The sequence below is a fragment of the Malania oleifera genome, chromosome 3, assembly GCF_029873635.1.
Source record: "Malania oleifera isolate guangnan ecotype guangnan chromosome 3, ASM2987363v1, whole genome shotgun sequence".
In the NCBI taxonomy this organism is placed as follows: Eukaryota; Viridiplantae; Streptophyta; class Magnoliopsida; order Santalales; family Ximeniaceae; genus Malania; species Malania oleifera.
Genome location: NC_080419.1, coordinates 16,214,586 through 16,286,674, shown reverse-complemented (window position 1 = coordinate 16,286,674; position 72,089 = coordinate 16,214,586). Strand labels below are relative to the sequence as shown.

The window sequence follows — 72,089 nt, the reverse complement described above, 5'->3', positions numbered from 1 at the left end:
GACTTAATTGATTGATGCTAGTTTTTCTTTTTGGTAATGTGACAAGTTATGAGTTGTTTGATTTACACAATTTTTTTTTTAATTTTTAAAAAGGGAACAATTTGATAATAATATAATATTACAATAGAGCATTCTATGTTAAAAGTCATTATCTCATTAAGTGTTGGTTGCTTTTAAATTTATGGCGTTTGACACTTGTCTAAAAATTGAACAAAATAATAATTAATACGCTCAATATACTTAATAGAGTGTTCAACACGTAACACATCGAACCAATGTTTGTGTCTAATATGTATTGAATGATGCAATAAATTATTTTTTAAAGTGAGTTAAATATGAATTATAACTAGCTCAGCTAATAATTCATCTAATTTGTTACAAATTATATGATGCAATTTACTTCATTACAGATTATTTGATCTAATACATTTTAACACTTTGTATTAGTAATGCAATATAAAAATTTATTTACATTAGTTTAAATTTAATTTTTTACTTCGATCAAAAGGAAAATAAAATATTTACATTTAATTTAATTCTTAGAGAGAAGACCAATTGATAAACCCATTAAATTAGCTTATTTATTTATTTAAGGGAAAATTACATTTATACCTCCTCAATTATACCATTTACTACGAATGACCTCGTGAGCTCTAAATGTGAATGTGATAATTTTAAAGTTCCAAAAGCCGTAAAGGGATTTTTTTTTATTATGTAAATCTAGACCTTCTTTTTAGAGCAGTTAATAGGGTAAGCATTAAGTCGGTACCCTAATTCTATTAATTGATCAAATCAACAAAAAAAATTCACTAAAATTTTTTTTTAATTGAATCAAACTAAAGCTTCATATTAACCTACCTCCAAAATTGAATGAACCAATTTTGGATAAATTGGTTAACCGATTTGATATTTTAATATTTCATATAAATATAATATATAATATATAAGAAATATATAATTTTAATATATGTATAATATATATATATTTAATTATCAATTATTAATTTAGTTAACCAAACATATTAAACCCTAAAACCGAACACAAAAAATCAAAAATCAAAATTTAGTGAAAATAAAAATCTAATTGAAACGAATAATTTTTCAACCGCAAACCGATCAAAGTTTACTCAATTAATTCGGTTAATTCGATTTTTGTCGAATTAGGTGTGCAATCATGCGACATCAAAGAGTAGAAAATATTAGTAAGCATGTGGAAATAGTTGATAAATATTAATTTAGTTTATTAGGAAAGAATTAAGTGTATAATTTTAATTTGCGATTGTATGTGATAGTGTTGTTGAATTCAAATTTCAAATCAGAGAGGGAAAGAGAGTTCCACAAAGGAAGGGAATTGCGGTTAGAGTGAGAGTTTAAACCCCTAAACGGGCCGCGTTGAACACCGAACAATCCACTCTTTCCCATTACTGTTTTCTAGAAGCCCGCCCCCACGCACGTGGCTGCTCCCTATCAACGATTCGTTCAAACCCTTCATATATTTTCTCCGCCAAGTCCGATTGAGAAAAAAAATAATCATTTTCCTGGGAAAGTCCAATTCCGATTTCCCTGTGCTGGAATAGTGAATTCTTCCTCACCAAGAAATCCCATATTTTCCTTGCCCTCGCGCTCTATAAAGTTGGCTGCCTATAGCAGATCGTACCCTAGCGCGATTCACTTTCCCAAAACCCCGTTGCTTTCACATTCTCGACGGCTCTTCCGCCATGGACGACGACGAGGGTCTCCTACGCCGCAGCGTTCGAAAGCTCCATCTCTCGCAGCTGCAGGTTGTTTCCGCGCTAGGGCGGGGAGCCAAGGGCGTGGTGTTCCTGGTGCGAGACCTAGGGTTCGATGCCGCCGCAGACGAGTTCTTCGCACTCAAGGTAATCTCCAAGGCTCTGATCGCGGCCAAGGGCGACGGCGATAGTGAGGGAAGCCGGCGCAAGCGAGTCCGATTCGAGCAGCTGGCCTTGAGCCGTTTCCGGCACCCGCTTTTGCCCAGCCTTCACGGCGTTTTCGAATCTGAGAAGCTTGTTGGCTACGCCATTGGCTACTGCCCCGGGCGAGATCTCCACTCCTTAAGGAAGAGACAGACCGAGAAGATGTTCTCCGATGATATTATCAGGTTCGTTTCTCCATTTCTCTCACTAGAATCTTTCTCTCTCTCTGGAGATGTTCTCTCTAACCCACTGTTTCTCTCTCTAGATTTTATGCTGCGGAATTGGTGCTAGCGCTGGAGTATTTGCACGGATTGGGGATAGTATACAGAGATTTGAAACCAGAAAACATCATGATTCAAGAAAATGGCCACCTAATGCTCGTTGATTTCGATCTCTCGACGGAGCTCCCCGTGAAAACTCCTCAGGTCGTGAACTCGGCGGCGAGCTCTAACTCGCCAAAGAGAAAGAGGCGGTTCTCAGCGTTCTACAAGTTCCGCCGCAACTCGGGCATATCGCCGGATGACTCGGCGGGGAAGTCGAACTCGAACGATGCGGACAGGGCGGGGAAATCGAACTCGTTCGTCGGGACGGAGGAGTACGTGGCGCCGGAGATAATTTTAGGGAACGGCCACGATTTCGCCGTAGACTGGTGGTCGTTGGGGGTGGTTTTGTACGAGATGCTGTACGGGGCGACGCCGTTTAGAGGCTCCAGTAGGAAGGATACTTTTTATCGGATTTTAGCGAAGGAGCCGGAGCTTGTCGGCGAAGCGACGTCGTTGCGGGACTTGATCCGAAAACTACTTGAAAAGGACCCAAAGCAGAGGATCGGAGTGGAGGGAATCAAGGGCCACGATTTCTTCAAAGCCGTTGACTGGGATACGATTCTGCAAATCCAACGGCCACCCTTCATTCCTTTGGGGCCCGATATCGAGGACGTGGACGGAAATAAAGGAATTGATTTGGAGTCGTTTGTCGAAGATGCACATAAAAAACATAATGACGAAAAAACCAATACGCCTGAGCAAAATAAAAGTGAGAATACGAACGAGGGGGTGTGGATAAATCAGAATAACAATTCTGAATATAACAAATTCTCTATTTTTTGATTATTTTATTTTTTGATTTTAAATAGTTGATGTTCATTATTCTAAATCACAGAGTCTAAAAATGACGGAGATGAGGTTGGCAGCTGCTACAAGTCAAATTGACTGATGAAAGTCATACTAATCTTTGTAAACATAGCTTAACTCTTTTTTTTCTTCCTCGTGTTTTGATAATGGGGTAACTCAAAGAATTTAAATTAGAATGTTTGATTTTGATTTCACACGTCTGGTTTGCATAAATATCATTACGATTGTAGATACCCCAACTTGTCCGACGATCTTATATTACAAAAAAAAAAACTAAAAAAAAATTGCATTATTTCTTAATACAACAAGAAAAGACATACAATAAAAATACAATTAAAGTTCTTCATGTTAGCACTTGCACATACACACAATTCAAATTCAAATTCAAAAAAAAAATCAGAATTTAAACTAATTTAGCTACTTAATTTTGATTGAATAAATTTAAATTTGGTTAATCAAATTTAAGTTAACAAATTTGACTTAGTTTTGATTTGTTGATTTGAATTAGGTTACTCCTTAAGTCCCTATAGAAAGGAGCCTAAGACAAGCAACAAGGACATGGGGAGAGGGAAAAGAACACAGAAGAGTGAAAAAAAAAAAAAAAAGAATTTCGTGTTAAGAAAGAGAGAAAAAAGTGTGTTTTTCCTGAAAATTTTGGATTGGGGTTGCTTGTGCAGTCAGTTTTCCTTAAAACATCATAGAGTGATTTCTTATCTGATTAAGTTGATATTTTAACAGGTGGTGCCTAACTCATCCTTCTTCACTCTGGATGGCCCGATTGTCTTTTAAAATTTGAAAAACTTCGGTTTTTCAACTCGAATAACAGCCTCATTGCTGCAGCAGGGGTGCTTGCGCAGCCTATTTGATCCATAAGATTGGATGGTGATTTCTAATTCGATTGAATTAAATTATTTACAAGTTGTATATGACTTACCTTTTTAAATTTTGATTGGTTAGATTGTTATTTAGAACTTTTAAATTGTGATTTTGTGACTTGGTTATCAGCCTCATAGCAGCAGCAGTTTTAGGATTAGAGGTGTATGCGCAATCAGCTTGATCGAAACAATCGGAGGGTGATTTTTCCTTCGATTAAGCTGCAATTTTTACAAATTGTGCATGACTAATTCCTCTTGATTTTGACTGGTTAGATTATTATTTAGAGTTTTGAAACTTTTATTTTGTGGCTCGGACAACAGTCCCATTGCAGTGGTAGCTTGAGGATTTGAGGCTTACGCAGTCAGTTTGATTTAGACGATCGGATAACGATTCCTTGTCTGATTGAGCTGAAGTTTTTATAAGTCATTCATGATTTATCCTTTTTAATTCTGATCGATCAGCTTGTTATTTGAAGTTTAAAACTTTGGTTTTCTGGCCCGGACAACAAACCCATTGCAACAGTAGCTTCAAGTAAGAAAAATTCTTTTAAAGTCCTCTATATTTTTTAGAATAAATTTTAAAAATAAAAAGTAGATCCTGGAGAGTGACACGTGTCATAGTGACATGTATCAAGGTGACGTTGTGCTAATTTCACCTTGCTACAGTACTTCTAAAAAATTTATATATATATATATATATAAGAACAAAAAAAATGCCACATGTCACCTTTGTGAGTGGACACATGGCACTCACTGGTTTAACTCGGTTCAATTTAAATAAACTGGTCGACCCAGTTCACCATTTTATTTATTTATTTATTTATTTTATTATATATATTATTTTATTTAATATTTTTAATTAGTTTTAAATTTTAGAAATTAGAGAAAAATAGCAGAAAAGTCATAAAAATCAGGAAAATGGTGAAAGTTTTTATAAATTTTTTTTTTTGAAGTCAGGAAAAATATTTTGAGTTATTTTGACTCAGAATAAAAAAAAAATGGAAGATAAAATACCAAAAAAATAAAGAAAACTCTTTAAAAATCCCAAAGCTCACTTATATTAGCTATGAGAGGAGGTTTATCTAACAAGATCCCCTCTAAGGTCTTATTAGATATTCCTAAATTGCAGGTTGATTTTTATTTTTATTTTTAAATTTATAATATTTATTTATTTTATTTATTTGTTTATTCATTTATTTGTTTATTTTAAAAGAATTAATTAAATACCATCAAAATCAATTTAGGGATAATTTAAAAATAATTAGGCACCGTTCATACAACGGGTGTGTAGAGGGTGTTAGTACCTTCTCCTCGTATAACTGAACTCCCAATCCCGATTCTGGTAAAGCAGACTAAGATTAGGTGCTCTAACCGCACTAAGGTAAAGATTAGGTTAGTGGCGACTCCATTTCAAAATTCAATATCTATTATCCCTTGTCATTCCGAACCTCCAAGATGTTGTGACAATAATTTTTATTTTATATAAAAAATTCATTTTTTAAGTCCTTGTAAATGAAATAAAGAGAGAATTATAGAAAAATTAAAGTAAAGAAATTTGGAGCTATAAAAATTCAGCAGTCTAGTTCTTCAGGAACTAGATGTTGCTAATCATTTTTTTTTTTTTTTTTTCATTTTGGTTCTAAAACATGTCCTTATATAGGCAAAGATTATATTGGCATCCCAAAGGTCAATTCCATAATGAACCATTATGTGAGCATACTAAAAGTTGTAACCTATTCTCAAGATAGTCATCCACATGTATAATATACACGTTTTACAATATTTTCCCTTGAATGACTATACACTGAATATGCCTCGTTAAAACCTTCACTAAGGAAAATCCTGTGGGAAAAAACCTTAATGAAGGAAAAAAAGTACAGTATTGATACTTCCTCTAAAAAATACAATCAATTAATAAATGTCCTTAAGTTGTCGCATTCCAATGTTATGTACATGCTTTTTGAAAATTGAAGTTGGCAATGCTTTTCTGAATAGATCTGTTGAGTTGTCACTTGAACAAATTTTATAAATGTCAACATCTCCTTTCTTTCGAAGTTCATGAGTATAAAAGAACTTTGGTGAAATATGTTTAGTTTTATCACCTTTTATGTACCCACCTTTGATTTGTTCAATACATGTTACACTGTCCTCGTACAATAATTATTGGCTTGTCATTCTCCAGTGATAATCCACTTGTCCCTTTAATGTGTTGGATTATAATTTTTAACCATACACATTCACGACTTGTTTCGTGAACTGCCAATATTTCTGAATGGTTTGAAGAGGTAGTAGTGATCGTTTACGTTACAGATCGCCATGAGATAGTAGTATCACCACATGTAAAAATATAGCCTGTTTGTGATCTAGCTTTATGAGGATCAGAAAGATATCCAACATCAGCATATCCTTTCAACACAAACTTTACTCCCTTTGGGTAAAACAAACCCATATAAGATGTGCCGCTGAGATAACGAAGAACATGTTTTACTACATTCCAATGTCTCTGAGTTGGTGTAGAACTAAACCTTGCTAGCAAATTTACCGCAAAAGCTATATCTGGTCTAGTGCAATTCGTAAGATACAAGAGTGCTCCAATTGCACTAAGATAGGGTACTTCAAGACCAAGGATTTCTTCATCATCTTCTCAAGGACGAAAAAGATCCTTTTTCACATCAAGTGAACGAACAACCATCAGGGAGCTTAATGGATAAGATTTATCCATATAAAATTGTTTCAAGATGATTACTACGTCTATAAGGTGAATGTCAAGTCCTTTAGAAACCGTTAAACTAATAAAAAATCTAAAAGTAACTGTATCCATAATAGGGGAATAGGTCTCATTATAATCTATACTCGACCTTTGTGAGAAACCTTGTGCTACTAGACGCGCCTTGTATCTCACAATTTCATTCATTTCATTTTTTTTTACATACAAAAATCCATTTATACCCAACAAGTTTGACATTCTCAGGTGTTTGGACTACTGGTCCAAATACCTTATGTTTGGCTAATGAGTCTAGCTCAACCTGTATTGCTTCTTTCTATTTTGGCCAATCATTTCAATATCGACATTCTTCTACAGTTTGAGGTTTAAGCTCATTATCATTAATAATTTTTGAAGCAATCGCATATGCAAACACATTGTAACAACAACTTCATTTCTTCTCCGTATATTTTCAAATTTTAATGAGATCTCATAATTTTTCGATACCAGAAAAACTTCCGGTGTTGCTTCTGTGGAAATATGGGAATGCTGTTGACTTTGGTGCAATCCTAAGAAGGGGGGGGTGAATTGGGTATGTAAAACTTCCTAGGTTGATTTCAATTTCACAAGCAATAATACTCAAACCTAGGGTCTTTCTATATAATCATAAATTCAATCAACACATGTACAACATATAATGAATTAAACGTAAAACATACATGTGCTGAAAATGAAAGTGCGGACAATAAATTGCGAAAATATAAGGTACACGCACGATATGTTATCAGGGTTCGACATATACTACCTACGTCCCTACCTCTAGCTCGCAAGCCCAAGAATTCCATTAATGCTCACTTAACAGATGGAGCAGCATCATTTGCAACCAGGTCAATTAACGGGGCTGACCTCAACCTATAACCACACCTTACCAGGATGGTGCACCTAACTTTCCTAACCGGGTCTAAGCCAATTCGGGACTATTCAATAGGGCTAGTCTTCCTTTTCAGACCCACACCTGGAATACAAAGGATATAAAAATTTGCGTACAAACAAATGCTTCTTACATAAGCAAATATGTACCACTATGCACAAACACTAATCAATGCACCTCAAATGGATAGGAACTATAAGTTCTGTGCAATAAGTGTCCAACTACACTCTTACAACCGTCAATATGCAATAACCACAAAAGAGTGTACAATTATTCTATCTTTAAAACCAAGTATCAATATTGATCAATCATAGCAAGGGTTTCAAAGATTTGCAACAAGAGTGTTCAAAATATCTCACAAATGATTTTATAAAAAATATAGCTCAAGAGATATTTGAAAAGTATGCTTGTAAAAATGTATTTGCACAATCAAAATACAAGTTTAGTGAGTCTTGCAATGGTGATGCAAAGACCCACTAGTTACAAGGTTTTCCCACACAAAGAGTATAGATTATACTAGGGAAAAACCTTAGCTAAAATTCTCCAACAAAATCAAACAATCAATCTCAAGTAAGTAGAGTTTTGAGCAAATGTAGCTACTCAAGATCACTTAATAACACTCTCAATAAACTTGGTTTATCAAAGGAATCACAATAGGAAAGTGTATTGGGTTTGTATGTGAAAAATAGACAAATGAAATTTCAGAGGATTCTCAAGATAATCTAAGTGCTAATCCTATCTTAATTTTGCAAATGAGCTTATATATATAGGCATAGGCAAAATTATAACCGTTGGAAACTCAATGGGTATTATTAAAAATGTTTAAAAAAAGTTTAAGAATTTAACCCTGTTTAACCTCAAATTACCGAAGTAAAAATAAAAACAACCCAAGAGTTTCGAGTGCCCGAGCTAAAATTTAGCCGCCCGAATAGACACAGCACGAAAAGGTATTTTCGAGGTTCGGTTGCCTGAATTATAGCCGCCCGCGATTCGGTCGCATGGTCCTAAGTTCGATAGCCGGACGCAAATTTGAACGTGGGAGTTCGGGCTGCCAAGTTGTTGGGAAAAGTTAGAATTGTGGTTTGGTCACTTGAGGATGCTGCAGTCATTTTTGGTTCAATCGTCCGAAACCAAGTTAACTTTCTAACTGATCAAAGGTTCAGTCGCCCGAGGTGTTTTGAACACTAGGGGTTCGGTTGCCCAAAGCCTCATTAATTTTGCCCTATAAGTCCATTTTTACTTCAATTAATTTCCCTAATATTATAAGTGATTTTGGGGACATCTTATGTGTATGTGCAAGGACCTAAGGTCATTCTAAGGTCTTTGAGAGTACACCCAAAAACCTGGCGTCGATCGACCAAATCTAAGGTCTCTCGATTTCCAAGTGATGTGTAGAGACCTAGGGTCATTTTAAGGCTTTTGAGCTTGTAGTTCTTTCATGCATGATATGCAGATTATTACAGACCTTTAGAATTATAATTACAAACCCGAATAAATCATAATATAAATTACAATACAAGTAAACATTTAGGGTTTTTAGTATTCAAGTCTTCACATGCCACTATGCGATTTCATCAATATGAACCTGCACACAAACTTGACAAACATTAAATACCAGAGTATTTGTCATGATCAAAACGGGATATGACCTATAACGTCAACAATTGTTGATTTATATTTCTTTTAACCTTTTCTTGAGTGTTAATGACCTCTTTTGGAGTGTCACTTTTATTCATTTCTTTTTTCTTTCGAGGAACAGTATCCTTTGCACCAATTGGTCTACCACGCTTCTAGCGCATTTTAGATTCATTAGATGTTATTCCCATTAGGTGTTCTTTAGGAACAATCAATCTACTAGGAATATTTGTGGCCGGAACATGTGATTGAGTGACCCTTTTGGTGTCTATAAAAACATCTAGCAATTGATTTGCATCATTCTACAAATGAATTATTCTTCGAACTTCAAGTTCACATTGATTTGTGCATGTATCAAGATTAGACAAAGTTGGTGTGTTCCAACAAATTTCTTGTTTTTTTAATCCTTTTCCTTCTCTTAATGACGGGAAACTGGTTCATCAAATTGACAATCTAGAAATTATACTCTAAAAAGATCACCTATTAGTGGTTCAAGATATCTAATGATAGAAGGAGAATCAAAGCTAACATAAATACCAAGCCGATAATGTTGTGGTCCCATCTTACTTCGTTGCATAGGTGCAATAGGAACAACATATACTGTGCAACCAAAAATTCTAAGATGAGATTTATTAGGTTGGTGGTTAAACACAAGTTGTGAAGGTGAAAACTTGTGATATGCAGTTGGTCTAATTCTAATCAAAGACGAAGCATGCACTATAACATGACCCCAAGTAAATGCAGGAAGCTTTGATCGCATAAGCATAGGTCTAACAATAAATTGTAAACGCTTAATGAAGGATTGCGCTAAACCATTTTATGTATGAACATGTTCAATAGAAGTTCAACACTTATTCCAATTGACATGCAATAGTTGTAAAGACTCGGAAAATTAAAAAATGATTAAAATAATTAGAAAAAAATAATAAATAAACAAATAAAAGTAATAGTATGAAAAAAAATAAAAAAAATAAAAAAATAAAAAAAATAAGATTATTAATTAATTAATTAATTATTATTTAATTGAATTAATAAATTAATTAAACGTTATTTAATTGAATTAATTAAGTAAATTATATGATGGGTATATATATATATAAGGATAAGGTATATATATATGATTAAAGGAATATATATATATATATATGTAAAATATAAAATAATGTAATGATAGAATTAAATGAATTGGATTTCAATTTGAAATCCAATTCAGTTGGAAACCCTTATCTCTCCGGCACCTCCTCTCTGTTCACGCCTCTCAAATCTCTATGTCTCTCTCACTTCCCTGCATTTCCGTCTGTCTCCGTCTCTCACTTCCCTCATTTCTCAATGGATATTTGGCCGATCGGGAAACAGAAGGTATCGTTGGATTCCTAACTCCACCACCGACATTTCTATTGAGCGAATTTGTCGTGGGAGCAGCGTAAGTACCATTTGTTGACTCTACGAGTCCAATCCTGTTTTGATAATGACAAATCACTTGGTATTTGATTTGTGCATCGAGTTTGTGAATAGGAACTATATTAAGCATGCACGGAAAGATAATGAGTCATGGAATCCTTCAAGTAAAGCTTACACATCTTGGCAAGTACCATGGAACTCAAAGAGTACAAGAATCAAGATACAAGCAGCAAAGTTCAAGAATCTCTTCGGAATGGGTATTTAGAGCTTATGTATTTACATTATCATATGATTTATTTTGAAGCTCAAATATAACTTAGAGTGGTTTTAGGTTTCATGCATTTCATGTATATCATTGGCGAACCTGTATGAACTTAGAAATGTTTTTAAATCATTGAAAAATATGTTTTACAAAAGACCCAAGAAGAGAATCAAAGCAGATTTTTAACTTAGAAAAGAAAATTTGAGAAAAAAGGGGAGTTCGGTCGCCTGAACTTTACTTCAGTAGCCTGAAGAATAAGTTCAGTAGCTTGAAGATTAAGTGCAGTCACCTGAAGAATTAAATGGGAAAGACAGAACCTGGCAGAGGTACTTCGGTCGCCTAACCCTAGAACCTCAGGCGCCTGAAGTTGTCACTTCAGAAGCCTGAACCCTAGCTCGATTGCCTGAACTTGCGGGAAAGCCTAAAAAATCAGATTTTTATTAAAAACACGCAAGCTATCTGATTGATCCAACGTCTGAGATCAATCCTAAGGGTCATACACTATATATATTAAATGTCTAAACCCTAGAACGCAGGGAGAAACACAAGAAAGAAAAGAACACACCTTGTTGAGAAAACGTTGTAAATCTACTCTTAGTGCTATACTATTGCTTACTTCTCAATTTCTAATCTTCAAGCTTGAGCAAATCAACTCAAAGTCACAAAGGGAACTTGCTTACTCTAGTGAACTTCAATCTAGTATTGAGGTTTATATTCTTAAGAAATTCTATCTCATTGCTTGTTCTTGACTAAGTATTGAAAAGTTTTGATCTTGAGTGTATCAATTCATATAAAATATATTTTTGAGAAGATCATTACTTGAGAAAACTTATTTAACTTGGTTGATTGATTTTTGATTCAAGTGGGTGTTCTTCAAATGATTTATATTTTGATATATTAAAGCTTGATTAAATATCCTTAATACTTATAACTATATTTCTAAATTGAGGGATATTTTCTGAAAATTAATATTCTCAGTTTGTGATAGAATACATGGAATAAAGATTTGTGATTTTGATTAAGCTTGTATTCAAGACAAAGATTTTGTTAACGAGTTCACTTCAAATATACTTCTGCATCTTTACAAAAGCGAACCAAGAACCCTAGTTAACTCCGAGGCATTTCAAATATATTTTAACTTGGGAGTTTTGAATAAATCAAGATTTGTGTGTTGATGCATAATCATTCATAAAACGATTGTATCATTTTCATACATTCACGAGCTTCAAGTTATATCATATGTTAATGTGTTAGGAGTTTGAATTGTACTCACAAGCTTTTGTTAGAAGCATCATTTTGAGTGTTATTTTACAGATTCTATTGTATACACGGTTCGGTGTGTGAACGGGTGTGTGAGGAGAGAGCTGTATCTCTTGTAAGCAGTAGAGTAGAAGGAAGCTGTACCTCTTGTAAGCAGCAGATTGTACGGGAAGCTCCATCCCACTTTAAGGAGCAGGGTTTTTAGTGAATCCTTGAGTGGTTGCTCAAGGCGAGGACGTAGGCCGGGTTGGCTGAACCTCGTAAAATCACGTTTGTCTTCTCTCTTCCTTTTACTCTTTATTTTTCGCATTATATTTAAAATCAATTATATTGCATATATAGATAGGATTGTCACACTCACACGTAATTGAGCAACTAGAAGTAGTTGGTAAACTTATAAGAAGTGTGTGAAAGAAAATTAAGTGGCTTAAATTTTTTATATCCAATTCACCCCCCTCCCTTTTGGGATTACACCTTAATCAACACCATTCCTAGGGTAAGGTAAATTTTTCCTATTTTTTTAATTTCTCCTTAAATTTACCATTCAATCGACGATCGGGCACCACCACGGGGTCCTAGTCGTGATCGTTGTCATTTTGGCTGGAGTAAATTTCCAATTTGGGTTTCTTAGGTTCCACTTCAAAGCGAGAGTGAGATTTGGGGAATTAAGTAAATTGGTTATATTTGAGGGTATAATTATTTATTTGGAATTTATGAGCCTAGGAAATATTAAAATAGTATTTTATTTAGGGTTGATTTAATGGAACTAGGAATTTTATTTTAGGGCTCGGGTGAGCACTGTAGGTATCTTTTCGGGGTCCCTATTGACGTAGTTCAAGAAACTAGGTAAAGGGGAAATATATATTAAACCATAATTTTATGAATTAAACTGATAAAAAATGGATAATTTATGTATATGTATACGTTATGGGCATGAGTAGATGGTAATGCGGTGTAAACGTATGTTATATGTATGAGATGCAGGTTATGTAAGAAATGCACTGTTAATGAAATGTTATAAGAACCATGTTACTTGTGTTTGATAATGCAATCATGTATTCAATGACAGCTAAAAGGAGCTGTAGACTAATTGATGACAGTTAAAAGGAGTTGTGTTAGCATATTCTAGTGCATATGTATGTAGACTAACTGATGTACAGCTAAAAGGAGCTATAGTACGAATAAATGAAATAAAAAAGAATGAAATGGAAATGTGAATGAAATGGATATGAAATATGAAATGTGAACGATGTAAAATGTTAAAGTTTACGTAAAGTGAAATGCCAAGAAATGCAAAAGTTATGAACATGAACAGTTATAGATGGTTGAATAACGACAGACAGAATAATGTATTATGGTATTATCAGTATTTATTCTAGTAGAACATGAGAAAGGTGAGTGCACTAGTAGTATCAGATGTAGTAGTAGGTTGCATAACGCATTAGGGTAGAGGGAAACTACTTGTATGTGTGGGTATATTTCTTTATTCTTGGGGGCCTTCGCTGGTGTGAGTACAAGATTAATTTATCACTTGAGGGCTTACTAAGTAAAGTAAGTGCCCTGGTATGCTTCAGTTGTGACCTTTGGGTTGCCTAATGTAACAGGACAGAGGGGTGCTACTTGTATGGGTAGGTAATGACCCCTATCCTTAGGTAGTCTCGTGGGTGAATACTTTGCATGTGTTTGAATAGAATCAAAAAATGGTTTTAAGAATTTATGTTAATGGTTTGTAAATGATATTAAAATGTTGATTATATTCTCATGTTGACCACACGTTGTTTTAATATATATTGTTTCTTCCCTTACTAAGATGTGTCTCACCTGATTACAAATTTATCTTTTTAGGACCACCACGTAAACGAACTTAGAGAAGCTCAAGGTTGATAGCATTTTTGGGGTTCTAGATAGAAAGAAAGGGTATATACTTAGCTAATATTTTGGGTTGTATGTAAGTTATGTTTTATGTTTTAAGTCTTCTGAGATATGGATGGATGTGAAATATACTGGTGTTTGTGAATACTGAATATTTTTGGAGATATGGGTATATATGAGAATACAAGTGATGAATAGTTATTTTGGATTATAGATAGAAATAGTAAACTCTGGTATTATATTTATGGAAATTATATTTATATTTTCCACTGCGTACATGATATAAGAATGTGAATTATCAAATAAATGAATGGATTAGTAGCACTCCGAACCCATGTAGAGGGTTGGGGCATTACAATAGTCATAAAATACTTTTGAAGAAAATTCACCTGCATTATCTAAACGAACAATCTGAATGGGATGATCAGGAAAACTTAATCTTAACTTTATTATTTGAGCAAAAAATTTAGTAAAAGCAACATTTCGAGTTAAAAGTAGACAGACATGTGACTATTGAGTGGAAGCATAAATTAAAATCATGAAATATCAAAATGGTCCACAAGATGGATGGATTGGGCCACAAATATCTCCTTGTATTCTTTGCAGAAAAGATGGAGACTCTAAAGGTAATTTATATGGAAAAGGTCTAACAAGTAGTTTTCCTTGAGCACAAGAAATACAAAAATAATCACCAAGTAAAAAAACTTTCTGATCCTTTTATGTATGTCCATGTTTATTTTCAATGATTTGTCGCATCATAATTGAACCAGGATGGCCAAGATGATCATGCCAAAATATAAAACTTCTAGGCTCAAAGCACTTCAGGTGCATAAAATTTGATTCAACCATCCTTTTTTGTGAAATATGGGTCAAATGAAAAACTTGAAAATTTTTCCAATATATCTTCTGGTTTGAAACTTGAAATGTAATTAAAAGATATTCCATATCTCCTTCATTTTTGGTTTCAACATGATATCCTTTTCGACGTATATCTTTAAAACTTAGTAGATTTCTTCAGGATCTACTAGAATACAACGCATCATCAATATATAATTTTGTCCCATTTAGAAACATAATATGAACTCTTCTAGAGCCCTCTATTACATTTGTAGAGCTAGATATTGTATTAACATTAATTTCAGTTAATGTTAATTGTAAGAAATATTTTTTAACACGAGGAATTGTGTGAGTCATGTCACTGTCCACCAAACACATGTCGTCTTCCATTTTATCAAGTTTATTTTGTATGATCTAGTAAATGAAAAATAAAATTTAAGAATTAAGAAAGATAACAAAATATTACCAAGCATATTATATGTGAAACATTTTTAAAAATTACATAAATTAATTTTTTCAAAATAACATAAACATGAAGATAATTTAATAGTAGACATTTCCATCTCCAATCAAATGATCAATTTTGCCGTTAGTGTAACGACCCCAACCCTCCACATGGGCTCGGAGTGCTACTTTAGTGACGTTTGTATACCTAATACCTTGTTTATCATATATAAAACACATATATGCAGTGGAAATAAAATACAAAAACCTCTAATTACATTACCAGAGTTCTAACTATTTTTATACACAAATATATACATTTTCACATAATTACATCCCATAAAACTAAACAAAAATAAAATCTCTATCTACACACTACCTACATAAATTTACACCTCCAGCCCGACTCGTCTAACCCGCTAGACCCAATCTCTAGGATTTCCTAAAAAGATAATTTGTAAAGTAGGGGTGAGGCATAGCTCAGTAAGGGAAAGACTAAGTTAATGTCAGCGTGTAGCCAACATGCATTTAGTGTAACTAGTTCACTAAGTAGATAAACACATTTATGAAAACATTCTTGTTTTACACTAACACACACAATTAGCCGAGGATAGAGAAGATTACCCGCCAATACAAGTAGCTTCCCTCTGCTCTAATACCATTACTGCCACTAGGGCACTCGCCTTTCTCACCAAGCCCTCGAAATTATCTTATTAATTATTTTTATTCACATAAATTAACAGATATGCATATAAGACACTCCCTATGACAAACACATCATTTACTTCCCTTATGGCATGGGTTGTGCAGCCCGAAGGTTAGACTAATGTCTTAGGGGATCCACCCAGATAGTAGTCATCTATGCTCTCCGCTAACATACTCTGCGGGTATACGTAGCTCCAACTGCTGGTCCGATTGCCCTCACCCAGGAGGGTGCATTCACCTCATGTAGGCAAGTCGGATAAAGCCACCCTACACCTCTCAGCACAGGTGTGGGCGCACACGGCCATATAAAAAATCCCTAGCAACAGTACCGTGCTCACAATACACTAGTCCCCAGGGTTCTTAAAGCATATCATGTAATTTAGATAATAGAAAATACCATTTAAAACATCATTTTACATATTTTTTCTTGTTATTCCAAAAACTTGACCCTCGGGCACAAAATACAATTCGGCGTATACAATTCGGTCGTTATACCAAATTCCTGCATTATTCACAAGTAATCCCAATATTTTCGCAACAATGCCAGTATTTCACAAACAGTTCCAGTATTTCGCAAACATTCTCAAATCCATTTAGACAATAAATCCTACCAAATAATCATCGGCCACACAATTTTAACATTTAAACATAACCATACAAACAATCAAACTTTCCACCGTTTATTTTTATTCAAAATACCATACCATTTATCCTAGGTTTGTAAAATCCATTTCAAACGGTTGGTTTTCGAAATAACCTTCAAATTCTTAAATAAATAAATAAATAAGTATATATATTAATTTAATCGGTTCAAATTAAATAAAATTCCCGACATAACTTAATCCCCTTACCTGATTCTTGAAAAGCCCGCTAACACCTCGACCTATGCCCCATGACATTCAAAATCCCTCGAACCCTGAAATCTAAAATTCACTACATTACTCATCACAATTCCTAGAGTAACTTTCCCTAAAATTTCCCTAGGCCCTGAATACCCTAAATAGCCTAATAAAGCCTAAATTATTAAACTTACCCCCTAATTTAGGATTGGTACCCCGGAGCTCAAATTCAAAAATCCGCTTCAGTTAGATTGTAGAGAATCTCCCCACGAATCTCCTGGCAATTTCCGTTCGTTAATTGGGCTTATAGTTTAAGAGAAATTGAGGTAAGTTTGAAAATTGACCTTACCCGAGGAGATATTCCTACGCCGCTCCCACGACAGATCCGCTTCAGTGGAAGTGTCAGTGGTAGCAAACAAAGTCCAACGGTATTTTTGGATTTTTGATCAATCGAATATCAGAGACAAGATTGAGGAGAGTGGGAGAGAGGGGGTGGAGGAGACACGCTGCTCCTCTGTGTTTTCTTGAGATCCTTCAGGATATAATATATATATATATATATATATATATATTTATATCATTATAATATTATATTATTATATTATATTATATTAATTAATAATAATAATTTAATTAATTAATTTTTAATTTTAATTTTTTTTCTTTTTTTTTTAGGATCACTACAACTAGGATCCTAAAAAAAATCAGAAACATCAAAATCAACATCCAAAGGAGACTCATGCTTAGTATCAATGGGTTCAAAAAAATTCACTTCAGCATTTTTCCCTTTTCCTTTTAACGATGCCTTGTAAAGATCAACTAGGTGTTTAGGAGTGCAACATATTCGAGACCAATAACCTTATGTTCCACACCTATAGAAAATATTGTCATTATTTTGCACTTTGTTATTTTGTTCAGAACTTTATTTATTCTTTACCCATTTCCTTTGAGTCTTTCCAACACCTTTACTTTCAAATTTTGAAGGATGATCATCATGGGTCCAACAATTTTTCCTACCACGACCCCTTTTACCACCATATCCTCATCCATGACCTTGAGAAAAAGTCACATTCACTTCAAGGAATGGTGTTGAGTCAATTGGACGAGATTGATGATTTTTTAACAAAAGCTCATTATTTTGTTAAGCCACTAGTAAACAAGAAATTAGTTCAAAATATTTTGTAAATCTACGCTCTTGATATTGCTGCTGCAGAAGCACATTCGAGACATGAAAAGTTGAATATGTTTTTTCTAGCATATCATCATCAGTAATTTTTTCTCCACATAACTTCAATTGAGAGTTAATTTTAAACAAGGTTGAATTATATTCACTTATAGTTTTAAAATCTTGCAGTTCCAAGTGTATCCAATCATATCGACCTTTTAGAAGAATTACCATTTTTTGGTTTTCATATCTGTCCTTCAAGTTATTCCAAAGGACTAATGGGTCCTTAATAGTATGGTACTCAATTTTCAATTCTTCGTGTAAATGGTGTCAAAGGAAAATCATTGCCTTTGCGCGATCCTGCAGGGATGCTTAATTTCCTTCTTCAATTGTACTACCAAGATTCATAGCATTAAGGTGAATCTCAGCATCAAGTACCCATGGTAGATAATTTTTTCCATAAATATCAAGGGCAACGAATTCAAGTTTTATGAGGTTTGACATCATAAAGTCACTATGAAAAGCAAATGAAAATTCAAAGTTAGGTAAATATTAAAATGAAAATGTTATTCTCACATATATTTCAACATAAAAACATTTAAGGACACGTATTCAAGATAAGAGATATCGTTAACACATAAATATAGTTTGATAAAAAAAAACTAAAGTTATATAGATAACAAGTGTTAAAAAAATAAACAAGATTCTTACCTTAGAATAATACCAACAAAACTTAAAAGATTCTGTTATACCATTAGAGACTTGATTGTACTGATAACGTGTTGTAAATGAAATGAAGATAGAATTATAGAAAAATTAAAGTAAAGAAATATGGAACTATATAAATTCAGCAGTCTAGTTCTTCTAAAACTAGATGTTGCTAATCATCTTCTTTTTTCATTTTGGTTGTAAAACATGTCCTTATATAGGCAAAGATCATATTGGCATCCCAAAGGTCAATTCCATAATAAACCGTTATGTGGGCATACCAAAAGTTATAATGTAAGAACCCAAACCGTGATATATAGAATAAATAAATAAAAACAAAGGTAAAATAGAAATTGAGCAGGCTTCGTTGACAAAGCCAGAGTTCGTTGACAAAGGCCCTACTGTTGTTCGGCAACGAAATGCAAGGGCCCGTCGACAAGGAGAAGCCGAGAGCTTTGGGAAATCCAAAAATCTCAGGCTTGTCGACGAGGCCACCGCTTCGTCGACGAATTCCCTTCATTGACTCGTCAATGACGATGCCGCCTCGTCGACAAGTTTGGCCGAGTTAAAGGTGCTATAAATATCCATTTGGGTTGCTTTAGGGCTAAGAAATCAAAATTCTCTCTCTCTCTCTCTCTCTCTCTCTCTCTCTCCCTCTCTCTCTCTCTCTCTAGGAACTTAAACCTCATACTCTCTCTCTTTAGATTTCTTCGCCGATCGTTGCCTGAATCAACAATCCGATGTTACTACGAGAATCAGGGAAGGATTCTCTTCGAGATTTGTGGAACAGATCTTCGTTTCGAGCGTTTTCAGGTTTTGGTTCAAAATCGAGGTAAGACTCAGTTTTCGTTTCCATTTTGGTAGTTTTGTAGGGAATGGAATTGTAAGTATATTTTGTACTGTGATTTATAGGTTTGGGAACTCAGTTCACTGTTTAGGAGCCGTAGAGTTCAGGTTTGGATATTTGGGGAAAGGTAAGGGGATTCTATTTATGTCGGTTATTTTCGAAATGGGACTCGGTAGAACTGTGGTCCACGGTCCTCTGTGTGTTTTGGCTACTCATTTGGGGGGGGTCTAACGGGTAAAATTTTGGGTTTTGCATTTTGCAGTTTTGGGAAAAAGGGGGCATGGGATTGCATCTCTGGTTTTGTTGGAAAACCGTGAATATATTGTGATATATATTGTGTTATGGAGATTGTCATGCCTTGACTTGTTTTTAAACTGTATTTTGTAAATCATGATTGTTTAGATTACTAAATGAGTGTGGATTGATTTGTTATATGAACATGCATATGTTGTGATTTTCTGAAATGAGATATAGGAACTGTTCCGAATTGTTCCGGGTTGTGGAAGAGTGTCTGGCTCTATATCCGCGGGTCTAAAATTCACCTACCAATGATTGGCAAGAGTGTCCAGCTCTATATTCGAGGGCTCGCAGCCCCAAATCGAGGCAAACTCTGAATACTAGATATGACCTCAAAATAACAGGGGTCAAGGTCGGCCGGTGAGACAATGGGGGATAAGCTTCATCGTCGAGAGGGAAACAGCCCGGATCACCAACTAAGGCCCCTAAATGACCGCTTAATGATAAAGGAGGTAGGGGTGCAGAGACAGTTAGGAGGTTTTCCTAGAAGATTCTAAAATATTTTTCATACTGTGCCCAATCCTGAAGTTAGTTCTATACATATGACTAGCGACGAGAAAAATAAATGCAATAGCTAAATGGTGATGAGCGATATCAGTCAACCATAAGCTTTGCGTTTGTGGATGAAATCCCCCGAGAAGGGCTAAAATGGCAGTCCCCCCCCCCCCTTGGGGGGTACAAAATAAATGACTACTTGAATCAGGGTTTTGAGCATAAGAGCCTTACCGATTGATCACCGAAGGACGTGGATCCACCAATTGTACCGGTACGATGCCATGGGAGCCTAGGGCTATGCTATGTGCCAGGGACGCCGTGTAATGTGGGCCAGCTTCGGGCTGAAGGGTGTGATGACACCAGGTTACTTGATCATGTGTGTGTGTGTAATGTGCACTATACTGGAACTGTTTTGTGAAAATACTGGAATTGTATTGAAATGTGTATGTTTTATGTCATGATAACACTCATATGCCACACACCGATATAATGTGGATCTGCCTTACTGAGAGGTGTCTCACCCCTATCGTACGTATATGTTTTTTAGGTCCTACGAGTAACTGGAACTAGAGTCCTTGTGTTGGGAGCGTAGTGGTCAGTGTACTGCGGGCAGTATTTGTGTAAGTACTAGGATTATATCGGGTTTTCTTTTTGGGTTTTTGGTTCGCACCCGGGTATATGTTTTGTATTATGGAGCCTAGAAACTTTTTTTGTATAGACTCTGGTTAAATTATGTATAGAAAGAACACTTTCCGCTGTGTATATGTTATGTAGGTGAATGTGTATAGGGTGTACGGAAACCCCACGGGGTTGGACCCTCATTCATTGTTGTATCATTGGTATTGTTGTATGATACAGGGACATGTTAGGTTACTATATCACACCCTAGGTCCCAATACCGGGTTCAAGGCGTGACAACTTGGTATCAGAGCTAACCATGTTGTTAGGTCTTGTAGACTTGGTTAGGTGTAGCTATGTGTGCATACCAGAGTATAGGATGTGGGAAATGGGTAGAGTAGGTCAAGGGTTGTTGTGTTGCTAGAGAGGGACTCGTTGGCGGTGTCCTGTGTTTTTCCTAGAATGACGATTTCAGTAAAATCACGGCAAACCAATGATTACTTTCGTGTCGGTGTGATAGAACAAACCTGGATCTGTGAGATAGTAGTTAACATGATTAGTTGTAAATAATTGCGTTAACCGTACTTGTGTAGGAGTGCTAATAGATTTCTATTGTATTTTCAGAATGGAACCCAAGGATAATAACTTGGAAAGTGGCTCCAAGGAGACTGCGAGCAATGAGTCTCCTTCTGTGCCTCGAGGGTTGATGAGGCAAGTAATTCGGGAAATCAGGTAAAGTGTTAGGAGAAGCGAACGTTCTTCTACTGTTGCGGGTGTACCATCGAGAGGTTCACACGTGTGCACCCTCCGACATTTTTAGGAGGACCCGATCCAATGATAGCGGAGGACTGGGGTTGAGAAGACCGAGAGGATTCTGGAAGTCCTCAATTGCACAGATAAGCAGAGAGTCCTCTACGCTACCTTCCAGCTATCTGGGGAGGCGGGGCGTTGTTGGACTATAGTGAGTTTGCTAGAGAAGCAGAGAGCCGGTTCTACAGAGATGACATGGAGTTGTTTCAAGGAAGTGTTCTTTGAGAGATACTTCTCGGCCTCCACACGTGATGCTAAGGCGGACGAGTTCTCTGCTCTGTCACAGGGAAATATGACGGTGCAGGGGTATGCTGCTCGGTATATAAAGTTATCCTGTTTCACGTCATGTTTGATCTCGAGCAAATATAAGAAGACTCGGAGGTTCAAGAAGGGTTTGAGGAAGGACAACTGCAAACTAGTAGGTATGCTTCAGATCTATGAGTTCTCGATTTCAGTGGATAAAGCCATGGTGATCGAGACCGACATCCGAGAGGATGAGGTGGATCAGGAATCGAAGAAGAGGCCAATATCTTCTGGTTCTCAGTCTGGGTCTTTCCAGTAATCATGGAAGAAGAAGAAAAAGGGCTCGAGTTATCGTCAGAATACCGAGCGTTAGAGTTCTCAGGCTAGTCAGTTGGGTGATCATTGTATCTATAATGCCCCAAACCCTTAAACCCAAGTGTGATGCATTGTAACTGATAATGTCCAAATAAATCATAAATCCATCACATACGCAATGGAAAACGTAACCATAATCTCCATAAACATAGTTCTACAATACCAACATTCCATAATACCAGATTTTACTATTTTCTATCTATAATCCATAAAATTTATCCATCACCTGCATTTTCCATAGATACATACATCTCCAACACATTTTAGTATATTCACAACCATATCTCTCACAACATCCTTAAAACATAACGGCATAAAACATAAAACATAAATATTTCCATCTCCAGAATAGTATCAACATATACCCTATTTCTTTATATTCCTCAAAAAGACTAAATACCCTCGAACTCCGTAAGCCTGACCTCGAGGATGTCCTAAAAAAGAAATAATCATATTCGGGTGAGACACATCTGAGTAAGGGAAGAAAAACATATATTAAAATAGCGTGTGGCTAGCATGAGGTATATAGATATCATTTTAATACATTTGCAAATCGCTACATAACATTGAAAATGTTTTCTCAACCTAATCAAACACATACAGAGATTTAGTCCACGAGATTACTCAAGGATAGGGGTGATTACCCGCCCATACAAGTAGCACCCCTCTACTCTGATACATAAGTAACCCTAAGGTCACGACTAAAGCACACCAAGGCACTCACCTTACTCAGTAAGCCCTCAAGTGTTAACTTGATCTCGTACTCACGCATTCAACAATAGTTTACCGGCAAAGGCCCTAAGGATAGGGAATTCTACCCGCCCATACAAGTAGGTTCCCTCTGCCCTAGTACGTTATGCAGCTACTGCTACATCTGAAACTACTAGTGCACTTGTCTTTCTCAGCAAGCCCTCAGACGAAGAGTTTGCCTTGCCTAATCGTAATATGTTCTACATACATAAATACTTCTAATAGCATAATACTTTATTCCTTTCTATCATTATTTATTCAAACACATCCTTTCATGTTCATAACTTAACATTTCATTGTGTTTCACTTTAAGTGACTCTTTCCCATTTGTATCATTCACGTTTCACATTTCATTGCATTGCATTGTCATTTCATTGCATAACATTTTCATTTCATTCCTTCGTACTACAGCTGGTCTTTAGTCATCATCAGTTAGTCCACATAGAAATGCGCTAGAATCTGCTAATATGGCTGTCTTTCAGCTGTCTTACATTTACATGGTTGCATTTAACATACACAAGCAACATTGTCCATATCACATTTTATTCTCAATACTTTACTTATTTAGCCTGCATCTCATACATTTAACTTATAATTGCACAAAATCTCATGCTACACAATTTAACAATAAAATTCATATACGTCCCTTACAAAATAAGCCAACCCACAATTAACATTTATATACTGAAAATACATTTCATTTCTTACTTAATTCCTTAGAAAATTCATTTCACTGTCATTCATTTACTTTCACATATACATAGCTATATAAACAACCCTAGGCTCATAAAACATAAATTTCATGGTTGGCATTTTAAATTCACATAAAAACATATATACATAAATAACACACAATTCTTTTTAAGTCATGAAAAAACTAATTTAATACATAAATTTCCCCCTTACCTGACTTCAAACTATGTTGGCAGGATCCCCGAACCGATACCCACAACATTCACTTGGACCCTAAATCCAAAAATCCTACTTTAATTAAAATAAATTCCAATTAACTTAAATCTTAAGAAAAATACATATTTACTACTTCCTAAGTTCCAAATAACAACATTCGTTAAGGAAATCCCAAAATAACTCACTTACCCTGATTTTGGGATGTTTCCTAAGCCCATCAAACCTACGATCAACTCCTATAGCCTTGAAGAAAATGATCCTACGAACCTTGTGGTAGTTCCGAATCGTTAAACCGGGTCAAATTCGGTCCGAAATCGAAGAGACAAGGCTGGGAGACCATTTTAGAGAGAGAGAGAGAGAGAGAGAGAGAGAGAGGAGAGGGAGTTCATAAATTTCACGCTCAAAATGAAGAAAAACCCTTTTTATATGCAGGGCTTCGTCGACAAGACACGTGGGTTCGTCGACGAGGCACTGTAGAGTCTTCGTTGATGAGAAGATACCTTCGTTGACGAAATTCAGGGTTTCCAAAATTCTCTCTCGGGATTTCTTCGTCGACGAGGAGTAGACTTCGTCAACGAGCCTAGAAGGACACTCGTCGATAAGGACAGGACATTCGTCGACGAGGCCTGCTGTTCCTTCTAAAAATCCTTCATTTCCCTTATTATCCATTAATCCATTCTATTTATTATACTTTCTAATTATTTTAAATTTTCAGTTCATTACATTCTCCCCTCCTTAAGAAATTTCGTCCTCGAAATTTTACCAACTAATCATGCTTTCATATTTCTTGAATTCATTTGCTAACTACCATTATAAGAACTCTACATGCATATCATCATATAAATCATTCCATCATTTCTCATTAAATAAAATTATCATACCTGCTTCTCTAATGGCATCCTCCTCAGCTCGAAGTGTATGCAGCTGAGGCGGACCACCTCTTCCAAGTGGTATTTGCTGTTTTCCCCTGTCCTGATTCTAAATAGCTACCATAGGTAAGGATTCTCGGCAATCTTTCTTGTGGTGCCCTGGCTTACAGCACCTGTAGCAATTTGGAGTGTCATACCAGCATTCACCCCTATGCCTCTTATCACACTTCGGACATACAGAGCCCATTGCTTCCTTCCCTTTCTTCGCTGATCCCTAACTGGCCTCAAACTGATAACTAGATGGTGCAGGTCTCTTCTTCTGCTCTGAAGGCTCAGTGCTGCCATGGATACTCTTTTCCAACACTGAGGCCTTGTCTACTAATTCTGAAAAACTCTGGACTTGAAACTCGACCACCAACTTGTAGATCCTACGCCTCAGGTCTTTCTCAAATTTCCTGGCCTTCCTTACTTCATTTGGGACCAGAAATGGAACGAAACGCGACAATTCTACAAATTTAGTCACATATTCCACAACTGTCATATCCCCTTGGGTCAAATTGGTGAACTCATCAATCTTTTCCTCTCTAACAGATGAAGGAAAATACTTGTCAAAGAACATCTCCTTAAATCTCTCCCAGGTAAGATCTATCCTTACCACCCTCTGATCCTCTAGTAGCTTCGCAGAGAGCCACCAACGCTTCGCTTCGCAAGTCATCTTGAATGTGGCATAACGGACATTCTGCTCGTCCGTATAGTCGAATACAGCCATGATCTCCTCTATCCCCTGTACCCAATTCTCTGCTGCCACTAGATCAGGTCCTCCTGTAAAGGCTGGAGGGTTCATCCTCATAAACTCTTTTATGTTGTAGCCCTGTCCTACAGGTGGACAGTTCTGTTCCTTTGGATCCTTCTTCATCTCTGCTTTAACTTGATGGACGATACCTCGCAGCACCTTAGAGGTATCTATTTCTTCCTCGCTAGAGGTCATTGAATCCTCCCTTCCTTTAGCCTCTACATTCTCATCTCCAAAATCCATCCTGAAAATAGGACAGAGAAGAGATAAGATTTCCATATCAGAATTTCAAATATCATAATCATTAACTTAAATCCAATAAAAATCCAAAGTCTTCATATAAGGACCAGTCTCACAATTCAGAAACAAAAACATCTAAGGTTTACCGTGGCTTTTCGCGGGCTGTCGATTGCTTCAGAAAAGTCACAGGAAATCGTCGACGTAATTTCGCCTATAAATCACAAAAAAAAGTGCTATACTTCCCTACACCAAACCTATTTCTCAATACCTAAACTATTCATCTAGTATCTTTATCCTAACTATTTCCTATACTCTGGTATAAATCATTCCTAAATCCTCAAAATCCCCAAAATCATTGCTCTGATATCAAAATGTAACGCCCCGAAGCCTTAAACCCGGGTCCGATGCATTATACCTGATAATGTCCTAATAAATTATAAATCCATCACATACGCAGTGGAAAACATAACCATAATCTCCACAAACATAGTTCTAAAATACCAACATTCCATAATACCAGAGTTTACTATTTTCTACCTATAATCCATAAAATTTATCCATCACCTGCATTTTTCATAGATACATACATCTCCAACACATTTCAGTATATTCACAACCATATCTCTCACAACATCCTTAAAACATAACGGCATAAAACATAAAACATAAAAATTTGCATCTCCATAATAGTATCAACATATACCATGTTTCTTTATATTCCTCAAATAGACTAAATACCCTCGAGCTCCCTAAGCCTGACCTCGAGGATGTCCTAAAAAAGAAATAATCATATTCGGGTGAGACACATCTGAGTAAGGGAAGAAATACATATATTAAAATAGTGTGTGGCTAGCATGAGGTATATAGATATCATTTTAATACATTTGCAAATCGCTACATAACATTGAAAATGTTTTCTCAACCTAATCAAACACATACAGAGATTTAGTCCACGAGATTACTCAAGGATAGGGGTGATTACCCGCCCATACAAGTAGCACCCCTCTACTCTGATACATAAGTAACCCTAAGGTCACGACTAAAGCACACCAGAGCACTCACCTTACTCAGTAAGCCATCAAGTGTTAACTTGATCTCGTACTCACGCATTCAACAATAGTTTACCGGCAAAGGCCCTAAGGATAGGGAATTCTACCCGCCCATACAAGTAGGTTCCCTCTGCCCTAGTACGTTATGCAGCTACTGCTACATCTGAAGCTACTAGTGCACTTGTCTTTCTCAGCAAGCCCTCAGACGAAGAGTTTGCCTTGCCTAATCGTAATATGTTCTACATACATAAATACTTCTAATAGCATAATACTTTATTCCTTTCTATCATTATTCATTCAAACACATCCTTTCATGCTCATAACTTAACATTTCATTGTGTTTCACTTTAAGTGACTCTTTCCCATTTGTATCATTCACGTTTCACATTTCATTGCATTGCATTGTCATTTCATTGCATAACATTTTCATTTCATTCCTTCGTACTACAGCTGGTCTTTAGTCATCATCAGTTAGTCCACATAGAAATGCGCTAGAATCTGCTAATATGGCTGTCTTTCAGCTGTCTTACATTTACATGGTTGCATTTAACATACACAAACAACATTGTCCATATCACATTTTATTCTCAATACTTTACTTATTTAGCCTGCATCTCATACATTTAACTTATAATTGCACAAAATCTCATGCTACACAATTTAACAATAAAATTCATATACGTCCCTTACAAAATAAGCCAACCCACAATTAACATTTATATGCTAAAAATTTATTTCATTTCTTATTTAATTCCTTAGAAAATTCCTTTAACTTTCATTCATTTACTTTCACATATACATAGCTATATAAACAACCCTAGGCTCAAAAAACATAAATTTCATGGCTGGCATTTTAAATCCACATAAAAACATATATATATATATATATATATATATATATATATATATAACACACAATTCTTTTTAATTTATGAAAAACTTGATTTAATACATAAATTTCCCCCTTACCTGACTTCAAACTACGCTGGCAGGAACCCCGAATCGATACCCGCAGCGTTCACTTGGACCCTGAATCCAAAAATCCTACTTTAATTAAAATAAATTTCAATTAACTTAAATCTTAAGAAAAATACTTATTTACTACTTCTTAGGTTCCAAATAACAACATTCGTTATGGAAATCCCAAAATAACTCATTTACCCTGATTTTGGGATGTTTCCCAAGCCCCTCAAACCTACGATCAACTCCTACAGCCTTGAAGAGAATGATCCTACGAACCTCGTGGTGGTTTTGGATCGTCAAACCGGGTCAAATTCGACCCAAAATCGAAGAGAGAAGGCTGAGAGACCATTTTAGAGAGAGGGAGGAGAAAGAGTTCGTAAATTTCACGCCGAAAATGAAGAAAAATCCTTTTCATATGCAGGGCTTCGTCGACAAGGCACTGTAGAGTCTTCGTCGATGAGAAGATACCTTCGTCGACGAAATTCAAGGTTTCCAAAATTCTCTCTCGAGATTTCTTCGTCTACGAGGAGCAGACTTTGTCAACAAGCTTAGAAGGACACTTGTTGATGAGGACAGAACATTTGTCAATGAGGCCTGCTGTTCCTTCTAAAAATCCTTCATTTTCCGTTATTATCCATTAATCCATTCCTTTATTATACTTTCTAATTATTTTAAATTTCTGAGTTATTACAGTGTCAGGTGCCACAGATGGTATAGCGGTGAATGCCAGCCGTTTGGGGGTAACTGCTACTTTTGATTAAGGTGTAATCCCAAGAGGGGGGTGAATTAGATATAAAAAAAAAAAATTAAGCCACTTAGTTTCCTTTTACACAGTTCTTATCAATTTACCAACTACTTCTTGTTACTCAATTATGTATGAGTGTGGCAATCCTATCTATGCATGCAATATACTCAATTTAAATATAACACGGAAAATAAAGAGTAAAAGGAAGAGAGAAGACAAACGCGATTTTACGAGGTTCAGCCAACTTGGCCTATATCCTCGCCTTGAGCAACCACTCAAAGATTCACTAAAAACCCTACACCTTAAAGTGGGACAGAGCTTCCCTTACAAACCGCTGCTTACAAGAGGTACAGCTCCCTCCTTATCCGCTGCTCACACGAGGTACAGCTTCCTCCTCACACCCGGTTCACAACCCGAACCGTGTTTACAATGAAATCTGAAAATAACACTCAAAACAATGCTTCTAACAAAAGCTTGTGAGTACAATTCAATTTCCTAACACATTAACATATGATATAACTTGAAGCTCAAGAATGTATGAAAAACGATACAATCGTTTGATGTATGATATGTGTCAACACACAAATTCGTATTTAATCAAAACTCCCAAGTAAAAAATATATTTGAAATGCCTTGGAGTTAACTAGGGTTCTTGGTTTACTTTGTAAAAATGCACAAGTATATATGAAGTGAACTAGTTAACAAAATCTTTGTCATGAATACAAACTCAATCAAAATCACAAAGCTTCTTTCAAAGTTCAATCTTTCCACCAAACTAGGTTTTTCAAAAAAAAAAAAACTTTATAAACAATATATATATATATATATATATATATATATATATATGTTTATATACTCTTGAATCCAACAATCATTGAACCAAGCTAACAAGACTTTCTCACAAAATGATTTTTACAAAAATCAACTTTTATATATGTATGCACACTCAAGATCTAAAACTCTTTCTAAAGATACTCAAGAAAACACAAGATGTGATGAGAGGTTCTTGAGAAATAAAAACTTGAAAGATCAAACCTCACTAGATGATTGAAGTCCAGTAGAGTAAACAAGTTCCCTTTGAAAATCTGACTTGATTTGCCCAAGCTTGAAGATTTTAGATTGATGTATAGGCAATCATATAACACTTTTCAATGATCTTGCAACAAGGTGTGTTCTTCTCTTTCTTGTGTGTCTAACTTGTGTTCTAGGGTTTAGATATTCATAATATATAGTATATTACCCTTAGAATTAATCTCAGTCATTGGATCAATAAGATACTTCGCGTGTCTTTTTAATAAAGAACTGATTTTTAGGCTTTCCCGCGAGTTCAGACAACCGAACTCGACTTCAGGCTCCTGAAGTGTCAACTTCAGGCGCCTGAGGTTCCAAGGTTAGGCGACCGAGGTACCTTTGCCAGGTTCTGTCTTTCCCATTTAATTCTTCAGGCGACTGAACTTAATCTTCAGGAAACTAAAGAAATTCTTCAGGCTACTGAGGTTTGAGTTCAGGCGATCGAAGTCCCCATTTTCTCAAATTTTCATTTCTAATTAAAAATCTACTTGACTCCTTTTCTTGGGTCTTTCATAAAATATATTTTTCATGATTTTGAAAACATTTCAAGGTCCATGAGAGTTTCCTAATGATGTACATGAAATGCATGAATCCTAAAACCATTCTAAGTTATAATGAGACTCAAATTAAATCATACGAAAATGTAATTACATGAGTTCTAAATACCCTTTCCCAAGATATTCTTGAACTTTACCGCTTGCATCTTGATTCTCGTACTCTTTGAGTTCCATGGATCTTACCAAGATTTGTTAACTTTCCGTGCATGCTTAGTGTAAGTCCTGTTCACAAACTCAATGCACAGATCAAATATCAAGTGATTTGTCCTTATCAAAACAAGATTGGACTCGTAGAGTTGACAACCACAACTCTGGCTAGTCAGGTCACATGGCTCGGAAATGTCATACACCAAAGAGGGATATGCCCACTCCGAGTCAGAGTCAGGGAAGTAATCAGGTATCCCGGGGAACTTATCAGTCGAACACAGCTCCGGCAAGGGTATACTTGCTTACCCCGGCGGATGCTGAATATTCATGGAATGTGGTGACAGGTACTATGATGTTGCTTTTAAATATAACTGTGGTTTTATTTGATTTGGGTACAAACCATTCTTTAATATTTGCTAACTTTGTAAAATTGTGTGGGGTTGAGACCCGAGTCATGAATAAAGAATTGTCGGTAACTACACCATCGGGGAGTGTATCGTTCTGTAGGAGGATGTTAGAAAACTGCCCAGTGATAATTCAGGGATGATTGCTACCAGCTAATCTTGTGGTGTACGATATGTTGGGGTTTGATGTCATACTGGGGATGGACTGGTTATTGTCTAGTTATGCTGTGATCGATTGTCGTGGAAAGGTGGTTGTATTCAGACCTCCTGGGGAGTAGGTGTACGAGTTTGTGGGATCGTGTGTACGTTCGACGCCACAGGTTCTATCGGCATTACAGGTGAGAAGGCTACTCTTGGATGGATGTCAGGGGTACCTAACTTGTGTGAAGGAACCACAGAAGGATGAGTTAACGCTCAAGGATTTTCGAGTGGTTAGCGAGTTCCCGGATGTGTTTCCAAAAGATTTACCCGACTTACTTCCGGATCGTAAGGTGGAGTTTTCGATAGAGTTACTGCCTAGCAAGGCACCGATCTCTAAAGCTCCTTATTGGATGGCTTCAGCAGAACTTCAGGAGTTGAAGGAGTAGTTGTAGGAATTACTAGATAAGGGCTTTATCCGACCTAATGTTTCGCCTTGGGGAGCTCCAGTTTTGTTTGTGAAGAAGAAGAACAGGTCGATGCGTATATGCATTGATTATCGTGAGATCAACAAGGTGACTATGAAGAATTTTTATCCTTTGCCTCGTATTGATGATCTCTTTGACCAGCTGTAAGGGACGCAAATCTTTTCGAAGATCGACCTACGGTCAAGGTATCATCAGGTGGGGATTCAATTTGAAAATGTTGCGAAGACTACTTTCCGAACCAGATATGGCCACTACGAGTTCTATGTCATGCCTTTTGGGTTAACGAATGCTACGGCAGTGTTCATGGATCTGATGAATATGGTTTTTCATGAGTACCTAGACCAATTCATAGTGGTATTCATCGACGACATTCTGGTATACTCAAGGAGTTCAAAAGAGCATGAAAACCATCTGAGGTTGGTATTACAGATTCTACGAGAGAGGAAGTTGTATGCCAAGCTAAAGAAGTGTGAGTTCTAGTTGAATCAAGTCGCATTTTTGGGCTATGTGGTGTCTAAGGGCGGTATCTCAGTTGATCATAGCAAGATTGAAACTGTGGTCGACTGGGTGAGACCGAAGAGTGTGCACGAGGTTCGGAGCTTTTTGGGACTGGCGGGTTATTATCGTTGATTCATGGAGGGATTCTCTAAGTTGTCTGAGCCTCTAACATGATTGACTAGGAAGGGGGTGAAGTTTGAATGGACATAGGATTGCGAGCGGTGTTACCAAGAGCTGAAATAGCAATTGGTTACTGCTCTAGTTTTGACCATTCCTTCAAGGGATGGTGGTTTTGTGATCTATAGTGACGCGTCTTTGAAGTGTTTGGGATGTGTGCTTATGCAATAAGGTAAGGTAATAGCGTATGCTTCTCGGCAACTCAAGGAATATGAGAGGAATTACCCTACGCATGATCTGGAACTAGCTGCTGTAGTTTATGCACTGAAGATTTGGCGACACTACTTGTATAATGTGCAGTGCGAGATTTTCACTGATCACAAAAGCCTTAGGTACTTTTTCACGCAGAAGAATTTGAATATAAGGCAGAGATGGTGGCTTGAGCTGATCAAGAACTATGATTGCACCATCATTTTTCACCCGAGGAAAGCTAATGTGGTAGTTGATGTGTTGAGTCAGAAGTCAGAGCATGTGGCAGTATCTGCACTTGTAGCTCAGCATCATATCAGACGGGATCTGGAGAGCCTTGGTATTGAGCTGGTAGCCGGAGATCATTAGGCCTTCATTGCTAGCTTGGTGATCCAGTCGACTTTGTTTGAGCGTATTATAGCCACGCGGGCAAGTGATGCGGAGTTAATTGAGACTGTGGAGAAAGTGCAGCAGGGGTTGGCTGCGGATTTTAACATCTATGAGAGAGGTGTGTTGATATTTGGAACCAGGTTGTGTGTCCCAAATGACGATGAGATCAGAAGGACAATTCTAGAGGAAGCTCGTCGTTTTTTGTATACGGTACATCCGGGTAGCACGAAGATGTATCAAGATTTGCGCGATACCTTCTAGTGGAGTGGTATGAAAAGGGAGATTGCTTAGTTCATGGAGCAGTGTTTGACGTGTCAGCAGGTGAAAGTTGAACATCAGAGGACGACAGGGCCATTACAATCCTTAGCTACTCCGGAATGGAAATGAGAGCATATTTCCATGGACTTTGTGACCGGATTTTCGCCAGCACTTCACGGGTAGAATGCTATTTGGGTGATCGTGGACAGATTAATGAAATCTTCTCATTTCATACCGATGAAGGTTAGCTACCCTTTAAGTAGGCTAACAGAATTGTATATGCATAAGATACTAAGAATGCACGGGGTACCGATATCCATTGTGTCAGATCGAGACCCGAGGTTTACCTCTCCTTTCTGGAAGAGCTTGCAGGAAGCACTGGGGACAAAGCTTACTTTAAGTACAGCGTTCCACCCCCAGACTGATGGAAAGTTAGAGAGAACAATACAGATCTTGGAGGATATGTTACGGGCTTGCGTGTTAGACTTCGGCAGTGGTTGGATGCAGTTTATGCCACTAGTAGAGTTCACCTATAATAATAGCTTCCAGGCTAATATCGAGATGGCACCGTTTGAGGCTCTGTATGGTCGGAGGTGTCGATCTCCTCTATATTGGGATGAGGTTGGTGAACGTCAGGTGTTAGGACCTAAACTTGTGCAACAGGCGTCTGAGAAGGTGGGTTTGATTCGGGATTGGATTAAATCGGCTCAAAGTTGGCAGAAAAGTTACGCGGATGTTCGCCGCTGGGAGTTGGAGTTTGAGGTGGGGTTAAGATATTCCTGAGAATCACTCCGATGAAAGGGGTGATGAGATTTGAAAGAAGGGAAAGATAAGCCTGAGGTATATCGGACCATTCGAGATTCTTGAACGAGTGGGTCTGGTAGCCTACGGGGTTGCACTACCACCAGTACTCTCGAGGATCCATGATGTGTTTCACGTATCCATGTTAAGGAGGTACGTGTCAGATCCATCTCACATTATTTGTTACGAGAACTTGGAAATTGGGGATACTTTAGCGTACGAGGAGGTACCCATTCGGATTCTTGACCGTAAAGTTCAGAAGCTACGTACCAAAGACATATCGCTAGTGAAGGTGTTGTGGCAGAATCACGAGGTTGAAGAAGCTTCTTGGGAATTGGAAGCGGAGACACGCCGAAAGTATCCACATTTTTTCTAAGTATGTATGTCTTACCCTATTGTGATATTGGGATAGGTGGTTAGTCTTTGGGAATGTGTATTATTGTGAACTCCTGAGACAATTTATGTACGTAACCACGATATTCCTCTGCTATAAGTGAGGGTATGTATGTATTGTGACGGGGCTACGTTGTAAGTGGCCGCCGGTTCTTTTAGAGACAAGTGTGTTTTGGTTATGTGAATAAGTTCATAAATGAGAGATTACAAATTTCGAGGACGAAATTTTTGTAAGGAGGGGAGGTTGTAAGAACTCGAACCGTGATATATGGAATAAATAAATAAAGAAAAGGGTAAAACAGGAAATTGAGCAGGCTTCGTCGACGAAGCTAGAGTTCATCGACGAAGTCCCTACCATTGTTCAGCGACGAAATGCAAGGACTCGTCGACGAGGAGAAGTCGAGAAGTTTGGGAAATCTGAAAATCTCAGGCTCGTCGACGAGGCCACAGCTTCGTCGACGAACTTCCTTCATTGACTCATCGACGAAGACACCGCCTTGTCGACGAGTTTGACCGAGTCAAAGGTGCTATAAATATCCATTTGGGTTGCTTTGGGGCTAAGAAATCAAAATTCTCTCTCTCTCTCTCTCTCTCTCTCTCTCTCTCTCTCTCTCTCTCTCTCTCTCTCTCTCTCTCTCTCTAATAACTCGAACCTCACTCTCTCTCTCTAGATTTCTTCGCCGATCGTTTCCTAAATTGACGATCTAACATTACTATGAGGATCAGGGAAGGGTTCTCTTCGAGATTTGTGGAACAGATCTTCCTTTCGAATGTTTTCGGGTTTTGGTTCAAAATCGAGGCAAGGCTCGGTTTTCATTTTCGTTCCGGTAGTTCTATAGGGAATGGAATTGTGAGTATGTTTTGTACTGTGATTTATAGGTTTGGGAACTCAGTTCGCTATTTAGGAGCCATAGAGTTTGGGTTTGGATATTTGAGGAAAGGTAAGGGGATTCTGTTTATGTCGGTTATTTTCAAAATCAGACTCGGTAGAACTATGGTTCACAGTCTTGTGTGTGTTTTGGCTACTCATTTGGAGGGGTCTAATAGGTAAAATTATGGGTTTTGCATATTACAGTTTTGGGGAAAAGGGGGCATTGGGTTGCATCTCTAGTTTTATTATAAAATCGTGAATATATTGTGATATATATTGTGTTATGGAGATGGTCATGCCTTGACTTGTTTTAAAACTGTATTTTGTAAATAATGTTTGTTGAGATTACCAAATGAGTGTGGATTTATTTGTTATATGAACATGCATATGTTGTGATTTTCTGAAATGAGATATAGGAACTAGGTTCTGAATTATTCCAGGTTGTGAAAGAGTGTCTGACTTTATATCTGAGGGTGTGAAATATCATCTGCCAATGATTAGCAAGAGTGTCCGGCTCTATATCCAAGGGCGTTAGCCTTACCGGTTGATCACCGAGGGGTGTGGATTCACCAGTTGTACTGGTACGACAACATGGGAGCCTGGGGCTACGCCATGTGCTGGGGACACCATGTAATGCGGGCCGACTTTGGGCCGAAGGGTGTGACAATACCAGGTTACTTGATCATGTGTGTGTGTGTGTGTGTGTGTGTGATGTGCACTATACTGGAACTGTTTTGTGGAAAATACTAGAATTGTATTGAAATGTGTATGTTTTATGTCATGATAACACTCATATGCCACACACTAATATAACCTGAATCTACCTTACTAAGAGGTGTCTCAACCCTATCGTACGTACATGTTTTTTAGGTTCTACAAGTAACCGGAACTAGCGTCCTTGTGTTGGGAGCGTAGTGGTCGGTGTACTACGGGCAGTACTTGTGTAAGTACTAGGACTATATCGGGTTGTCTTTTTGGGTTTTTGGTTGGCACCCAGGTATATGTTTTGTATTATGGAGCCTAGACACTTTTTTTGTATAGACTCTGGTATGGTACAAATTATGTATAGAAAGAACACTTTCCGCTGTGTATATGTTATGTAGGTGAATGTGTATAGGGTGTACAAGAACCCCATGGGCCTCATTCATTATTGTATCATTGGTATTGTTGTATGATACAAAGATAGGTTAGGTTACTATATCACACCTTGGCTCCCATTACCGGGTTCGGGGCATGACATATAACCTATTCTCAAGATAATCATCCACATGTATAATATACACATTTTACAGCACTTATTTTCTTTTTTGCATTATTGCCAGATGAGCTTATTCAAAAATGAAGTTTTATGGTGTTGCGTATACCAACAAATAAAAGGTAGATACAAAGGAATTTAAATTATATTTCAATTTTTTACATTTGGTTTCCATAAATCTCATTTATATATATATATATATAGGAATTTGTTATCCATGAAGCTAGTGGAAATCCAATCAAAGAGCCGATAACATTTAAACATGGTACTTCAGTATCAAGTAGTTCCTCCTCCTCATCACGAGCTCAAACGGATTTTTCTTAACATCAAGTGATCGCACCATCATTGGAGATCCCAAAGGATGAACTTTATCCATATAGAATTACATCAATACCTTTTCAATATATTTAGATTGATGAACAAGAATTCTGCTATTTACATGTTCAATCTGTAGGCCAAGACACTACTTTGTCTTTCCTAAATCTTTCATCTCAAATTCCGCTATTAAATAATTAACAGCTTTAGTAAGCTCTTTAGGAGTCCTAACTAAATTTAAATCATCAACATAAACAACAATTATAACAAATCCAGATTTTGATCTTTTAATAAAAATGCATGGATAAATTGGATCATTTATGAATCCTTATTTACATGGTACTCACTTAATCAATTGTACCATATGCGTCCAGATTGCTTTAATTCATATAAAGAACGTTGGAGTTTAACTGAATATAAATTTCTAGGTTTTGCTTCAGGCAATTCAAATTCTTCAGGGATTTTTGTATAAATTTTACTATTTAACGATCCATATAGATATGTTGTTACTATGTCTATAAGACGCATACTCAGTCATTCAGCGACTGCTAGCCCAATTAGGAATCTAAAAGTGATTTCATCCATTACGGAAGAATGTCTCCTCATAATCAATTTCACGTTTTTGCAAAAAAACTTGTGTCCCAAGTCCTGCTTTATATTGAGTAATTTTATTATTTTCATTTTTCTTGCACACAAATACCCATTTGTATCCAATGGGTTGGACATCTTCTAATGTTTGGACTACAGGTCCAAAAACTTATCTTTTTAATAGAGAGTTTATTTTTGCTGTGATAGTCTCTTTCCATTTTGGCTAATCATTTCTATATCGACATTCATTAACAGATTTAGGTTCAGGATCCTCATTACTTCTGGTAATATCAGTAGCTACTACATATGCAAATGTGTTGTTGACAACAACTTTATTTCTATCCCACATTTCTCCTATGTAATGTATTAAGATCTCATTATTATTTCTAGGTACTTGTCCCTTTTCAAGGGATGTCTCTTTAGGAGATTCCTCTTTATGAGGTTCCTTTTCAGGAGGAGATTTCTCTTTAGGAGATTATATAATAGGGATTTCATTTTCAAGGAAAAAGGAATTTGTAAATGTTGATTGGATTATTTACTTCTGTGACCTCTTCTGGAGTGTTTACAGATTTCAATTTTCTCCTTCTAAAAGTTTTATCTTTTGCACCAATAGGTCTTCCATGTTTAAGTTGCGGCTTAGGTTTATTAGCCAATTGTTGTCCTTCAGGGACATCAATACGTGCTGGAATATATGTAGCAGGTATATGAGATTTAAATATGACCTTGGTATCTACTAAAGAATTTGGTAATTGATTTGCAACCTCTTGCAAATGTATAATCTTATGAACTTCAAGTTCACTCTAATTTGTGCGAAAATCTAAATAAGATAAACTCATGACATTCCATGTGATTTCATGTTGTGCTTCAGGCACTGATTTTGCTCCCCCTAGTATAGGGAATACTGCTTCATCAAAAATGACAATCTTGAAGTCATGCTTTAAACAAATCACCTGCTAAAGGTTCAAGATATCTAATAATAGAAAGAGAATCAAAATTAACATAGATACCAACTTTACGTTGAAGACCTATTTTAGTTGTTTGAGGAGGGGCAATAGGAACATATACTGCACAACCAAAATTTCTTAAATAAGAAATATTAGGTTATTGCTCAGAAACTGATTGCATGGGTGAAAGACTATTGTAAGCAATTGGCTTTGTACGAACTAAACATGCAGCATGAAGAATAGCATGTCCCCAAATAGATAAGGGTAATTTGGTTCTCATAATCATAGGTCTAGCAATGATTTGGAGTCTTAATAAAAGATTAAGCTAAACCATTTTGTGTATGGATATTAACAACGGGATGTTCAACATCTATTCCAAGTGACATGCAATAGTTATCAAAAGTTTGAGATGTAAATTCTCAAGCATCATCCAAACGAATTGATTTAATTGGATAATCATGAAAATGAGCTCGTAATCTAATTAGTTGAGAAAGAAGTCTAGTAAAGGCAATCTTACGAATAGAAAGTAGAGAAACATGTGACCATCTAGTAGTTGCATCAATTAAGACCATGAAATATCTAAATGGTCTAGATGGTGGATGTATTAGTCCGCATATATCACCATGAATTCTCTGTAAGAAACTAGGAGATTCGAGACTTACCTTTGAAATGGATGGTTTGACAATTAATATCCTTTGAGAACAAGCAACACACATGAAATCACTTGATAAAAGAATCTTCTAGTTCTTTAATGGATGGCCATGTGAATTCTCAATGATTCTTCGCATCATTACATCTCTAGGATGTCCAAGACGATCATGCCAAAGTGCAAATAACTTTGGGTCATTGCACTTGTGGTGCAAGCCATTATATGATTCTACTACTTTAATCTTTGTATAATATAGTCCAGAAGATAAAGTTGACAGTTTTTCTAAAATTTGTTTCTTTCTTGAAATAGTGAAAGTAATATAAAGAAATTCTTTACTGCCTTCATTTGTAGTTTCAATGTGATACCCATTGAGTCATAAATCTTTAAAGCTTAACAGATTTCTTCTAAACCTGCTGGAATATAAAGTTTCATCAATTTGTAATATAGTACCATTAGGTAACTTTATATTAGCTCTTTCGGAACCTTCAATTAAATTTGTAGAACTAAATATTGTATTAACATTTGTTTATGATATATTATTTTAATAAAAATATTTTCTATCTCGAAAAATTGTGTGTGTTGTAGCATTGTTAGCTGAACAAACTTCTTCCATAGACATCTTAGAATTGATCAAAGCTTCGGGACAATCCACACTACAATACATATTTTTAAAAATTCATTATTACAATTGATCATATGATAATAAATTTAAACATAATATTGCTTGCTTCATATCTTAAATTATTACATCATTATTTTCATCTTGATTTGTGCAAAAGTTAGCAACATCAAGATATACAAAGTTGGATGGTTCAGCATTAGGGTCTATTGGAACAATATTACTGGCAAAATTTGTTTCTATTTCTCTACTTTTTTTCCTTTTCTTTTATTGTGGCTTGGTATAGATCTACCAAGTGTCTGGGCGTATGACAAGTATGTGAGCAATGACCTTTTCCTCTCATCTGTAGCAATTCATTTCCATGATGCTTGAGTCGCTAATTTTATTGTAACCTCACGTCGATGTTAGTGATTTTATCGACCATGACCACAGCCATACCCATGATCATACATGCGGCCTTGTACTCGACTATGAGATATGTTCATATTCACTTCAGGGAATGAGGTCGAACCAGTTAGACAAGTTTGGTGATTATTTATCAAAAATTCATTATTTTGTTCAGCAACAAGAAAACATAATATAAGTTTAGAAAATTTAGTAAATTTTTTCTCCTTATATTACCGCGGTAGGAGCATATTAGTGAAATGAAAAGTAATAAAAGTTTTTTTTCTAGCATGTCTTCATCAGTAATACTTTCACCACATAATTTTAGTTTCGAACTCATTTTATGTAGAGCTTAGCTATATTCGCTAATTGTTTTAAAATCTTGCAACTTAGGTGCAACCATTCATATCGAGCTTTTGGTAAAATCACTGTTTTTTGGTGGTTGAATCTATCCTTTAAATTTCTCCATAGGATAAGTGGGTCCTTAACAGTGAAGTATTCAGTTTTTAATTCTTCCTCTAAATGATGACAGATGAAGATCATGACTTTTGCGCGATCCTGCAGGGATGCGGTATTTCCATCTAAAATAGTGTTCTCTAAGTTCATTGTATTTAGATGGATCTCAACATTAAGGATCCATGACAGATAATTATTGCCTTTGATGTTAAAGGGAACAAATTCGACTTTACTTAGGTTTGACATCTGAATAAATTAACAATAATAAAGCAATTTAGAAAAATGAAATGTAAAAACTGAAATAAAACTAAGATAATAATATAATATTTTAACCCTTCCGAGGCTACTTAAATATGTTTTTTCAGGAACATTATTTTATTTTTCTCAATTTGTACTCTTTAGGTGTATGATTTCAATTTACAATATTAAATTGGGTAATAATTTATCATCTCTTCTGGAGGTTAAATATAACGTCTTTTCGGGAGGTAAAAAATATACCCTCTTTACGAGATAAATATTTATTATCTCTTATGGAAATTAGATTATATAACCTCTTTAGGAGGTTTATCTCTTCGAGATATTAAATATATATAGCCTCTTCAGGAAGCTATTTTATCATCTCTTTTGGAGATTGTTACTTTTTAAACTTTAAATAAATAAATATATATATATATATATATATATATATATATATATATTCTTATGGAGTAATGTTTACAAGAAATAAAAAACATGTCATTAAGGCAGTATTGATATACAAAAATAAAATCGATCATTAAGGCGGTATTAATATATAGAAATATGTTAATTGGTTAGAGTCTCGTGTTGATAATGTATTATAAAAGATGCAGAAAATAACAAAAAAAAAAAATAAGGCCTTGTAAAAAAAAAATATCCCTCAAACTTTATTTTATTTCTCTCCTGTTCTTCTTTTATCTCTCTTCTATTCCTCTCCATTCTTTTCTTTCCTTTTACTTGCTCTCCTTTCTCTTCTATGGACTCTCGCAATCTTAGCTCTTATATAGTAGAGGAGCAGGTAATTATTTTATTTCTTTTCTTATATGTGATAGCCAACATGGACAGCTGACATTTTCTTTCTTCTTTTCTTACATGTGGCAGCCATCACTCATATGCTGCCAAGCGGCCATTATTCATAATAGAATTAGATTTTTTGAGTCTGATTTTATTTTTGCGTACCACTGGATGAACTTATTCAAAAATGATGTTTTATGGTGTGTGTGTGTGTACACATTAATGGAAAACCAAAAAATAAAATATAAATACAAAGGCAAATTGAAAGCTAAAAAATAGAAACACATCATAGCTAATTCATAATTGAAGAAGGAAGAGAAGGGACTCCATAAAACAGCTTCTCCTTAGAATTTGATTGAGCCCAGCGAGAAAGGGCGCGAGCGATAGCATTAGCCTAACAGGACAGTATAAAGAATTGAAATTCCGACAATGGTGAGAGTAGATGAAGTACATACATCCCGAAGTGGATTGGGGTTTCATGGGTTTGTACATAGTTTTAATCAACAAGTTTTTTTGCTAATCTAGCGTCCTTCCTAGTCCTCTCTCACACTAGGGGATGGTTCTTTCAAAGCTCTAACTCTCATATCAGATATGGACCGAATCGTCTCACAAGGCTCTAAAACTGACTCACATATTGTTTTAATGGGCAAACAACCCAATGAGCCTTGGAACATACTATAACCCTAGGTGGCAAAGAGCCGACATCAAGGTGCCAAACATTCTCATCGATGTGAGCTCTTAGGGAAAATCAAGAAGGTTTTGCGGGAAAAATATTTGGCTTAGTATGTTCTATTCGACAAGATTCTTAAAATAAAAAAAAAAAAAAATAGAGGGAGCAAAACCAAGTTAGGATACAAGTATTAACCCCTTCTTTCTTCTTGCGCCAAAGATTCTGCAATGTCTTTGTCCTTATCAATAATGTTCTAATACGAGGCATGAGAAAGAAAAAAAAAAAAACAAACATATCATCCTACCTTGGTGCATTTAGAGAAGACATATGAAATAAAGTATCTTTAGAGGCTATATCATTCTCTAAGATCTCTCAGATTCTTTAACTTTTGTAAGCCTGTATTTTCTGTGGAAAGATCTGACTAAGAATATTAACCTAATCTCTCAAATCCTTGATTTTCTTTGTGCAGTTTCTAAATGATATTTTGTTCCAATTTTTAAGAGTCAATCTAACCACTTTAGGTTTTTTACAAAAAAGTAAAAGTTGCTAAGTCCTAGATTTCCATATTTCAATTTGATTTGACAACTTCATGAATTTCTTCATTTCTAATCCACATGGCTTCACACTAGAAAAATTTTAAAAATCACCCCGTGGTGTTATTTATTTATTTTAAGCATCGCCTATGGTGTTAAGAACTTGGACAATAGTCTAAAACAATTATGAAGAGATGGTGAATAGTAGTAGCTTTTGCAAATGATACCATGGGATATTGGTCAAGCCCCTATAGAAGTATCAAGTCCTTCACGTATATTTTGCTAGATCTTTCAATTAATTCACAATCCTTCACAATTCTAATACAACTTGTCAATGCTTTTTTTTTTTTTTTTTTTAAGACTCTTTCACCTCTTTTATCCTCTTTTTTTTTTTTGGAATACGCACCGGGTATCCACGCGTCCGTTTTACGGTCCACGTGACTAACCCTGCGCCCCTTGAAGTTGACCCCACAACTCCAAAGGGAGGGTAAATTCAAGAGTCCAGGGGCGACAACGAGTCCGGGAGGGTTTGAACACCTAACCTCGTGAAAGGCACTCCCGCAGCCCGCACTACCGCCTGAACCACACCCTAGGGATCTCTTTTATCCTCTTTGACAGAATGGTTGAAAGTTTCGGTCAAGTTATGACACATTTAAAAATTTTTATTTATTTAAAGTCGATTATAAATGGAAGGTTTTAAATATTAGACAAGGAATTTATGAAATTATGTTACCATATGAAGGCGTTTTGGGATTTTCTTATAGTTGAGGGTTAAAACTTTGAAGCAGTTCTTCATTTGAAGTGATAGTGAAAATTGGGAAGGGACTTTGTGGTCGTAAACACAATGCTGAACTGCATAAATTCTTGTTAGTATATTTTAATATTTTTAATTTGTATATCATTTTGGGACAAGGCATGTACTTTGGAATATGACATTAATCTATATTTAATTGAGTAATTCATTCATATATTTCATAAATTCAAAATATTAATTATGTCAGTTTACCTTGAATTCAAAGTGGACATAAATATCAAGGTTTCCACATACTCAAAAATGCACCTTTGTAAGTCGACCAAAACCACCAATCCAACAACCTATAAACAAACCCAAAATACTTCTAAATTAATTACTTAACCGTTGCCTAATCTTTAGCACAAGATGCAATGCATAGGGGAAAATTCACTACTAATCAATTTGCCCAAGCTTCTAAACCACACAAATAAATACTCCACAAGATGATGTGCATCACAAATTCTAATAGGAATGGTTTAAGCTTTCTACAGCTAACTAATAGTGATTAATCATGAAATCTTAATACAGAGGAAACATGGAAGAAACACACAAAGGCTCCCAAATAATGAGTACATACATTGGAGTCCAAGGTACACAACAAATGATGCAATGAGCTCAAATTTCTTTTATAAATTGGGAAGGTTAATGCAGATGCAAAAATGTCGAACAACACAACTCCTTTCAATCGGCAGTCAAAGAATGTTATAATCCTTTGGCACTACATCAGTATATCCGCTGCTTCACCCGCCTCCCATTCACATCGGTGCCGTCTTGAAAGTAATCCTTCCCATATCCACAAACACTAGCAGAGTGCTCTCCATTCCTAGCCACATACTCCAGTAATTCAGTGAGGAGAGAAGGGCAACTGTCCTTCAAGTATTCAAACCCATCTGTTTGCATCACAGCTGCAAACACCAATTCATTAGTTTTTTATCATGAAGGCAATCAGTTACAGTATTCGATCATCACTGAGTAACCCAGAGCTAAGAACATTCTTTTGTGGTTCTAGTTTTTTATCATAAATAAAGAAACTTGGCAAACCCAATATAGCTTGCAGTTGATGAAATTCCTGTAGCAAAATTTGCAGTTTGCTTCAAACAAATTAAGGGACTAGATAATATCTAATGAATCCTCAATGAACCAGGTTTCTGCTAGTACTATAGGTGAAATAGCAATCCAATCAACCACCGAAGGACTACTACTACTACTGGCTCTCATTCATGCAAGGAGAAGTAAATTAGCCTGGTTTTGAGCAAGTCTTTTATGAAAGTCAACGACAGATTTCAACAGACAGCAGAGCATGCAGAGGGATGGTGAAATCTTAAGAACTAGTACACAACGGCCTACCAAATGGCCTGTTTTAGCCATATGAGGTTGAATCTACAAGATTCTTTACAAAACATGCATGAGCTTTTCTTGCAAGTCTTGACAAATCTCAACCAAGTATACCCGCCAAGAAGAATAAAACAATTGAAATATAAACAAATAAAGATGCCAGCTGATGGAAGATACCAATCAAAACATGGAAATAAACATCTATCACTTAAAAAGTCTGTATATGTAGTCATGTATTTCAAAGCTGCCTATAAAATTCGGATGGCAAAAACAAAACTGTGGATGTTCTCCCCAAGAGACATCCAGTAACAACTTTCATTAGAATTGTGTGCATGGTGTAAGTAGCCTGAAGGGAAAAACTATTTAATTTATAGAACTAGTGCCCATGCCCCCTCCCCCGCTAACAACCAAAAATATACCTCTCAGATTTTCAGGCAGTGCTACAAATTTGAGACATACGGCTTTCAGTTGTAAACAATGGTGCTGCTCCGCCAAGGCTAGAGTCGTTGCTACTGTGTTTATGGCAACATCCTCACAAAGTTTAGCCTCACAAAGCAACCTAAGCCTCTCCAGTCCATATCGGTCCGCAGCTGCAAGCAGATGTTGAGCCATCAGGGTGCAAGCCCATTTCAAGTTGAGACCCGCAAGCTCTTGCATGTCAGGTATGGCATCCCAGTATATGAAGTGAAGTAATGCCTTCAGACATCCAACAAACAAAGAAAGAATACAAATTATTTTCATGGCAATGCCACTACCTTGCCTTGCATTGAACAAAAGATCAACTAAACTGTTAAGCCAAAAAATTTATTGATCTGGTAAATGAATAAGCTGACACAGCATCACCCTTTGATCTTAGACAAGAATGTGCCTGGCTGTATAGATGAAACCTAATAAAAAAATGAATCTTAAAACATATGAAGATGGCCAGATGGTAGAACAGTAATGCACATCTTCAATTTACCAGCTCATAAAATCAGTTTTCTTTTGTCCTAATTCCTTTTCACCAGGAGTAAGGAGCCGTGAAACCCTAAAACTTAGAAAAATTCGTCGAAAGCACTGAAGCGCAGTCTGTTTTACTCACATGCTCGAAAAATGTAAAGATTGAGGCAAATATCAATCCTCTTATAATGACCAAAAGCTAATCGATTTCAACATAGTCAACATTTTCATCAAGAGAGGGTAACCAGTTGGGTGTTGGTTTCCCAAGGCAGTATTCTTAATAAGCTTAAAGAGCTGGAACACTACTGCAAACAATTAAGAAATTTTGGGGTCTATGGGGGTGGAGATGGTGTGGCTGGGGATGGGGTATGGGTTTTGGGGAAGGGGAGCTAGAAGACTAATTCAACCATATCGATTTGGGAAAAAAGTTCAGCAGAACAATATTTTTAAACAATTCCTTGCACCATACAAAGCAATAATGCTACATATCAAACTTATGCAGCATGTAAAATCAGTGGCAGCATGCAGGAAGAGAAGCAAGAGGATAGGAAACCTTAGCTGGAGTGAGTAAGATATGAGCAGCGCCTTAGTGGAAGAGTCCTGATGTACACTCCTGAAATTACAATAGTCCTGTATGGCACCACAATTACTCACCTAACAAAAGGTAACCAACCAAGCTATCTCTTCCTATAGAACTATATAGCATTATATGAATACATTCATAAAACAAAAATATAAAATCAGAATTATATTCTCCGAAAATGCAGGACAGGAAACTAAGATAAAATTGAGAAAATGCACTTCTTCATTATCTAACTAGAGGCCAATTGCATGCTATTAAAAAAGGCAAGCGTGGATAATAAACTACTCATCTTAATGATCACATGATGGAAGAATGAGCCTCAAATCGTAATTCCTAAATCACAATTGCAAAACATAATAATGATAAATCACAGTAGCATGAAATTGATATAATCCTCTAGGATTCCAAAAAGGGAGTTTTAGATCAAAATTCAGAACATGAAGCAGTTGCTGCAGAAAAATAAATAAATAATATGCTTTGCATAGGGATTGGTTGCAAAGCATAACCATCAATCTGTTTCTAAGGTAACCCGATTAAGAATGACAACCATTAGGATAAGGTCCCAATGATTTTAACAAAAAAGCAGTTATATTCCTGTGAACATTGCCATATGTGCTGGCAAAAAGAGGCTGCAAATATATATAAGAAACAGAAAACAAGCTCAAGTGTGCATGCGCACACAAAGTCCAAAGAGCGAATAAAAAAACAATTTGTTCTTCTACTAAGATGAATAATACTAACAGTTCTATCAGAGTGTAAATATTGACAGCATATATAACATTTGGCTGATATAATAGGGCAAATAAAACTAAAATGTTCCCAACCATGCAATCTAATTGAAAAATAATAAATAAATAAAAAATAAAGGAACCAACCAACCAAAAAATTGAAATGTACACACATACACACGCAGACAAACACAAACATATAGAAAGAACACAGCAAGAGAATAATGGAAATCCTCTTCTACTTCTCAGATGACTTCACTTCTCTTTCTTCTCTACCAAAACTGACCTAAACAAAACAGTAAATATAGAGTCATAGCCCAAAACTAAAGCAAATATTATGCCACTTCCATCCAGCAAACCAGTCTTCCTTGAAGACTAACATAATGAGTAGGAATTATAAATTGCATCCCCATAAACAAGGCACATATATGATGCTGTTGTTTGCAGCATTTTTGTCATTTATTTAACACGGATGAATGCATGGAGAGAGAGAGAGAGACAGAGAGAGAGAGAGAGAGAGACAACCTTAAAAACTGGAGCCTCCATGTCTTCAACTTTTATGCACTGGGTGTTTGGGTCCTTCATTGGACCCAAAAGTTGTGCTCTGAACACAGGTGAACGAGCAGCAAGCACCAACTTGTGGACAGCAAAGAGTTCACCATCAACTTCAAAATTTACATCAGTTCCCTTTCCACTTTCTAAGAGCTGCCCAAAATGCTGACCTATATTAGAAGGTGGTACTGCTATGTTGTACTCTTTAGGTCCCTCCGTATTTGACTTGACAACACCCACACTACAGTGTATCGATAGGCAGTCATCTTTAAGGTAATCTGATGTCTCTAGAGAAGCTCTTTTGAAAAAGCGTTTATAACCCCTGAAATATTGTAAAATTGCTGTCATTATATTGTGACATTTTTATAGGAATAATGGAACCTAGAACAATAAAAAGATGGAATCAGACATCTCTAGAGGAACTCTTTTGAAAATGCATTTTAACCTCTAAAAAATTGTAAAGTTGCATCCATTATATTGTGTCAACACATTGTACAAGAAACTAAATCCAATGAGACCTGGAATTAATGCATACATCTTGGGAACCAAAAGAACCATCTGCTCAGCCCAACTAATATTCACAAATACTAGGGGCTGCCATGTGGAGAGGATAGAGTAGTGGTTTTTGGGGGAGAATTACTTTAAAATACAGCAAATGTACAAACACGGCCTGAACAATAGACTGCTTCAGTAATTTTTTTATCCGCATGCATTTTTTATAAGCAAAGAATTATATTAGACGAGAGAAGAGGAGAATATACAAAATGGGAAAGAAGGCATTCTCTGGCAACAAAGAAAAAACAAAACAAAACAAAGAAAAAGACTCGGCATACTCCGGAAATCTAATGAAATGCCCACACACAAGTCCTTCTGCAAGCCAATCAAAGAAATGCCTCTAGAAAAACCATTAGCTGTTGTCCAAAGCAACGCCAATAACCATGCTACACCCAAGGTCTTAAATTTCAATTTCGACTCAAATTTCAAAGCTCCAAAAGTACGGAAATTTTGATTTCGATGTCAATTTCGATTTCGATTTGGAAAAATAATGGAAATCAGTAGTAAAGCAAGGAATTCTTTTATGAAGCTTTGGAAATGATTAATAGACATAATAATGTAAGTTTTGGGACTAATATATTACAAGTAAATACATCTATGCTCTGTATGAGGTGGAGAAGTTGTAATATAATATGTACATCAAACATATTTGCAAAATAATGTACATTAAACATATTTAGAGAATCAGTTAAAACAAATGAAATTCATAAATCATTTAAAAAATATTTATCATACAAATAATGACAATTTAGACATCAATGGTTAAATAAAATGTTGTTGTAGGTTTATTTTTTTATATAATTTCAAAAGCACTTGCAATAATCTTTTGTTTTGATAAAAATAAATAAAATAATTTAAGAGAGAGATTTCACTTCACTCCTAAATCTCTCATTTGACTTCCGAGGGAATTTCATTGCATAGTTCAAAATTCAATAAGTTTCACTAAAATTTCGAGATTTCGATAAATTTCGGATGATTCATTGAGATTTTGATTCAAATTATGCAAGATGGAAATTGACTGCCATTTCAATTTCGAGGGTCACGGAAATTGGAAATTTCAATGAAAATTTTGAAAATTTCGTGGAAATTTAAGACCATGGCTACACCACATATGATCAACAGAGAGAGAACTCAAGGAAATCCTAGCATTAAGTTCCATACAAATGCACCAAATCACAGTAACAAAGTGTTTCTCCATAACGCAATCCCTTTACAAATTTTTTTAAGGCTTGGTTTGGATCAAGGATTTTGTTTGAGGAAAGGTAAGTAAAATGGAAATCCATTTTCCATTGTATTTTTGTATTCTCTCTCCATGTCAAATACTATTAAAAATGAAAATCTGTTCTGATTAAAATTAGGGAAAAAAATGTTAATGAAGTGTAAAATCAAAATTGTGTGTCCTTAACTGGCTATATAATTTATTTTCTTTATCACTTTCTTTGATAACTAAACATGAAAAAGTCAATTCCTTCATATATTTTTTTGATAGCAAAAGGAAATTATATTAATGGGACAAGAATTTACAATAGGGAGAAATGAGATATCTCCCAAAAAAAATCTGGAACAAACCAGAAAAAATAACTAAAACCTAAAGAAAAAAGAGAAACACAACAAGCCAGCACATTTCTCCAATCTCTTTGAATCTCCCGAAAACTATTTCCTCTAAAAGTACCCAAATCCAACACACCACAGCGATCCTAAAAACTGTATCTGATCTCAGACCAGCTCCCAGATTAACTTTTCCTCAGAGAATATCTGGGCATTACGTTCCATCCATATCCCCAATAAACCTGCAAATAAACTACACCTCCATAAGGCAGCCCTATCCTTATACTAAAACCTGTAAAAGAGATGGCTACTAAGTCTTCCATCGACACGGCATACCCAACTCTCCCCCATGATACAAACAGCTTATTCCAAATCCTCCAAGCAAAGTCGCAGTGTAAAAGGAGATGAGAAGCTGTCTCAGAGTCCTTGAAACAAAGGTCTTCTGATTTGCAACAAGTTGTTAGTATTTATTTTATTAAGCACAACCAACCAAGTGAAAGCCTTAATTTTTGAGGAAGCCTTGGTCATCCATATTATAGGAATGAGCATAAAGGAAGAATTAGAATGGATCAAGAATTCAAAAAAAGATTTGCAAGAATGAACTCCCAACTGATCCAAGGGCCAAGAGCAAACATCCCTCCATGACAAAAGATTACTTTTGGAACTCTGTTCAATAAAGATAGCAAAGAAGACAACTCCTCCATCTCCCATCATTAAGAGGTCTCCTAAAATGAAGATTCTAGGAAACCAGAGGACTACTCAAATCTCTAACAAAATAAGATATGGCTCTATTTTGCTCGACACTCAAACAAACAAGATGAGGTAAAGAAGTGGACAAAACTACATTACCTAGCCAAAGGTCTTTCTAAAAGCGGATACATGACCCCCTCCCCACCACAATTTCAGTATCAGGGGTAAAGAAAGGATAAATATGAGAAATGGACCTCCATGGACTCACCAAAGAACATTTTAAATTACTACTAGTATGCAACCCATTCTCATCCAACCCAAACTTACTTCTTATAACTCTATGCCAAAGGGAAGATTCTTCTAGAGGAAAGCACCATAACCATTTAGCTAAAAGTGGTGATTTTAGACACCAACTTACCTCAACTCATCCCTCCCTCCTTTTTAGGCTCACAAACCTCATCCCATCTAAGTGATCCCTACGAACCCCCATGCTAGACCACAAGAAGTCTCTTTTAATGATTTTCTTAAGTTCACTAGCAATCCCTATCAGAATCTTAAAAAAAGAGAAAATGAAGGGAATGCTAGAAAGACAAGCCTGAAACAAAGTAATTATTCCCTCTAAAGAGAAGAGAGCCCCCTTCCACCCATCTAACCTCTTCGTCACCCTTCTCCACCACTGGATTCCAAAATTCAGCTACTCTAGGATTCCTCCATATTTTTCTTTCCTTTAGAATATTTTCCAAGCTCCAAAATCGAAAGGGGGCCTAGAAGAAATTTAATTTAAAAAAAAAAACTCTCTAGAAGACAAACCCTCTAAACACCAATTAGCTTATTCCAAACCTCCCAAGAAAAATAGCAATGCAAAAACAAATAAAATGCATTCTCACCACTCTAATAACATAGCAAACACAGATAAATAGACAAAACTCTATTAGGACTTCGATTCTGAAGGAGATCATTTGTATTAAATCTTTTAAGAGATACAATCCACATAAAGGCCTTGATTTTGGAGGTATCCTTAGGGCCTGTTGTTGACTTTTTGAGTTCGATCTCTGTTTTGATGCTGACAAAGTACCAATATCTTATGTGTGTTTAAGTATGTGAACAGGTCTAAATTTCAGCACACATAAGATCAAGGGACTTGGAAACCAGAAGAAACTCCAAAATCATATGTATCTGGCGCATTCCATGAAAACATACGAGCAAGAAGATTGAAAACATTTGTTCTTATTGTAAAATGCATTTTGTTTTATATTTTGGGTCTGTAAAATTTGCATATCATGCATGATAAGAATTAAATGCTCAAGACCATAGTTTGACCTCAGGGATCACCTTGGTCAACCGACGTCGGATTTTTGGGGTTAACTCTCAGAAGGGCCTAGAATGACCATAGGACTCATCACCCACATAACCCAAAATGCCTTATGCTTAGTCACACTGGGTTGATGAAGCACAGAGACCAAAAAAAAACTTGAATGCATATTTTTAGTGGTCTCGGTTGACCGAACCCAAAGCTATATAAAGGCTTCGATCGACCAAACGAAAGTCAATACTTTGAATTTGCTCAGTCGACCATCACAAAATGAACGTGACACTTACGGTCAACCAAATCCCCACGTGCCCAACACCCCGTACACTCGGTCAACCAAATTTGTTAGTTCATTTGGCTACGGTTGACCGAACCTCAAAGGGTTCAAAAATCGCATTAAGACGGTCGACCATATTTCTAGTTCAAAATTGACTCGGTCGACCGAACACAGTACTATGGTCGACCGAATCTTGAAAATGGTCGACCGAAACCTCTCAAGTTGGCAAATTTTTACCGCAGTAAATCAAGATTTTTTTTTTTTTTCAATTAGGGTTAATTTTCATTAAACTCAATTAAACAATTTTAAAAATACCCTTGATGTCCCCAACGGTTATATTTTTGTCCAACTCTATATATACCCCTTCATTTATTATAATTAGCAAGTGATTAGCATATAGATTAGCAAAATTTTTCTCTGAAAATTTATTATGCTAAATCTTTCATACTCCCACTTTTTACAAAGCATATTGCAAAATCTCCTTCACATACTAATTTAAATTACATATCCTTGAGAGAGATTATTTTTGTGGGTATTCATTTATTCTCTTTGTAAGCTAACAACTCTCCCATACTTGCATTTGTTGATTGTTGATTTTGGAGAGTAGCTTAAGGTTTTTCCCATGGTATTTTACTTATAAATATTAGATTGGAAAAAACTCTTCATTGGCTTAAGAACTTGCATCCTTATTGCAAGTTTCATAAGCTTGCTTTGTGTTTTGATAAAATCATTTTTAGCAGCTCAAACCCTAATATCCATTGTGCTTGATATTTGAAAAATATTTCTTGAGATGTTTCCTTAGGGTTCTAGAGGTGCTTTGAATATTCATATTGCAAATACATTATCTTGAAATCAAAGGTCCCACTCTCACATACACATATTGACACACATATTGTTGAGAACTAACACATTGGTTAACGAAATCTCACTTGAGTATTAATTCCTTATCATCTATGAGTGCATTAGTTGTATTGTGCGTATTGGTACAAATCTGCTTGTGTTTAGAAGCATTAGAATTGTACACAAAAATTTGATACTCATTGTTGTATTCCAGCCGTGGCCTAAGGGGGTGTTGATCTAGCCCGTAAGGATTGGTAGGGTCTTTTCCGCCCCGCAACGAGAGTTTGTAAAGGTTGAGGTTAGCCATGGAAATTTGACCTTGTTATAATCGGTGCCGCTTCACCCGTTAAGTGAGCAATAGTGGTAATCCTCGAACTTGCGAGCTGAGGCGGGGATGTAGGCAATATTGGCCGAACCCCAATAACATATTTGATGTTAGTTTTATTTTTCAAAATTTACTTTCTGCACCTGTATGTTTATGTTTATTGTTTGAATATTTGATTGCGTTTGTGATTACATAGAAAGACCCTAAATTTGTGTAATACTGCTTGTGGAATCTGGTTTAACTTAGGAAGAATTTTTAAATACCCATTTCACCCCCCCTCTTGGGAATACACCAATTCTAACACCTGTTTAGTTGTGGAAAATAGTTTTCATTTAACATTTTCAGATTCCCAATAATTACGAAAATGCCATCTTGTTTTCTAGATTTTCAAGATTTATCTACAAAATATAGGAAACAATAAAAAGATGTTTTCCAACTTTCCTATACAAACTTGGAAGACTGTCAACAAGCTGGCATCTTTGTAATTATTTGGAAAACTAGAAATGGAAAATAAAACTATTTTTCACAAGTAAACAAGGCATTAAAATTTACAACTCCCAATTGAAAGAATGTAACCAAAAGGAGCAATGTTAGGAACATGCATGAGATGAATAAAAATGATTTACAAGAAAAGTTCCACAAAGGAATCTTAAACCCAAGATCTACCATCCTCAAAAGTGAAAAGAGCCGAGGACATTGATCATAATAATAATATCATTGTTCTTATATCATTGAAGGAGAGCCTCGGCATGATGGTATAGTTGTCGCCATGTGACCTAAAGGTCATAGGTTTGAGATGTGGAAACAATCTCTTGCAAAAATGCAAAGGCTGCGTACTATAGACCCATTGTGGTCCACCCCTTCCTCGGACCTTGCATATGTGGGAGCTTTGTGCACTAGTCTACCCTTTCTCTCTTCTTTTTTTTTTTATTATTATTATCCTCCTTATTATTCAATTTATGAAGAAAATTTGTTCCAAGACAATAAATACCCTGAATAAGGAAAAATTTAACAATAGCGGCATAATGGAAACTAGATAAATGATAGAGATGGGGATAAACTTGAAAGAAGAAGTTTCCCTAATCCAAAAATATTCCTAAAAAATGAGTTCTCACTAGTACCAACATTATAATTCAGCCGAGGAAAGAAAATACATGAAACCTAAGAAAATTTCCAGGGATTAGCACGGCTAACATTCACCCCAACTCTAGCATCCCATCCATTCTGTTGAAGCCCATACTTGCCATGAATCACCTTAATTGATAGTTCTCAAATTGAGATACAAATCACAAATCGAAATCCCAATTCCAGAATCGAGAATCAAATAAAATCACAAGTTACAGCACATATTCCAAAATCGGTTCCAAAACTATATGTAGAGGAAATAAAATTGTAAAATACATTGATGGTCTATTTGGGAATGTGAATTTGGGGCAATGTATTTGAATTGAAGAGTTCAATACAAATAAGTTCTTTGGCTTTATTGCTTAACTTGAACTTGTATTTGAATACATTGCATATTTTAAAACTCAAAATACATAATTTTGAAATTATCTAGCGGCCCATGAATTTGGAGCCAGATTCATACCAAAACCCCTTTTGATCAGTAAAAATCAGCTTCAAACAAAGCTTTACCCACAGGTCCTTCTGCCCATAGCTGAAGCCTGAAGCTCCTTGTCATTGCTATGTTGCAATCTCCTTCCCCATTGATCACTCAGTTCCCTCTCACTCGGATCAATCCCATTCTTCTTGATCTCCATAGTTGTGCTCCAGCAGGTCTGATCCTATAATCTCCTTAATTTTCACTGCAAGACTACTTGATTTCAGTGGAAGAACCCTAGATTTTCTTTAAAATCTAGTCCAAATCTCAACCAAGGAATGCAAAAAAGAATGCTTCATTTTTTTCATGCAAAAGGCCAGTGTGAATACATTCTTTTCTGAGCCATGCAAAAGGATCTATGACTCCCTCTCCGGAAATGAGTGTCAATTTGTTAATCAATCTCAAGTAAGATTGGGAACTTCTTCTTCTTAAAATATTATTGCAGAAATGTCAGTATTCGAAATCCCAGAAGCTGATATATTTTTAACCGTGTATATTTGAGATTCTCTTCTGAAAACCATGAATACTTTCAGTTTGCAAGTGGGATATTACCTGCGAACATAACTTTGCATTTATGTTTGTCAAACCATTTCCAATGCGTGTTATTTGCTACCTTGTATTTTTTAGTTCAAGTGTGATTGTTATTTCCTATCTTCTTGCACTATCATTCTCTAGGATGACATCGAAGAATTTCAATACTCTTTGGTTTGTAACTAGTACATACAATGGGGTTTGTAATTGGAGAATTTTTTTGAGCATCTATAGTTTGCTATGCTTATTCAAAAGAACTAGTAAAAATAAGTGAACATTGGTTATAGAAGTTAACCATATTAGTATTGGCCCTTGTGTTTTAGATAATTTTTGGCACCATTCTTTTGTCCAGAACATGAACTCTGAATCCAAGTTTTATCCCTTTTTTTTTTTTAATGGATTAATGCTGTGGCATTATAGTAAGGACTTTAATTTCATCCATTTACCATTCTTTGGTGAACTGTTGTGGCCTTCCACAAATGTTGAACTGAGGATATTAAGTATTTAGATTTCTGCACTCGTTACTACGTTTCCATTGTTTTTGTTGGTTTCCATTTTTCAAACTAAAATTTTTCTTTCATGTTTTTCTCTTTTCTTTTTTTTTTTTTTTTCGTCATTCAGTTTGTTTGATTTGAGTTTTTAGCTAATATATATTTAAGAGTTTACTAGGTAGCTCTATATGTGAACAGAGCAATACAGAATTTGAGAAAGAGAAGATAGAGGATCAGGATGTGTTAAAGCTTGATATACATTGTTGGCCCACAACCCAACAGCTTAAGCTTTTAGATAAAGTGGTAATCTAACATGGTATCAAAGTTGGTTACCAGGAGGTCCCGGGTTCTAGTCTTGCTGCCTGCGTTTATTGTGTGGTGTTGAAAACATTATTGTATTCCCTATAATAGGTGTTATCTATCATGTGTTTATCTCTCCACGTGCTGTCAGGCTGTACATGTGGGGGAGTGTTAAAGCTTGTTATACATTGTTGGCCTATGACCTAACAGCTTAAGCTTAGGTAAAGTGGTAATCCAGCAGGATAATTGGATGAGGGAGAGGAGATTGTAATTTATCCATTCAAGAAAGGGGCAGGGGAGGGATTGAGGAGCTGGGTCCATTTTTTTTCCACAGGACAATCCCTTAGCAGATTCAGGGGGTCACCGTACTCATGGTTGCATAGATGAGAGGACTATGGCTAAAATTTATAGAAGTTCTAACATCCTGGTAAGAAGCCACCATGAACTACCCTCCTGATGAACACTGTAAGTGTCACTTCAATTATCTTCCAGGGGTTTAGGATTTTTTTTTTTTTTTTGGTAAGCAGGGGTTTAGGATTTTACTATAAAGTGAAACTTTCCATGGTTGATTATAAATGATGCCATGATTATTTTATCCAGCTAGAACCATTTGAGCATGCTACAATAAGTAATAAATGTTTATGCCATAAGAAGAATCTGCTAGTTTTAGCAAAGCTGAAAGTAATTTTTTCAAAAAATTTATGCAAAGTCCTTAATACACTAATTCTCACAACAGGCCTTTGAGAGAGTTGGTCAGCAGAAACATATGGTGGCAGAGCGTGGTGATTCATTTGTCAAGTGTGTACACGATCCAAATGGTAATTCATGTGATGCAGGGGTTTATAAAGTGTGTTCTTCAAGATAGAATTACCTCATCCTTATATGCGCAAGTTGCACACTTTCCATCCTATCATTTTCTGGTTGTCAAGTCATTCAGGTTTGAAAGTTTAGTTTTGCCTTGTTTTATTTATTTACTTATTTATTACAAATCTAACTGTCCTTCTGGTCCTGTCAGAGGGTCCTGGAGCACAGTGATGATTTGAACACACAACAAATTATCACAGATGAAGTCATGCAATCTGTGTGCACTCTAATTCAAGACCAATACGTCATTATTCAGGTATTTAGACTTAGTTCTTATGCCTATCAGGTTCGCAATGTTTCTTTTAGTTATTGTTCTGTGTTTGCATATGCTTATGCACCTTTTGTGCTATTATTTTCTTCCTTTCAGTAAATATTTTCTTTTGTTAAAAGGAAAAAAGAAAAAGAAAAAAAAAAAACCACAGTAATATGCCTTACACCGTGTTCTCCTGCTCTATATAACAATATTGCTTTGTTCACAAATCTGTCATTTTTCTCAGTGTAATGAAGATATTAAATTCAGGTAATGATAAAAGGATGAATGCTGTAGTTCTAATTTATTTGGCAAATGGGGCAAGAGTACTTGTTTAAATTTTCCCGAACTTGATTGTGATTATCGCTTCCTCTGCCTTCAAATCATGGGATCCATCACCAGTAGCCTTCTCCTGGTGATATTTTGTTCATGTTACCCATCAGGGGATCCATCACTGTTACACTTTTTTTTTTTTTAAATAAGAGAAAATTGTGTTAAGAATAAAAAGAATAAACAATGTAAGAGGACAAGATATCCCCAATATACCAAAAAGCTACAACCAGAAAAGTTGCATGATACCTGCCATCCTATCCCTTTGAATACCTGAGAGCTATAAACCCAAAAAACCCCTGAAAGAGTGGACCCATAACAATGCCAGAAACACCACTCTATCCCATAATAAATTAGGGCAAGTTTGCAGCCCTTAAAGATTCCTGTGTTCCTCTCAATCCAAAGGGTCCAAAAGGTAGTGAAAACTGCACCACACCACAAGCACCTCCCTTTGAACAAAAGCTCCTATGTTCCACTAGCAAAAAGTCTCCCACGTCCCAGGATGTCATCTGGGCATAACCCAAGCTTCACCTGTGTACGAGAAGAGAGCAATCCAAAGGTGTGAATGTGTGATGCCACCTTACAATGCAGAAAAAGGTGAGCATTCGTTTCATTGGTCTCACAGCACATAATACGCATATTAGGTCATATAGGGCCTTCTAATATGAAGCATATGATGCTTATTAATCCTATTCTATAACACATTCCAGGTGAAGGTCCAGATTTTCCATGGAACTTTGGCCTTGCAAATGATGTGCCTCCAAGGAAAAGAAATGGAAGAAGGGGTTTTAAAAAGGTGTGAGAAAAAGGATTTAGAAGAGAAAATTCCCGAAGAATCACCCCCCACACTCTCTTATCCTCCATGGTCCAACACAGAAAGCAAGGCAGTAAGCTCATCAAAGGTGATAGGTGCATTACAGAGAGAAGAAATCTTAAACAAACGAGGTACTTTCAAATCCAAAGGGACCTCACCCACCGACATATCCTCCCAAAAACACACCCTATTACCATTGCTAACTGTGAAATGGATTAAAGGGAAGGAATGACTCGCCACCTAGGACATGAACTTCCATAGGTAAGCATAAGAAATACCACATCCACTTGTCTCCCACCCATTTTGATGGAGCCCATATTTGCTTTTGATCACCTTGTGCCATAGAGAGTTAAATTCTAATGGAAACCTCCACGATCATCTATCTATTCGGGAGATGTTTTTATATACCACATTGCCAAGCCCTGGTTCACTTTCAGATTTATGTTTTATTGACCGCATGACAACTAACTAACTGATCCCTTTGCCCTCCCCATTTACTAGCCCAAATAAAGTCACACTTTAGCATTTCTAAAGTCTTGGCAATTTTAGCAGGCACTCTAAAAAGGGAAAGGAAATAAATAGGACTGTTGGATCAGGAAGCACAAATGAGAGTTACACGATACCTGAGTGACAAGTCTCCTACTCAACTTCTCTATCACTAGATCCCAAAAGGTTGTGGAGTTTGGGTTGCCTCCAAGCGGGCGGCCAACGTAAGTGGCCACTTGAGAGAAACACAACATGCCATGACTTTGAAAGTCTGAAGATCCCTAACACCCACATTGATACTAGCCACCCCACTCTTGGATAAGCCGATTTTTAGAACGGGTCAAATACTAATTTAGGATCTAGATGTTCTTCGGAAAGTTTTTGAAAGCTCTCTCTCAGATTTAGCCCCCTTTCATTCCCCGTACTAAATTCTTGTTGGGTAGGGGTTGTAATATCTGCTTCTGAAAAGATCTTTGATTGGGGAATGTAGTTTCGTCCACTTCTTTTCCTTGCCTCATTCGATGAGCTTAGGGCAAGAATTAATATGACTCCATTTGTCCTTTTGTTGTTGATCCAAGTGGTCCTTTACCTTATTGGGATTTTCACTTTCAAGGTTGTTAAATGATAGGGAGATGGTAGAGTTATCTTTTTTTTTTGCCAGTCTTGTTGAATAACTGTCGGGTTTCTTTGGAGGTGGATAGTTAGTCATGGTCTTTGGATCCTCCGGGGGTTTACTCTTGCAAATCTTTTTGTGAATTTCTTACTAGCTTTAATTCTTCTTTTCCTTTATATAGATCCATCTGGAAGGCCAAAGTCCCCTCTAAAATCAAGGCTTTTATCTTGTTAGTTGTGCTTGATAGAATTAATACCAATAACTTGTTGAAGATCAAGAGACCTTTGAAAATTCTCTTTCCAAACGTTTGTGTACTTTGTTTTAACTGTTAAGAATTTGCATCGCATCTTTTTATACATTGTGATTTTTCTTGGAGGGATAGAATAAGTTATATAGGAGAAGAAGCAAGACCTTGGGAAGATCTTTTTTCAAGAATACTCAAGAAGAATTAGATCGAGGATTGTTGGGTTTACTTAGTAGTTTATTATGTGTGTTTAGCATTAATTAATATAGGATTATGTCTATTTGGAGGCTAGTTTGTAGTATTTGTATATTCTAGGGTTATGTTTGTAATGTAATGTAGTTTTAGAGGTTTATATGTAATTTCATGTGAAGAGGCTTTCTTATAAATAGTGTGTGAAAGCCATGTTGTAGGCACTTGTTGATAAATTTAAAGTGAATTGTGTTGGCCATACAAGGCTTAAAATCTTATTTTGATGATAACAAAAATGATGAACTTAACATATTTGGTTAAGTAATAATATTTTAGGACTCCAGCATGTGAATACAAAGTCAAATGCTCATAAGGTTCATTGAAAGCTTATACTTCAAAGAAAGATGATCAAATGAAACTTAAAGAGTCAAAGCATGGATTCAAAGATGATTCAAAGCTTGAAGATCATGATAGAATGACTATTAAGAGAATTTGATAAAAAGCTTAAAGTATATAAAAGCTTGAAGACAAGATGGAGCCAAAGAAAGACAAAGCAAGAGAGCTCAAAGAAAGACAAGCATGAAAACACAAGTGTTTAGAATGTCAAAAGTCATAAGAAGTCTTTATGTAAGTACTTCGTATTTAAATATCTTATGGAAATATGATGAAAGCTCTTCTAGGGTTAATTATGGACTTAGAGACCTTATTTCAAAACTCGGAAAATGTTTTACAAGAAATCAAAGCAAGAGAGCAAAAAGGATTTTTGAAACCAAAAATGAAAATTCTAAAATTGGTCTGCCCAGACGACTGAGGTGTACCCTCAGAAGTCTAAAGATGCAATGCACCCTCAAACGACTGAAGTTTTACTTCAGATGTCTGAAGAATTTCTTCAGAAGACTGAAAAATTAGTTCAGTCAACTAAAGATTTATTTGTTGAAACATAGAACAAGCAGAACACCCTCAGAAGACTGAACCCTCAATTCAGTCGTCTGAGCTGGGACTTCAGAAGTCTGAACCTATAGTTCAGTTGTTTGACCGTGTGTTTAGACTATAATTTTCATTGCTTTAAGGAACATCAAAAGACTGAACCCGATAGTTCAGTCATCTGAACACTGTTAATGGCTAGAAATTTTAAATGTTTTAATTTTCAAATAAAGGTTGCTTGTGCCCCAAATTTTCTAAAAACTTGGAAAATACTCCAAGTAAACTTCGGCAACACGAAATTACTTTTCTAAGCCTATAAATACATGGTTTTGCAAATCAAATTAACACCAAGAAAGAACAAAAGAATTGAAAAATCTGTTTGTAAGATGAAAGCTATCTTGCTACTCTCTCTTGCTCAAATCTTTGCTCAATTGAAGTGCTGAATTTCTGAAGTGCTGATCCATCCTACTTCTGAGTTCTGAGTTGTTAATTCTCATCTAGAAGGAACTCGGTGATAAATTCTCTTGAACTTCATTGCATTTCATATTGATATTTAATTATTGAAGTACATAGTGATTGAATTTGTACTAATCTGCTCTATATGAGAGTCATATTGTACGCAGCTATTGTTTCTAGTTTCTTTGACGATTCCAAGTTGTTGGATCATTGACCAAGTGTGGGGTATCACTTGGAGAGGTGCAGCTCTAGCCTATTGAAGGAGTGACCAAGCGTGGGGTATCACTTGGAGAGGCGTTGCTCTAGCCTATTGAAGGAGTGACCGAGTGTAGGGTATCACTTAGAGAGGCATTGCTCTAGCCTACTTAAGGAGTGTTTGAGCATGGGGTATCGCTTGTAAAAGGTTTGTTCCGCCCGGAAAGGAACGGTATAGTGGAATCCTTTGGTGGTATTGGCCAAAGGTAAGGACGTAAGCTGGGGATACGAACCTCGTAAAAAATGTGGTGTCACTCACTTTCCTTACTCTCTTTAATTTCCAGTAGATATCAATTGCGTGGATGATTTAAATTTTATAATTATCATAAAAATTACGTGGATTGGATTTTAAATAAACTAAAGATTAATTTGTTTTTGGGACTTGCGGAAACCGAAAGGAAGTACGTTGGTTGATCAATATTAATTGCGGAAACCATAAGGGAGTACGTTGATTGGTCAACACCCAAAACCTATTAACTGAAGGTTTATTTGAAATCTGAATTTTGAGAAGAGTGTGGATGTTATATTGCTTATCATCTTGAAAGATAAATTTCATTCTCTATAGGGCTTGAATCAAATTCATATATACAGGGCTACAAAAGCTGAAACTTGTATAAGAGCTGGATTTCATATCTTGATTGAATATTTTGTGATTGATTACTTTGAATTATTAAAGTGCTGTATCTTAAAAGCATTGCTGGAATCAATCTAACTTGTGTATTTTGTTTTGATCATTTTGGTTGAATTGAATTGCTGAAAGAATATCTGAAAATCTACAAAGTATTCAAGTTACCATACTTACACTTATTTATAAAGGTTTATAACTTAATTAATTTTCCGCTGAACTTGTGATTATAAACCAATTTTGTTTGTGTTGTGTTGAAGTATTGATTTGTGGTTTACTAAGCTTTGCTGGGTATTAGCTGAACTAATAAGAGGTTAAGAATTCACGAAAGGAATTAAAAGAGGTTTTAATAATCCAATTCACCCCCCCCCCCCTCTTGGGACAACTCCTTAACGTTCAAATTGAATGTGAGTTTCGCCCCTGGTGTCTCCTCTCTCCTCCTTTCCCCTTCTTTCCCCCCTGCTATTTCTTCTAATCTCTCCCCATGGCTGCAGAACCTTGATGCTACCCCTGCATCAGTAAGCTTTTTGATTTTTACGGTGATTTTTGGGTGTGTTCACATTCAACTGAGGACTTTTCAGCAGTTTATTTTTTCAGTTTTGGTGGGGAAAAGGAAAGGGCAGCACCCAAGAAATGTGCGTGTGTGTGTGTTTCTTTTTTTTTCCTTTTGTGCAGTATTTTGGGGGTTGTGGATGGAGCTCAATGTGCATATTTTTTTCAGGAAAGAAGTTACATTTGCTGGTTTGGGGGAAGATCCATTATTTGGCTTCTCTTTGGCGTGTGCATCATGGGAATTTTAAGTGGGTGATTGGCATTATTTGTTGGATGGCTAGATTGTGCTGGTTTTCATTTGTTCTTTTTGCTTTTCAGTTTTTCTCTATTTTTGTCTGGTTTTTTCCAGACTTTCCTAAAGAGGTGTCCTATTCTCCTAGTTGTACATTCTTAATCTCTTAATATAATTCTTTTGCTATTAAGAAAAAAATAAAGAAAAAAAACAATAATAACAAGCCTTAAGTCCCACTAAGTTGGTCAGCTATATGAACCTTTTTCCGCCAATTCACTTGATCAAGGACATTTTCTTTGACTAATCTAAGAGTTGTTAAATCCTTCCCCACTACCTCCTTCCAAGTTATTTTAGGTATACCCCTCCCTCTTCTAGTACCATTAACAATAATTAGCTCGGTCCTCCTCACTGGCGCATTACTTGGCCTGCATTTCAAATGCCCAAACCATATAAGACGCCCCTCCCTTATCTTATCTCCTACCAGTGCTATGCATAACTTCTTGTGAATATGTTCATTCCTTAATTTATCCTTTTATGTTATACCACTCATCAACCTTAGCATGCGCATTTCACCACTTCTACTTTTTGAATATGTTGTTTCTTAGTTGCTCATATGGCATGGATGATCTTCTATCCCGATCCATATGCCATGGATAATCTTCTAACTGTCCTATAGAAATTTCCAACTGAAAAAAAAATGACTTCGAAAAATTTTGCAGTATTTTCCTCAAGAAAGAAAATGATGTCATCAGCAAATAGAAGATAGGAAACCTCCACGACTCCACCTCCTCACACCCCACATGAAAACCTCTGATCACACCCAAGCCCTAGGCAAGCAAGAAAAGCCTACTCAATCTATTCACCACCAAGGTGAACAAAAAAGGGGACAATGGATCCCCTTGCCTAAGCCCCTGAGATGCTTTGAACCATTCTCTAGGATGGACACTAACAATGACTGACAAGTTGGTCGAACTTACCCAACCTTTAATCCATTTCCTCCACATTGCCCTAGAACCTTTACACGTAATCTTATCCAAGAAACCCTAATTAAATCTATCATCATAGTAGTCAAAGGCGCAAGGCGCACCGAGGCGCAAAGGATACTTGTAGCTGAAACGCGAGGCACGAGGCGAAGGCACGCACCTCACCATTGTGTACAATGCTATTTGGTGGGTAATTGATATATGAACACATTAATAGTAATATTAGAATTTAAAATGCCAAATATTCAATACCAAAATTGGAAATTTAATGAATTTTCCAAGCCGAAAGGCTGAAAAGCATCAACATAGTTCAACATCAAAAGAAAAGAGTACAATAAAGAAGCAACTAAATTCATTAAAAAAATGTTATATATTAGTTATAAACTTGCATTAAACGACATAATTAATTACATATAATATTATAAGAAGAAGCAACAGGCAATAGAAGAACTGAAAAAGAAGAAGCAGAAGAACTGAAGAAGAAGAAGAACAACAACTAAAAAGAAGTACAAGAACTGAAAAAGCAGATGAAGAAGAAGAAGACGACTTACTAGTTTGAACTTCGAAGCAAATGAAGTGACGACCCATGGAGGCTCTAACCTTGAAAACGAAGGGCTCCTGCTGGTTTGAAGGCTCGAAGATGAAACTAACAAAACGCTTCTGTTGGTGTTGTATTGCTTCGAAGGATCGCAGAAGAAGGGTTCCGGCTGGTTTCGTGCTGGTTCGAAGGGTTGAATATGAATCCTGCTGGTTCAAGTTGAAGGCTCAAAGATGAAGGGCCAAGACAGTAGGGCTGGTTCGAGTCAAAGGCTCGACTGCTGGAAGAGGGCTAGGGTTCATTCTGGCTACATTTTCCTTATTAACAACTTCGAAAATTTGAAGGCGCAACTCATAGCGCCTGGTGCACTAGTATGTCTCAATGCGCCTGAATGCGCCTCTTAAAGGTCGCCTCACCACAACGTGAATGAGGTGCTAGCCTCATTGCCCCTCTGTGCCTCGCGCCTAGGCGTGCTTTTGACTACTATGTCTATCATGGGCTTTCTCAAAGTCTACTTCAAATAAAAGCCCGCTCCTACCCCTCCTCCTAGCATCCTCAACACCTCATTAGCAACAAGCCTAGCATCTAGAATTTGTCTATCATGAATAAACGCACACTGAGCCATGTCAACTATATCCCCCAAGATCACCTGAATCTAAAACCTTAAGAGAGAATTTTATACAAGCTAGAGACCAATGGGCCTAAAGTCCCTAACTCTAAGAGATCTCTTTTTCTTTGAAGTGAGGGTAATGAATGTAGAATTCACAATATTCCTCACCACCTTTACAGTGAAACTCCTTAAAAAACCTCAAAACATCTCCTTCAAGACCTCCCAATTCTCCTAAAAGAAGCCATCGTGAATCCATCAAGGCCAGGGGCCTTATCGCTACTTATCTTGAACACCATGTCTTTCATTTCGTTGGTCTCAAAAGGTCTCTCTAACCATTGAGCTGAACTTGTCTTAATCAGGCTCCAATTGAGACCCTCCACCATTAATCTAATTAGATACTCCTCTATGAAAAAATATTTGCAGAACTTGATGATCTCAGCCCGGTTTTGAGATTGCCCCTCACCACATGCCATGAATCTACCTCAGTTCCTTGATAACCTTTCCTCCTCCTCCCATTCTCCTTGCTAATGGGAGAAATACAAAATTTCAATCCCCCTTCTTGACCCACTTCACTCCAGCTTTTTGACGCCAAATCATATCCTCTCACAATAAGAGCACCTCAAGCTCATTGGACTTGGATCTCCTAGCATTAGCCTCCTCATCTAACAAACTGCACTCCACAAGCCCATCCAACCCAATAATTTAAAAGAGAATGTTGTTTTGACTCTTTTGTATTTCCAAAGATCTTTCTATCCCATTGTTTCAACTTCATCTTCACATGCTTCAACTTTTTCATCAATTTGAAAGCCTCCCATCATAGAATGTTACACTTGCCCCACCATCCTTTCATGCACTCCTAAAGGGAGGGATGTGTCAACCACATATTTTCAAAACGAACTGGGGTGGGACCCCATTGCAATGGATTGGACTCGAGGAGTGGAGGGCAATTGTCTAAGGTAGGTCTAGGGAGGATTTCCTCAAATAGGTGTGGATAAGTGTCTTTCCAAGTGTTAGTAAACAAGAATCTATCAATACAAGAGGATGCTTGTCAATCTCCTGAGTCCTAACACTGACCAAGTGAAGCTACCATTGTTTGAACTAGAATATCTCTAAAACTACAATCACAAATAAACTCATCATACTCAAAGAGATCTTCAATCCCCCTAATTTATCTCTAAAATTGTGAATAATGTTGAAATATCCTCCTACTCCAATATGAGCTACAAAGACAAAGTACACATGTGCAAAAGAGTTTGTGCCATATACTGATGTGAACCACCAATCTCCAAAACCTCTAATCTCTAACAAGACCAACAAAGAAAAGGAACCCTCAAGACAATATCCCAAGACAATAATTTGCTGCCGGATGCCCCAAACCAAGATAGGACCATCAAATTTATTCCTAAAATCTGAAAAGCTTTTGAAGAGGAAAGGACCTACTTCCCTCAGCTTGGTATCCTGGAGAAAAAAAATGTCAAGAATGACCTTATTTATTAACTCCTTGATCATCCTCCACTTACCCCAACCCCTAAATGTCTAACATTCCGAAATACTTTTAACAAGATCTTCCGCTAGCATGTGAAAACACACTGGTTGTTGAATGGCAGCAAAAATTTGGGTTTGCTGTGTCATTGGAGGTGGTTGTGGTGTCAAGAAAATATGTCAGCCAACTGGAGTTGGAAAAGGGCAGCAGTTAATTTTCTTGTGATGAAAATCACTGCAATGTCTGTTCTGTGACTTCTATGTGATTACTGCAAGTGTTGAGATAGGAAATCCGATCAAAGAGATTGTAAGACGATGATGATTGCAGGAAGGAAAGTCTGCTAGAGTGAACAGATGGTACTGCTTTTGTATCCAACTTCATGTAGACAGCAGAGCAATGAAAGAGAAAATAGGTGGCAAGAAAAGGATGGGAATAAGAAATAGAAAAAGAAGAGAGAAGGAAGCAAGAGCTCTACATGAGGGAGGAGAAAAAGATGGAGAGCAAAAATCTGATTCAAAGTTACCAACTGCATTCTAACTATTCCACAACACATACAAGTACTTATACCCCTATATTTAAAATGAAACATATATTTACATAACAACTCCTAAAAAACTAGAAATTACTGAACATACATATTTGCCAAATTTAACACATAATCCCTTACTTCATATGCTTACACGTTAAATAGGTGTGTCGAATGGAAGGCCCAAGTAGCAGTGGCAGTCATCCTTCACTATACTAATATAGCGATATGCATATATGCATCTCCCAACACTCATGTACATGCCTTGTTTTGCACCTTACACCTTCAGGCAAGGTTTAGGATTAGGAATGCATCCAAAGGTATGGGAATGATAGAAGAATGAGAAAGAAATCGAGTATTTGGGACAACAGGAATAAGAAATAGTTTAGCGTAAATCACAGTTGGAATTGCAATCCAGCATTTCCAATTTGGGATTTTCATGGGAGATCATGGGAATGGAAATCTGGGTAGAAGAATAGAACTTTCTACTATTAAAAGGCAGTATTAGCCTTTTATTACAATAATGAAAAAAAAAATGCCCTCTGTGTCTAATGACTCCAATAAAAATTTCCCAAATGCATGTAAGAAAAATGGACCACTCAAAGGAATGCCTAGATTAAGATTCCTTATCTAACTCATTCCCATTCCAAATACCAAGAAAGGTCCAACATCCACATGGTCTGACTGCATCAAGGGTGCAAGTTCAACCTTTAATAACTACAATATCTATTAAGGCCTCTCAGCAGACAAAAAGGCTACCGAAGATTTGAGAGGCGAAGAAAAAATTCTCGCATCAATTGTATGCCAGAAAGGCCCAAAATCCCTCTATCAATCCAGAGAAAGAACAAACACAATCTATCAAAATAAAGATGTAACAACAATTCAGTATGTTGTCATTAAGAAAGGCCAAAAACCATTCAGAAGTAAATAATGCCTCGAGTCATCCAAATATCTTGGACATGGTTTAGGTAAATTAACAAATAATGAGCTAATTGTCGCCACAAAAAAGATGACCAAGTATTATATATTTTGGGGGGAAAGGAAAACAAAAAAGATTGCCATGTCAGTTCAATCAACACTTACCATTTGGCTGCAAAGATTACATGCAACAATCTATGATTTCCCTCAATTTTTGGACTCCTTAAATATGACAAACTATAATTCTAGACCATCCATTAGATTCAAAAAAATATATGTCAAACTGTGATGGTAAAGAAAATTAAGATGGGAAGCAACGATTGAATTGAAAAGAGAAAGTGAGGTGTCTGCTAAAACAATGTAAATTTCCAGTCAATGGATACTCCGTGAGCATGAGCTAATCTAGGAAAGCAGTAACATACGGTAAACATTGTAGATGAAAAGTGTGTGTGCACAGCTGTGCACTTGCACACATAGATCAGTCCAAAACAAACAAGTTCAAGGTGAATAATTTAGAGGAACTTTTTTTTCTTTCCAACGGTGGCGAAGGTAGGTTGTGTTATTGGCATATCAGTTATGAGTTAATCCTAGCATGTGGTTGGATCCTCAGACTGAGGTTTTTGGCTACCAAATATCAATTCATGATTAAATCAAAACAAAACAGAACACTCCTTGAACTGACAAAAATTTTAAGACCCTAATTATGAAGGTTTCAGTGTCATCTAGAATGTAGAACCTTCCAGTTGGAGCAGTAAGTCAGGAAGAGGATCGCAGTACAAGAAGCTCTCCAAAATGAAGAACATTGTCATTATAAAAAATATGTTGGCAAAAATAAAAATGTCTAACGGTACTTGTGTATTTAAGAGAGAATGTTCAGGTGTCACTAAATCGAAAGGATGTTTTCTAAGGGGAAGCAGCTTAATAATGAGTTGATGACCAAAAATAAAATTATAATGTAAGAATGTTAAACAAATGAAAATACATCACATGGAAAATATTGACATAAAACTTATTATCACTAGATTTAGCATTTGGAATGAAAAATGTTTTGGAATGTTTGAAACTTTGAACCAACTTGTTATTTGCTATGGGGTTAGTTTTTTTATTTTTTATTTTCTCTCTGGTAACTATCTAATTTGCTATGGGGTTAGTTTTTTTATTTTTTATTTTCTCTCTGGTAACTATCTGCAAGTTTTAAGGACCATCAAATCATACGCCAAGATTGCTTCTCTAACGATATCTTCACATAATAGTTTCACCCCAAAAATTCTAAGGAATAATGTTCTTTAACAGGTGCAACAGGTAAATTGATATAATGCTGGCCCATCCCCAATGCAAATCATCATAAAGAGCATACTGTGACTGTCTTCTAGCTGTTGTTAACTTGTAGATGCTGCTAGTCAAAAAATAAATATTACACAAAAACATTATATATCAAATTCATATGAAATCCCACAATACAACCTAAAGAGACTAAAACAAGGTTATATTCCAACCATCAAAACAAATAATTGGACTATCAATATAAGAGAATCACAAACAACAACATCAACAATGTAGCATAGCTCACCACATGCTCCCCCGGTATTTAAGAGTGTAGGGACCGCTCTCCAGGGTCCGACCAAAGTGACTATGCACTTTGTGCCTCTCCTTTCCACTCTGATCCATGAGGGTCAACTCAAAAAGCGCTCTCACATCCGTGCCATCGCTCGCTAACGCAATGAATAGCGACACGTAATTTGCATTGTCCTCTATACTCTTCCCGTCCGGATAGAAGTAGATCGCCCACGCGTAGCCGCCGACCATGAACGTGTCGGACGCGATGTATTTGCCGATCCCCATCCCCTTTGAGAGCGAGTACCCACTGATCTTGAATTGGTGCGATCCATTAACGGTCTCGGTGCGGGAAGTAGAGGTGGTGACCGACAACGACGAGGGCTTGGAGGCTTCTGGGCAACCCGTAATCGTGCCCATCCACAGCAAACACGGCGGCCTTGATTTTGACCTTCTAGGGCTCTCTATGGACAAGAATTTGAATGAGTAACGATTGAATTGTTAAATTACGAAGAGATTTTGATGAATAAGGTTCAAATTTTAGGGTTTTGTGAAATTGCGGAATTTGGGATTCAATTTGGAGCTGCAAATGAAGAATTATCGAGCAAAAATGACGGACAAATCTGTGTTGATGATGAAGGTTATGCAAGATTTGAGAAACAGGAGGTGTTGCTTTTGGGGTTTTGGAGGAGGAAGGTGGATTTTGAGGTTTGGTAATGGTTCCCCCTCATAAAGATGGCTGCAAATGCATTATCAATGTGGAAATTTGAACATTTCTGACTTACCGTTGTCCCGTTGTACACCCCCGCCTCGACACTTAAGCTTGTGCAGTTGGCGCTGACAGTGCATTAGCGTCAGCCTCGTGTCGCCACCGAAGGGTCGCAGCATCCTAATGAGAAAATATTAAATGTAAACATGCTGATTTACTAGAACAATAATTTTCGAGAACAATAATGTAGATATAAGAATTTTTAGGGCATAAATATCCTCACTTTTGGTTTAGAATTCTTGCTTATGTAAGAATGATAATAAATTAAATTTCTATTTTAAAAATATTCCTAAGTTGAGCAAAAAAAAATTGTACCTATATTTTAGTACAAAATTCAATGAATAAAATAAAATATTAAAAAAAGGTATTCAGAATAAAATTATAAATTGTTCACTTTCATATACAAAAGCTTTTTGTAGCTCAAAAAAAAAAAAAAAATAATAACTACGGAAGTTAAAGAATAACAATGAATCAGGAAACATGAATCATATTCCGAGGTGGGTATGAGGAAGAATTTAAATTTGGGATCGAAATAGATAGTAAATAATTGAGAATATTTTTGAATTTTAAAAATATAATTGGTAGCAACCCCGTGCCCCGTGCATATGCATTGAGTATGACTTCGAAAATAGCTATTAATAAAATTATTAAAGTATATGGTTATAAATAGTACAAAATATCAATTTAGCATGTTAAATCGCACAATTTAATTGTATAATTAGATCTAAGCCTTAATTTTTTTTATAATACATTATATATTTTTTAAACATTTTTCTTAATTCCAAACTTGGTAGAAACTATAAGTGTTGGGTTATTTTTTCACAATTATTTTTAATAGTTTATAATCAATTAATAAATTTATAATTTAATAAGTTTAATAAGATTTGGAATTTAACCATAAATTATCCATCTTTTGAAATTTTACATAAAATTTTAATTTAAAAAAATTGTGACACTAATATTAATAGTTGGATATATTAAATTTCCTATAACTCTTAACCATATTTGAATTAAAATTTATTAATTTGTTTTTTATTAGTAGTTATTATAAAAAGTTACTTTCAATAGTTTTAACTATTAGAAAAAAAAAATATTTCAAAATTATAAGGGGTCTTTAAATAGTAATCAATTTATTCATGGGATAGTTTTAAATATTAATTATATTATTTATTATTTCATAAAGTAATTCAAATTATTAATTCAGTATGGTTACATGAATTATTCATTTAGTTATGATTACTTATTTGGGGAAGCTAATTTAATTAGTTGTTAAAATGTATTAATTCAATTATCATTGGTGGTTACAATAATTCAATTATAAATTTATGAGATAGTTCCAAAATACTAATGATTTGATTTATGGGGCCTTTCAAAATATTAAATATATTTTGTATTATTTCATAAATTAATTCGTTAATTAATTGCGAAATTATTATTTCAATTATTGTTACAATAGTAATTCAATTATTAATAGTAGTTAAGAAAAATAAACTAAAAATTAAATTGTAAAAGAATTTATTTCAATTAGTGCTTTATAAACTTATTGAAATGGAATAGTATTTTGAATGAGGTTGAGGAAAAAACAAATAATAACATAGAAATGTTTTTTCAAATTGTTGAGGTGCAACAAAGACACAGAAACAATGGATTTTGATTCTTAGGTTTAATTTTTGGTGTTTTCTTTTTCCTAACAAACATTAAATTTCACCAAATAAAATTCATTTTAATTTTTCTAAACCAATATACAAAATCTCAAGCAGGAAAATCTACTCTAACTACATTCCAAATAGGAGATTATAAAATGAGCTTAAGAAAGAAAACAAAATATAAGAAAAAAATTTCAAACCATTGGGTTGCAAGTTGCAACAAAGACGTCCAATGCAACGACCCCAAAAATAACATACATGTAAGTGTAAAAAAAAAAAAAATTAAAAATTAAATTAAAT

At 36.0% G+C, this 72,089-nt stretch overlaps 2 protein-coding genes across 2 annotated transcripts; one reads left to right on the top strand and one right to left on the bottom strand.

Annotated features, from left to right (window-relative positions):
- Positions 1-1,519: 1,519 nt before the first annotated feature.
- LOC131150228 (serine/threonine-protein kinase OXI1-like) lies at positions 1,520-3,258 on the top strand. The gene is made up of 2 exons (XM_058100832.1): positions 1,520-2,119; positions 2,200-3,258. The coding sequence occupies exons 1-2, from the start codon at positions 1,719-1,721 to the stop codon at positions 3,038-3,040; spliced, it is 1,242 nt and encodes a 413-aa protein (XP_057956815.1). The 5' UTR covers positions 1,520-1,718; the 3' UTR covers positions 3,041-3,258.
- Positions 3,259-43,788: 40,530 nt separating this feature from the next.
- On the bottom strand, positions 43,789-70,307 carry LOC131150227 (BTB/POZ and MATH domain-containing protein 2-like). The gene is made up of 5 exons (XM_058100830.1): positions 70,160-70,307; positions 69,391-69,838; positions 47,436-47,784; positions 45,080-45,356; positions 43,789-44,230 (listed from the first exon to the last, which is right to left on the bottom strand). The coding sequence occupies exons 1-5, from the start codon at positions 70,260-70,262 to the stop codon at positions 44,049-44,051; spliced, it is 1,359 nt and encodes a 452-aa protein (XP_057956813.1). The 5' UTR covers positions 70,263-70,307; the 3' UTR covers positions 43,789-44,048.
- Between the last annotated feature and the right edge of the window lie 1,782 nt (positions 70,308-72,089).

Excerpts from the sequence above, each read along its gene's own strand:
- LOC131150228 (XM_058100832.1), top strand. The coding sequence starts at position 1,719 with ATGGACGACGACGAGGGTCTCCTACGCCGCAGCGTTCGAAAGCTCCAT. Across the intron at positions 2,120-2,199 it reads TTCTCCGATGATATTATCAG|ATTTTATGCTGCGGAATTGG; the intron begins GTTCGTTTCTCC and ends TTCTCTCTCTAG.
- LOC131150227 (XM_058100830.1), bottom strand. The coding sequence starts at position 70,262 with ATGCTGCGACCCTTCGGTGGCGACACGAGGCTGACGCTAATGCACTGT. Across the intron at positions 47,785-69,390 it reads AAATACCGGGGGAGCATGTG|GGGTTATAAACGCTTTTTCA; the intron begins GTGAGCTATGCT and ends ACAATATTTCAG. Across the intron at positions 45,357-47,435 it reads TGGAGGCTCCAGTTTTTAAG|GCATTACTTCACTTCATATA; the intron begins GTTGTCTCTCTC and ends GGATGTCTGAAG.